Source organism: Anabrus simplex, chromosome 8, assembly GCF_040414725.1.
Source record: "Anabrus simplex isolate iqAnaSimp1 chromosome 8, ASM4041472v1, whole genome shotgun sequence".
In the NCBI taxonomy this organism is placed as follows: Eukaryota; Metazoa; Arthropoda; class Insecta; order Orthoptera; family Tettigoniidae; genus Anabrus; species Anabrus simplex.
This window is the reverse complement of record NC_090272.1, coordinates 221,635,156-221,698,755: the sequence shown is the minus strand read 5'-3', so window position 1 is coordinate 221,698,755 and position 63,600 is coordinate 221,635,156. Positions and strand designations below refer to the sequence as shown.

The 63,600-nt window shown below is 40.7% G+C and overlaps 1 long non-coding RNA gene across 1 annotated transcript; it reads left to right on the top strand.

Annotated features, from left to right (window-relative positions):
* The first annotated feature begins 5,456 nt into the window (after positions 1 to 5,456).
* LOC136878729 (uncharacterized) lies at positions 5,457 to 31,104 on the top strand. Its single transcript, XR_011018672.1, has 3 exons — positions 5,457 to 5,644; positions 30,797 to 30,914; positions 30,999 to 31,104. It is a non-coding gene; the product is annotated as an uncharacterized lncRNA (long non-coding RNA).
* The last annotated feature ends 32,496 nt before the right edge of the window (positions 31,105 to 63,600 follow it).

Below are 63,600 nucleotides of genomic sequence, written 5' to 3'. Positions count from 1 at the left end.
ATAAGGTAAAGAATGCATGTATTAATAATAATAATAATAATACTAATAATAATAATAATAATAATAATAATAATAATAATAATAATAATAATAATAATAATAATAATAATAATTGAAAAACTACATGAAATTGCCATCAAAACGGGACTTCAAATTTCGTATGAGAAGACTCAGTACATGGATGCAACCTCACGATACTTAGATGGATAACCTATGATTACAAAATTCGGCAAAATTGTTCAAGTGAACCAATTTAAATATTTGGGAGAAATTATTCAGCCCTCTGGTTTAAACCGCGAAGCAAATAAAGAAAGAATTTCCAAATTACAGAAAGCATACGGGATTACTTGGAACAGGTATGATAAATCAATATCTCGGAATGCAAAACTTAGACGCTATAATACAGTGATCAAACCTGAAGCGTTATATGCCTCAGAAACCTTAATCATTGGTGGCGGATCTTTAACCAAAGACATTGAGAAACAAGAAAGGGAAATTTTACGAAAAATTTTTGGCCCAGTTTGTATGGATGGAATATGGAGAAAAAATCATCCCAGGAGATATATTGTCATTCTGAAGAAATTCTCACACTTCTCGGAAAAGACGATTGAAATTTTATGGACACGTTATCAGAATGAACACTAACAGGCTAGACCTAACTAAAAGAATTATCTACCTGTCCCTTTCATTAAAAACCAAGAAATTGAAACAGATCTCCAGGAAATCAACATCTCAGAAGACATTGTACAGGACAGATGTATATTCAGAACCAAAATCGACAATCACCACTTTGAAGACAAACCCAACACCAGAGCTACTATAACTTGGACAGAAGGACGAAGGAAGAAGCTCAGCGAAAGGATGAAGAGATTTTGGAAGGAAAAGAAGGCCAACACATCAGCTAAGCAAGTTCAACCGTGCTCCTGAGTAGGGAACAACGATGTAAAAAAATAGTGTTATTGGCTTTATGTACCACTAACTACCTTCCTTTACGGTTTTCGGAGACTTCGAGGTGCCGGAATTTAGTCCACCATGAGATCTTTCACGTGCCAGTAAATCTATCTTCACTGGGTTGACGCATTTGAGCACCTTCAAATACCACTCGAATGAGCCACGGGTCGGACCGTCTGACCCACTCAGCACGCCGATGCATGTATCAAAGCACACTTTGGATTACAATAAAAGATCACTCTCTCTTCGCAACTTCAGATCTGGAACTAGAGAATGGAAGTATTCTACTTTATTCTATTCTCATGGTTCAAATTTCAGTTCTTGTTGTTAGTCGTGATGCCATCAAACGGCGAGCCGGAGCGAGACCTGAACTGTAGGCGGAGTGGAGCTCAGTAGGAAAGCAAGATCGCTTTAGTGCGTCTTTCATTCTTCTTTCATAGTGAACCGTTCTTCAAGAGTCAAATGCACTGAAGGTTTTTATAGAATCATTGATTCCCCGTCTAAAATCATGTAACTCGGTCTCCAGGTCATGATTAAAATAAGCTGGAAAAACGTGCTCTTAGTATAATTTTCAAAAACCATGGAGACCAATCAATTTCTGGTGTAAAATGATGAAATACTGCCATTCGAGTAACACCAACGCATTTCAGGATTTTTTTACAACTAGCTTTAGAATAGAAATATATTTATTTAAAGTTAATTACAAGTAGGACCAGAGGTCCCTTTGACTGTAACTAACTGCCACTTTAACTTAAATGTATCACCTAACATACAAAATCTAATGAAAGAATACATAAAAAGCGTAAGATACATTTTCCTACTGAGGATATAAGAATAAGATTAAAAACTAAACATCTAGGAGGCTACAATAATACTTTAACATTTCATAAACATACACTATACTAACAAGGAACAGAAGACGAAACAGAAACCTAAGAATTTTAAAGCCGAGGATGAATTAAGAGGAAAACTGAGCATCTAAAATGTATCTAGGGGATTATGATATTTCGTACTATTTAATTAATTTGGTGAAAATTCATTTACATGGCTTAATAAGTGGAAAGGTAGCGGTATTTAAGATATTTTTTCTGAGTTCCAACACTACTTTGCTGAATTTCATATAGTTTAAGATCGTTGTATAATTGAGAGGCAGTGACAATGAACGACTTACTGCACTTTACCGTACGATGCTGTGGAACCTGAAGGGTGTTAGCTGTAAACCTATTGTCCCGGTCGTGCACTTGACTCATCTGGACAAAGGACTTAATCAAATATGAGGGAGCATTAGATTTTAAAATTCTCAGAAGTAAACAAGCAGCTCAGTATGATCGTCTATCCCTGAGTTTCAACCACTCTGCGGCTTTGTAGTAAGATGTTACGTGACAGTCTTTACGAATATTGAAGACGAATCGAACACAGGCATTCTGAATACGTTGGAGTTTGCTATTATATTTCTCAGAGATATCGCTGTAAATTACAGCGCCGTAATCTAAAATAGGAAATACCATAGTTTGGATCAGCATCTTTCTCACCGAGAAAGGAAGATACGGCAAGTTTCGTCGAAACTGATGCAATATGCCAGACACTTTCTTGACCAAGTGCTTGGCATGAAAGGTCCAGGACAGAGTGTTATCCATTAGAATACCTAAATTCTTAACACATTCCTGATACTTGACTACAGAACCGTTTACAATTACTGGAGGAATGTCCCTGTTGAAAATATTTGATAAGTTTCTTCGATATCCTAGAAAAATAGCTAAAGTTTTGTTTTCATTTAATAGTAAATTATGACTTAGTGTATATTGATGTAGTCTGTCTATATCTAGATTTATTTTACTAATACTTTCGACAACACGATTCACAGGAAAATGGTAATAGATGGTAATAGATGGTACGTCGTTGCTTTACGCGAGCGAAAGCTGGGTGGACTCATGCTATCTTATTCATAAGTTAGATGTAACAGACATGGAAGTAGCGAGAAAGATTTCTGGTACAAACAGCTACGGCAGGAGGGTACTTGGGATGAGGAGATAAAAGCTGAGTTAGGAATGAGCTCGATGGATGTAGCTGTAGGCATAAACCGTCTTCGGTGGCGGGGTCATGTGAGGCCAATAGAGGAGGATAGGTTACCTAGGAGAATAATGGCCTCTGTTATGGAAAGCAAAGGAAATAGAAGGAGACCAATACGAAGATGGTTAGACAGTGTTTCTAACTATTTAAAGATAAGAGGTATGAAGCTAGTTACAAATAGAGGATTGTGTGGGCGGTTAGTAAATTCACAGAGGCTTGCAGACTGAACGCTGAAAGGTATAACAGTCTACAATGAAAGAGTATTTTTATGTCGTACGGACCCAGACAGGTCTTATGGGATAGGGCTAGGAGTTGGAAAGAAGCGGCCAGGGCCTTAATTGAGGTACAGCCCCAGCAGTTGTCTGTTGTGAAATGGAAAACCATGAAAAAAATCTTCAGAACTGACAACATTTGAGTTCGAACCCACTATCTCCCGAATGCAAGTTCACAGCTGCACACCTTTAACCGCACGGCCAACTCGCTCGGTAGTTGACCGTTATTAAAACTAAAAATAGAATGCGACCGAAAGTGATGAATTTGCTTTTATCACTTCAGACAGGAAGAACTGAAAAGAAACAAACAGTTCTGCCATACGGGCTACCAAATGAAGTAGGGACTGTGGAAACATATCAGACAATTGTTTCTACTCCTACTTCTTCCAACATCAGTGATCCTGGACTATTAGAGGACTTTCTGTCTTTCTTTCTTTCTTTCTTTCTTTCTTTCTTAATCCGTTTACCTTCGAGTGTTAGTCCTTCCCTCTACAGCCTTAAGGGCAGTGTACTGGGAAGATTGGAAGGAATACGCCAAGAATAGGGAAGGAAGCGGCCGTGGCCTTAAGTTAGGTACCACCCCGGCATTTGCCTGGAGGAGAAATGGGAAACCACGGAAAATCACTAAGAGGATGCCTGACGAGGGAATCGAACCCTCCTCTAGTCAGTTGACCTCCCGAGGCTGAGTGGACGCCGTTCCAGCCCTCGTAACACTTTTCAAATTTCGTGGCAGAGCCGGGAATTGTATTCGGGTCTCCGAGGGTGGCAGCTAACCACTTCTCAACATTTCAGGAATAAAGATATGAAGGCAGTATTCAACTAATAATAAAATACAGAGCTACCTACTTTATTCCTGCACATATTGCTGTATACTCTGAGAAGTTCAGGTTAGTCCGGTAAGAACACTGTCGCATGGCACAGAGCTGGAAACGTTTCAAGGTAGGAAAAGCAATTTAAAGTTTTAAGGACCGCCCTGGACTGTAAACTAGTTTCTCCTCGTACGCACAGAGTAAAGATATTCCAGCGGTGGCACTGAAATGCTAGTCCGAAAGAACTTTGAAGCTTATTTTGTCTGACAGTGTGAGACAAAGCGGCGTGGCCCTGCTCTATATACACCGGACCATCGCCCTCTAAACCCGACATTTAGATATTTAAAATGTCATTAGACTAAAATCTGATGGCAGGATTTTGAAAGAGGACGATTTATTTATTATTTATTTATTTATTTATTTATTTATTTATTTATTTATTTATTTATTTATTTATTTATTTATTTATTTATTTATTTATTTATTTATTTATTTATTGACTTTAGCAGTGGCGAAGTTAGGGTTCGTGGCCCTCTCTTACACTTAACCACATAATTGATCTACAGATAATACATATATAAAAGAAATGTACTATTCTATCACAAAATCAAAGATAAGCTAAAAATTACAGATTTGGACAACATATAATGAAAAAAGAAAGCAGAGTTCAACAAACAAAATAGAATAAAATTCGGAGCGTATAGACGGAGCGTATAGAAAGAGACAATCATAATGAAAAAGTAAGATACAAACTGAAAAAATAAGCAATACATAAAGAGAACACAATAAGTAATAAAGTAAATGGAAATATAAGTATGGCAATAAAAGTGATCTATGTACACGAGTAAGAAGCTAAATATTATGTACATAAAGGTCAAAACAGAAAATTCGATTTTTTGGTCAAAAAGCGCTACCAGGCACGACTCTCCTGAATGTTCGTGTCCATATAGTTCGAATTTTGTAACTCAGCGAAAACCTAAGGAGTGGAAAAGCGGAGGTGGGTGGACTACTGGTATCTGGTGGTTTTCAAACAGCCGTTTAGCAGGTAATCCTGTTCCACTGTTGGCAGCACTTTATCATTGGCTCCTGCTATTCCAGTATGTGTGTAAGTCTCTCCCTTCCTCCACCTGTTGTCCTGATGGAGTCCTTTTCAGTATTTTCTTGTTTTATTTTCTGTCGCGACTGCAACAAAGACATGATATTAATGAAAGATATGTTTGAATGTTCCCCAACTGCGACACCAGCTGTGGGACACATTCTATTCAGACAGTTGGAAAATACAAGTGCTCTGAAGCGTCTAAACCACTATTTAAAAGAAGATCAACCTTCCGCTTCCCCCAATCTTGAACGAGCTAGCAGTCTGTCGGTGCGCTCTTGCAAGAAGTCATACAGATTGATATTTTAACAACATTAAAGTAATAACCAAATCTTCGCATTATTAGAAATAATATTTCTGGAAATTAAGAAAGCAACACGACGCATAGTACAGAATTGTTGAAGAAAGAACATACTACGTTCTCTTCCTGTGTCAAGAATATCTATGTAAGTATGTTCAAGAAAATGATTCTTTGTTGTTATGTGATTGATTGATTGATTGATTGATTGATTGATTGATTGATTGATTGATTGATTGATTGATTGATTGATTGATTGATTGATTGATTGATTGATTGATTGATTGATTGATTGATTGATTGATTGATTGATTGATTGATTGATTGATTGGTCAATGGTACAGTGTCCAACTCGTGATGCCAAGTTCACGGGCTCGATTCTCGCTGGGGTAGTCGACTTTTGAATGACGGCCAACAGTCCTGGCACTCCATGATTTTGATGTTTGAATGTCACACGACAAAACTAAACCATCTCAGCATTCGTGAAGTAGACGTGCACTCTCGTTGTCAGATATCAGCACAATCAGAATGACGAAATTGGCAAGCAGGCCGTTTAGATGGCACTACATAAGAATACATGCAACCCGGTAGTTGAGGCCTCAATATTATTATTATTATTATTATTATTATTATTATTATTATTATTATTATTATTATTATTATTATTATTGCCTCCGTGGCTCAGCCGGCAGCGCTTCGTCTTCTCACCGCTGGGTTCCGTACTTCAAATCCGGTCACTCCAACAGACATTTGTCCTGGACAATCGGAGGAGGGTGAGTTTTTTCTCCGGGTACTCCGGTTTTCCCTTTCATCCTTCATTCCAGCAGCACCCTCCAATATTCCTTCATTTCATCTGTCAGTCATTAATCATTGCTCCAGAGGAGTGCAACAGGCTTCGGCAGCCGGCACAATTCCTATCCTCGCTGCTAGATGGGGGCTTCATTCATTCCATTCCTGACCCGGCCGAATGACTGGAAACAAACTGAGTATTTTTCGTTATTATTTTTAACTATGTTCATTGTGTGGGCTGTGCAGTCGGGTGATGTAGTCACTGACGTACGCATATAGCAGACCGCGATTCGAATTCCTCGTAAAACTACAAGATTGCATTATTATTATTATTATTATTATTATTATTATTATTATTATTATTATTATTATTATAATCATATGTTTTAAGCGAACTGAGTGGCAACGCGTGTTGACTCGACACGGTTACGGAACCAAGCTCTGCTTTCAGGAGGCTTGTGGGTTCGAACCCAACCAGCAGCTGTCTTGAGAATATTTGTAGTAAGTTAATTTATAGTCCCTTTAACCCTAAGATCTTATAGCAACTTCTACTTCTATATTTTACATTACAATACTGCAACCACTGTGTACACAGTGAAGAACAAGAGAAATATGAGATTTCGGTAGTTTAAATGGAACAGTTAAATTTTTGAAGACAGTCCAGTGTCTTCGAAATATTGAATTATTTGCTTGCAGAGTGAAGGAGACGATAGTGCATGTCTGAAAAAGTTTTCATTCCCCACCCTGAAAGGGTGGGGCGGGCCAACTATAAGGTTACGCCTTCTGTGTGGCCAGTGCCTCCTTAATCTTCATAGGGATATCGTGGTACTGTAATATGAACAGTCTGTGACGATGTGCTTCACAGTCAGCACTCTATTGCATGTTGTTCTTCTCAAGGAGGTATTGTGACTTGGAGTAACCGATTCTTCCTTTCTTATTCCGTTTAAGCTCCAGGATTGGTTTCTCCCTGGGACTCAGCGAGGGATCCCATCTGTACCGCGTCAAGGGCAGTGTTCTGTAGCGTGTGACTTTGGGTCAGGATATACAACTGGGAAGGAGGACCAGAAACCCGCCCAGTGGGTCTCACCTGCTATACTGAACAGGGGCCTTGTGGGGACATGGGGAGATTGGAAGGGATAGAAAAGGAAGAGGGAAGGAAGAGGTCGTGGCGTTAAGTTTTGTACCATCGCGGCATTTGCCTGGAGGAGATATGGGAAACCACGGAAAACCACTTCGAGGATGGCTAAGGTGGGAATCGAACCCACCCCTACTCAGTTGATCACCCGAGGCTTAGTGGACCCCGTTCCAGACCTCGTACCACTTTTCAAATATCGTGGCAGAGTCGGGAATCAACCTGGGCCTTCGGGGGTTGCAGCTAATCATGCTAATCACTACACCACAGAGGCGGACCGTAACCGATCCTTATTCTAGATATTAGGACTTGATCTTATCTGTGGAGATGATGTCGTACTGTAGATTCCGTTATTTCATGGAGGTTACTGTTTAAAGATTTAAGGCAATTTATCTTCCACTGTTGGTATAATTTTGTTTTAACATGGGTAATAAGGTCTGTGTGGAGGGATTAGATCGCTTAACGGGAGATATGTAGCTTCAGTAGCTGCCTGATCACTGGGTTCATTGCCATGATATCCACACAAGGATGGCTTGTTTGCCGCCGTTCATGATTTTGCTAATCAACAGTTGTATTTCTTGTATAGGAATGTGGTTCGACAATGGGCTCTGCATCGCGTGTAATGCACATTTTTAATCAGAAGGAATCACGAAAGAATTTTTGCAGCTTGAAAAAATTGTTTTCCGTGGTTTCCCGTTTTCAGTTCGTATTCACGTGCCGCAGTCAATAGTTTTCACCTCGTTACCCGATTTTTATCACCATCCCTTTCATCTCCATTAGCTTCTTAACTGAGCTTCATATCAGGAAGGGCATCCGGTCGTAAAACATGCCATATAAATTCATCATCTTAATTTGTACATTACCTCCGACTGGGGATTCTACTTTTACTCAGTACATTATGAAGTAGAGTAAAACCCAAGGAACTAACATTCCTTCCCGCTGTATAGGCCTACAGGATTCTGGGTTTAAAAAGGTGGTTAAGAAATAACGTAAAAGTTAGACGTACATACCTCCGTAAGATAATCCAGCAGTATATTGATATGATTTTGTGCGGTAGTAGATACAATGTCTGCCTCTGTGGCGTAGTGGTTGGCATGATTAGCTGCCACCCCTGGATGCACGGGTTCGATTCCTGGCTCTGCCACGAAATTTGAAAAGGCCTGGAACGGGGTCCACTCAGACTCGCGAGGTCAACTGGGTAAAGGTGGATTCGATACCCACTTCAGCCATCCTTGAAGTGGTGAACTAACTTAAGGCCACGGCCGCTTCCTTCCCTCTTCCTTGTCTGGTGTTTCCAATCTCCCCATCCCCCACAATGCCCCTGTTCAGCATAGCATGTGAGGCCGCCTGGGCAAGGTACTGGTACTCCTTCCCTGTTGTATAAAGTCTGACACTCCAGGACACTATCCTTCAGGTAGTAGAGGTGGGATCCCTCGCTGAGTCAGAGGGAAAACGGATTAGGAAGACGTAGATACAAAAATGACACTGACTACACAATTATATATACTAGTTCATCAGCTCTAATACAATTTATTCTTGCTTAGAACTTCCTCGCAGTACACAGTAGTACACTTATCACATTGTCCGGCTCCATGGATAAATGGTTAGCCTGCTGGCCTTCGGTCCAGAGGGTCCCGAGTTTGATTCCCGGCCGGGCCGGGGATTTTATCCTTCATTGGTTAATTCCGATGGTTCGGGGGCTGGTTGGGCGTGTGCTGTCCTCTTCATTAGAATCTATCATATTAGGGCCTCATACTCATAGTCGGGCGGGTCACCTGTACGCTGTTAACTAGAAAGACCTCTACCAGGCATCTTCGGAGGCTAGACGCCATTATTATTATTATTATTATTATTATTATTATTATTATTATTATTATTATTATTATTATTATTATTATACATATGGCATTCTTTATAGAAATAACACCAATACTAATACTGTACAATACTGTCACTTCTTCCAATATTCCAGAATTGTATGCTAGACCCAACTATCCCTGGTAGCGCTCTTCTCAATTAAATAATTTCGAACAATTCCCCTTCATGTTTCGTTAGCGAAATGGACTGAATGTTCTTTACGGTTGATAGGGCAAGTCGGTAGGACTTCTCGTCTTTATCGCCACCAATTTCCGTTCCTTTCCTTCGAGGTATTGGGTGACGAACTGTTCAAAGTTTTCTACCGCTGCCTCTAACTCAATGGCCATGTTATCTTCTGCACTGACATTATCACAATTACACTGTTCGAGAGATCGTTGTAGCAATCAGTATCTCGGCCATCTTAGATCCTATTGTAATACACATGTACTGTAAAGGGTTACGAATTGAATTTACATCCTTTGTCCGTTATAGTCGCAGAATTCTCTTCCGTTTCCGCATCAGACAGGTTCCACTAAATACGGATGAAACTGAATGAATATTAAACAGTGAACATTTTCCGATATGGACATAAATGTTCTGCTAAAAGCAGATTCTACAGTAATTCCTAGATTTTCAACGCCGATGTTAATTTTTGTATTTGTCCAGAACTTGGTCAAGTCTGTGGGTAAAGATGATTGTTGAATTGTTAAAAATATACTTTTTGTGAAGTGTTACATTTAGGAGTAACACAGGCTTTTCGAAGTTTTATATTTTTGTGCTTTTCTAATCTCCGGCTCATGTCATTAATTATAAACAATCTGTAAATTCAGCATAGAATTTTGTTTGTTATGATTTTCTATGAGCGGTTATAGTAATGTCATTCCTTATGCGGCCAGTCTGTGCTTTGAATGGTGTGAAAAGTTTGGTCATAGGGTTGGTTGGTGCATGCATTTCAGTGGGCTTGGCAGACTGATATGTAATAGCAACTTCTGGCTCGGTGAGGAAAGCAACGGGATACTACCTCACTCCTGATTTCCTTAGTGTGCCTCTTCAATGATGCCTAGGGCAGCTAATGGTGGAACTGGTGAGGATCCAAACAGTCTTCGAGCTGAGGATGAACATTTTATTTATTGAAAAGGTATTTGTTCGTGGTGTTGACCTCTGCAGATCTTTTGCCACAAGAATGAACACACACACACACAAACACTCATATATATATTCATTCATTCATATCATTTTTGCCCTTACGGACAGTGTTTGAACTCCAATATCTCATGATGACACAATTTTCACTTCTTTCCCTTCTTCCTCTTCTCTTCTCAAAATCTCTTCATCCTTTGGCTGTGCTCCCGTTTCCTTTGTTCTGTCCACAATGTTCCTGCCTTCTTCTTCTTCTCATTTACTATACATTTTGTATTCCTAATTTTGTTTCTGAATTCTTTTCTGTCTCCTATCATTTGCCTGTTGATCCCCACCTGCCATAAGTCTTCCTCTATTTCATGATACCAATTTGTTTTCTTGCTTGAACTGTTTACTACATCAAAGATTTTCTTTGTAAGTCTGTTGCTGTCCATTCTCTGTATGTGCCCATAAAAAGTTAGTCTGCGTTTCCTGATCATGTCTGTGAGTCTGTCAGTGTGCTGGTACAGCTCTTTAGTCGTTTCATCCATATGCCATCTCTGTGTATTGGTCCAAATATTTTTCTGAGAATTTTACGTTATATTTTTTTCTGTCTCTATGATGCCTGATGCTCCAATTGTGGTTGTTTCTGACGCATACAATGCTTCTGGTAATACGACTGTTTTGTAGTGTCTAATGATATTTTTTCCATAACTGACTTTCTATTCTTTTGGGTTTTCGTATTATTTTGCCTCTTACTAAATACTTTGATCCTAATAATCATAATAATAACAACAATGAGGACTTATCAACTGACCAAGGACGTTTACAACAAGAAGTCCATATCCTTGAATGCAAAACTCAGTCATAATTGCCCTGTCATAAGACAGTAGGCAGAGGAATGCCTTGCTATGGACAGGAGAAGCCTGATAGAAAAAGTGGAAATTAAAGAAAGAAAGAAAGAAAGAAAGAAAGAAAGAAAGAAAGAAAGAAAGAAAGAAAGAAAGAAAGATCTTAAGGAAAGTTATTAGTCCAATTAAAGACAAAGATGAATATAGACGTCGGCATAACCTTGAGCTGTATAGTCATGTCCAGAAGATCTCTGATGTCATGTGGAGAAAGTGAATGGCATTTGTTGGCCACTTTCTAAGAATGAAACCCACATGATTATAGAACCAGATCTTTACCTTTTTTAATATAAGAAGACCCAGCCAACTGGGTTCAAGGATGTTGAAAGTGGCCTACAGGAGATGGGGATCACTTATGAAGATATACAAGAACGCACCCCAATCAGGAGGAAACTAAAGGACCACCAGGGTTTTCAAGAAAGGCCAAAGTTGAAGACGGGAAAGACGTGGATGCAGGAAAGGAAAGAACGAAACCGGCATCGAATGAAGGACTATTGGGCAAAGAGAAGAAAGCTGAAATAACGTGGCCCTTAGTAGGCCGATAAGAACGAGTAATAATAATAATAAGAAGAAGACCGTCAGACTTCCAGCAACGATAAATCGTCGTTTAGACACTGAACTTTTCTACGCGCATTTAGTTTTCTTGAACCACTCAGATCCTCTGTGTCGAGTGTCATTTCCATAGAGGAAACAATGTAGTTTCTGATTATGTCATAATACGTTCAGTCGTTTCCGCTGAATGAATCCGCAAACTTCGTGTCGTGTTTACCTTGAAAATGGAGTAACTTCGTAATTACTGTATTTTCTGCGTGATATTTTCTGTGTTTACTCTCTTGGACATAAGTATTTTAGATAAAATGGTATATTTCATGTAGGAGTTGTTATTATTTCTGCTTGAAATTTGATTTCCCTGTGTGTTGGGGAGGAAGAATAACATGCACGATATCCCCTGCTGTCGTAAGAGGCGACTAAATGGGGCCTCAGTTACTCCTAACTTGAGACGGTGTGTTGGCTACCTCGGGGTACATAACTAAGTCCTGTCATTGCTTCCAGTTACTTGTGCCAGGCTCCTCATTTTCACCTATCCTGTCCGATCTCCCTTCATCAACTCTTGTTCTTTTCCGAACCAGACGCTATCACGTATGGAGGCCTAACGAGTTTTTCATTTTTACGGCCTTGGTGGCACTTGTCTTTTTTTGGCCATTACCCTGATTTTTCGAAGTGTTGGATCCCTTCCATTTTCCCCTCCGATTAGTGTTAATAGAGGATGATTGCCTAGTTGTACTTCCTCTTAAAAGAATAATCACCACTACCACCAACACCATTTGAAATTCGAACTCTAAACTTTTCTTCAACGCAGCGTTTATAAAAAAGGTAAACATATTTAGAAGTGCCACTGTAGATAGATCTTTATCAGTAGTGAAATGATATTTTGTCCGCCTCTGTGGTGTAGTGGTTAGTGTGATTAGCTGCCGCTCCAGGAGGCGCGGGTTTGGTTACCGGCTCTGACACACAATTAGAAAATTGATACTAGGTCTTGAACAGGGTCCACTCAGGCTCGAAAGGTGAGTTGAGTAGAGGGGGGTTCGACTCCCATCTCAGCCATACCCGAAGTGGTTTTCCGTGGTTTCCCACTTCCTCTCCAGGCAAATGCCGAGTGGTACCTAAGTCCGCGGCCGCTCCCTTGCCACTTCTTTGTCTCCCACATCCAATATTACCATCCCCCCACAAGGCAGGTGAGGCGGCCTTGGTGAGGTACTGGTACTCATCACCAATTGTATCCCTGACCAAGAGTCTCACGGTCCTGTGCACTGCACTCTGTGAGCCGGGAATAAACCAACCATGAAACTTAAATGGATAATTAAATGAAAAATTGATTTTGATATTTTTATAACATGTCGAGTAAGATTAAGGTTAAAATACTGTTAATTTACAATCAAACAAAAAAGCCTCCTGAACTAGAACCTGTAGAATTCTGTAAATCCGTGCGACAATCTGAGCGCCTAATGCTCGGATATTTGCCTGTTATACAAAAAGTATTTCATTCCGGTTTCATTACCATAAAATCCTGCATACTCCAATAAAATAATCATTTTATGGAAAAATGAGTACGGTAGTTCCGTTTTAGCACATACATAGAGACATCAAAATTTCTTATTTTGTGATCTATTTCAGACAGTGAAAATCTTTCGTGATATGCCATAGTTCCTTAGTAACATTGAAATATTAATAATTATCAGTAAGAACAGAATTTCATCCCAAATAGTTTTGAATACATAATGGTACGCTGTGAACGCACGTGTACATATTTTTTACTTATACTTGCGGACAAACATGACGACCTCGCCTCGCATCACTACCCTCCAGCGGCAACCCAGTGTCTTAGAGGATTGACTACGTCTACTGAACTCGACATGAAGAAAGGGTAAAGTCTGAAGGCTGTGGAAGAAAAAGGTTTGGCAACCTCTCAAAGATCACTTAGAACTCGCTAACTCAGCAGGGTGCAGGGTGTGATTGACATCTGGCTTCCAGATCGCTTCCAGGAACTCAGGCCGTAATGTTTCTTCCCCAAGTATACAAATGCATAATACATAATTAAAATAATTTATTTCTGTTAATAATGATTTCAACGGGCATTCATATTATGCAAAGTATTATTTATTTATTTATTTATTTATTTATTTATTTATTTATTTATTTATTTATTTATTTATTTATTTATTTATTTATTTTTGCGATTATTTCGTAATGAAATATGATTTTTAATATATTATTAGGTATGCAAAATGTTAGTTCAGTTAAATATTTTAATAACAAAAATTAAGCAGTTATTTTTATTTTATTTTTTCCAAACTAAACATTGCGATCTTCTCAAAATGCAGGCGGTATCGACCGATTGATTGTGATCGACTGTTTGGACGACTCTGGTCAATCCGTTCTGCAGAACTCTGTGCAACACGTTAGGGGTCTCTAAATGATCTTTACATTAAAGCATAAGCTACAGGTTCATGTGCATAAACTTGCACAATGGGTATGAAAGGGCTGAGGGTCTGGTGGGGACGTAAGTCCGTTCGCATTGTAATCCATACAGCATGAATATTTATCCTGGGAGAACACAACCCGCACTACAGCAGCGATAACACAGGTATCCTTGCACTGGCGTGGCCAGGAGTTAAGCCCGCAACTTGTCCGTCCACACCGTTAGGTGGATATGCTTATCTTCCAGGCGGGGGGAACACAACCCGCTCTACAGCAGCGATTACACAGGTGTCCTTGCACTGGAATGGCTAGGAGTTAAGCCGGCAACTTGTCCGTCCAGGCCGTTAGGTGGCTATGCATATCCTCCAGGAGTTCTAAATAGCGATATGAACGGACTTCTCTCCCCACCGGATATAATCCTGGGATCTGAGGCTGCTGCTAAGAGAGTTAAGAAAACTAGACACCAGATTAATTTATAGAAAAAAATAGGCAATAAATTAATTAATAGTGATATTTTTGTTTGTCTTTTAGATTTAGATGAGAGTAAATCAAAATGAAGTGCTACTTTGATTCATAAGAAGATTTCTATTTCGATACTTGAGGCAGAAATGGTGGGGCCATCGCAGCACAGCGTCAGTCTTAAATCTCGTACAAAAATGGCGCAGCAACGCTTACTTTCTCCTCGTGTGAATGGAGATGAGGTACGGAACAACCTTCAATAAAATAGTTTTGTTGTTGGTAGACAAATTAAGTATTTTCATAAAAACATCATGCATAGGAAAAATATTTTATAACAATGAAACAACATAAACATTCAAATCAAAATTGTTTAAAATAATGGTTATGTATTTATTTATTCTTGACTTACATTTGTGGCGCAGTTAGGGCTCACGGCCCTCTCTTACACTTAAACACTGTGAATACTAACATTTAAAAATGTAAAATAAAAAAATAAAAATCATCATAATTTTGAACTAGCTCCAATTTTCCGCGTGCGATTAATGAGCGCTCCCCATTTACTTCTGTCGATGTAGATGTCTTCTTCCATAACCTGCTGCAAATCCAGACCACGTTCTGTAATAGTTAGATCATTTCTAATCTGATCGATCCATCACTTCCCTTTGCCGACTTCTTGATCTTTTGCCTTTCAGTTCTTTCTCAAACCACACTATAGCCATTTTTTTTAGATGACCAAACAATTTCAGCCTAGCTTTGACACAGATGTCACTAAGCAATATTTCATTTGGACATGATGGTGTATCTCCTAGTTTCTTATGTTGTCCCTCCTCGTTTTGTGAATCATAGTTATTAAGAATTTCATTTCCACTGCTGGTAGTTTGCTGCTGATATCTGTGTCCGTTTGGATGCAGGCTTCTAGAATTTATGTGGTACCTAGCACAAAAACTCTTGTATAGTACTCGTATTACTTTTGATCTTAACGGTACTTCCTTATCTCAGAGAAATTTTCTCACAAGGTGATAACACTGTGCTCCATTCCGTACTCTTCTAGTGATTTCTGCAGATGGCCGGCTATCTGTTCTTACTCCACTGCCAAGATAAATGTTTTCATTATTTCATCCATTACAATGATGAATGAAAGTGGCGATAGTTGGCTGCCCTGTTGTTCGCCCTGCCTAGTCTCAGACCACTCCGAATATCCGTTCCCTATTTGGACACAACTCTGGCAATGCTCATACAGCATTTTGACCTTATTCATTAAAGTACATGGCATAGATCTATTCTCAAAACCAACAGAATGAGTCCTGTGCGTCTTAAGATGTGTCCAATTATTCTGTCTCTTCTTCTGGTAGAATAAGAGCAAGATGTAGTAATTATAAAAATATAGGGACAGATAAGCAATACTGTTGATACAAGACAAATACAATTAAAATTAAATACTGTGCATATTATGTTATCTAAAAACCTGCACCAAAATATCCAGTCTAATTTATAATAATTGTCTTATTACTGATAACAGGAAATGTAAAGCACAAACTACCCTTGTGTGTTTTAAATATTAATTACGAAACAACATGGTGAAAATATAAACACACAAGATCAGGATGCAAATTCATAAGGCAATGGAGTGATCAAAATCATAATAAAAACAGGAAGTATTATAATAATTACTGAAGTGCATAATAAATTACAGAAAACCTTCACACGACCTGCACACACTACTAATTACGTGTTCATGAAAAACAGACACTCTAATTGTGCCTTTTGAGAAGAAATTTAAGTTAGCCTATCCCATGTTTCAGATACCATACCTAGAAATTACAGTATGTTGTCAGCAATCCGCAAACGAATAACAAACAAACATCAACACTGGATGATATGGCCGATATATTTCTCCGAAAATGTGCTTTAAAAAATACGCCGTTTTATTTCATATGTCGTAATAAGCGATGTCGAACCAAGAGATTTTAAAATGTATTTCTGTATTGGATTTAGAATGTTAGATTTCGTCGTTATATCCAATACGTCGTTATAAGCGATGTCGCAATAACCGTCTCGACTGTATTATCTAGGAAACAAAGAGCTAAAGTTTAAGGATAACGAGATAACTATTGATGGTGTTAGATACTAGAGCACTATTGGATTGTTTTATAAAACCCAAACCCAACGTTGGTGTACCAACGAGATCTTAGAGTAACTATAAATATATACTAGAACAAATAAATTTTCACCATAAGGCGTACTCATCGACTGGTACTTTAAAAGCATGTAATAGTAATATATACATTAAATAACTAGTTTTCCTAAAAGGATAAAATATCCACACTTCTAGCCCTTCAGGAAAAACACTCAATGTTGAATACATCCTAGGGATATGAGCTACGACTTTTAGGCAATTAAAATATAATAAAGTATGAGAATTATTATTTTCTTATTCTTAAAAATCGTAATCCTTCTCTTACTCATCGTTATTCCGTCGATCAGATTATCAATTTGCCTTTTTCTACCACTACGAGCGCTAACATGAGTCAATGCATAGCTTCACTTAAGCCCCATATGACTACATTCGGTGTGAACATTTTTTCAAAAAATCAAAGGACGCCTGATGGTATTGAACCGAGGAACACATTACAGAAATAATTATGTAAATAAGTTAATTTGTCTAGAATTTGAACCAAAAAGAGAGCGAGAAAAGAAACAAGCGATTTTAGGACATTCTGCCGGAACTGCATTTAGGGCGGAAGTGATTTTCATAATTTGTTCTTTTAAGTTTGATAGAGCTATCAAAGGCACACAATTTGAAACCTTCCATGGCCCTTCAGCCCTTCAACTTTCGGCGCAGTTGAGGAAGGTGCTCAGTTTTACGTTTTTTTGTAGTATGGGGACAGCTACTTTGTCTGCTAAGAAATGGTTTCAACGTTAACACAACGAGTAAAAATGAACTGCATAGTGAAAGACGTGGTACGGGGAGACGATGAAGACATTAGGCAAGTGCAAAAGAAGTGTGTTACATTGGAACGATCCAAGTGAACTTGTAGCACGTTTGGCTTTACTGCACGAGTCTAGAATGGCAGGAGATAATGATTACCAGGATGAAATTATAGCGGCTAAGGAAGCGTTGTTAGAAGCGGAAATTATAGTATAAAATAATAGGAATGTAAGATAGTACAGTGCAAAGTGATACGAGTAAGTCATCATCACAAAAGAAGGGGATTGCTGCAGAGCCATTTAAGGAGGAATTATATACATCGTCACGTTATTACTAAAGGATTGAATGACCTTCGCCAAATCGATCTTGTAGTAATGTTACCATAAGCCAAAGAAAACTATGGATATCGCTGTATGCTAACTGCGATGGTTCGTCCTTTAAGAAGCAAGCAAGAAAGGTAGTAGCTACGGTGGTTGACAACGTATACACGCGTTACCATAAAACAAGTAAACAGATAAAGGTAAAGAATATTTCAACAGTCATGTGAAACAGTGGTGTTTGAAACATAACGTTAATCACAATTCCAAGCACGGGAATCTTAAAGCGAGTGTAGTAGAACGATTTAATATGGACGTTAAAAACACGCATTTGGAAAATGTTTACTACCCAATTGCACACAATAAACTTTATGCTTGAGCGTGTGTTTTCATAATTATTAACTTGTGAAGTCCTTATGTCAAATATTCCACCTTTACAATACGTGTTGATATTATTGACAGCATGGGCCCCATCGTCCGTGCCTTGCCGTCTGAATCACCTTGAGTGTTTAACACACGACCAACTTGTGCAATTCATCAAAAGTCCACCAGTCTCTTGCCACATTTTATGAAATTACTTTTATGTGGCATCAAACTTGTATAGTCTATGCGTAGAATATATAACGTGTGCAATAATTTTAAATGCCGGGTCAACATCCGCACGATCAATTTATTTTATAAGTCATGTTGCATTACGTCTGTGCAGTCCACGGACACGGTGATGTAGTTAAAACAAAATATCGTCGCTGCCGGGACAAAACCTCCTATGTGAAATATTTTAGCGTAAAAGTTTGGCCGGTAAGGTTCTGTCATCTAAGGTGCAGTATTGTCAAGGCATTGTCGCTCTTCATAATGTATGTGCTGCGGGTCAGTATACCTCCAAAAATATTATCACATAGGAGGTTTTGTTCCGGCAACGACGGTATGTAATATTTGTATGTTGTGATCTATGTTACACTCATGTGTAGGTTGTTTTTAAAACTTTGTTTATATAATACCAAAGGTTTTATGACAAGACGTCAACATATCGCGTTTCAACGAGAACGAGTATGCAAAGACGTTTATCAAATATTTAAACTTTGTCCTTATTACATTTTTAAAAAATATTTCTTGTTCTTGTTTAACTCAAGATGTCCCGAAAGCGGGAGAAAAAGATTTCATTATTATAGCTTAATGAAGTCTTAACAACAAAGATGTTTACAGTATTATGAAGGTGGAGTATTTGGCATAAGGATTTCACAAGTGAATTACTATCCAATACTCATATATGAGGGTTAATCAGTTATTACTATACTATTACTATACGCGTTACCGGAATATCAAGAATGAAACTGGAAAAAGTTAAACACTATCACCTACTGCAGACGGTACAATCGAATTAAAAACTGATTCATGACTACAGAAACTGATCGTTGATAGTTCTCGTATTTCTAACATTTGTTTGATAAAAATGGTTTCACACCAAATTCGGCTACAGAACTCTTCACAATTAGTAAAGTAAGACGAACTTACACAGTTATCTACTTACTGATGGACTTCGAAGGCAACTGCATTGCTGGTGGATTTTATAGTGAAGAGCTTCAAAAAATGAAGTATCCAGTACGAAGTATTTGTTAGAAAAGTACTTAGGCGTAAAGGTGGCAAGGTGTTGGAAAAGTGGTTAGGATTCTCCACTGATTACACTATCTGATCAGATGTATTCGGATATCTACGTCAAACTGAAGAAAAAGTTTGCTGGTAAAATATTCTCTAGTAGTCGCCATTAAGATTATGTTGGTCCGCCTTTTGCCTCTGTCAAAACCATGGCTCTGCTGAGAAGATGTTCCACCAGGTGTCGGAACAGTTACATGGGAATGTCATCATATTCTTCCCGAAGAGCCGTAACCAGAAAACGTGTTTGTTTTGAACGGTGAGGTCTGGAGAAATTTTCAGTTCTAACTCATCGCACAGGTGTTCTATTGGGTTTAGATCGGGACTATGTTTAGGCCAGTCGAATTGAAAAATATTATTATCCTTATCATGCTGGTATAGACAATGGTCATCACTGAACTGATTTTCCACGCTAGGCTGTACGAAAGAATTCAGACTGTATGTATTCATATCCTTCTGCGTTTACAGTTACACTGCCCTGCTGGAGGGCGGACTCCATGCCAAGAGAAACATCCCTATCCCGCGAGGCCACCTCCTCCAAACTTCATTGTTGGTACTAAACATTCAGGCAGATAGAGTTTCCCGGGGCATTCACCATACCCAAATCCCGCCATCGGGTTGCAAAACTTCACGAAATGATTCATCACTCCTAATTACCTGTTTCCACTGTTCCAGTATCCACTAGTGTCGCTCTGCACACCGCACCAGGAGGTACTGTTTATTAAGAGGGGAAATATTTGGTTTATAGGCAGCCTCTCGACTTTGAAGCAATATTCTTCTTAATCCCCCATGTACAGTCATGGGACTGCCTGTACTTTGAAATATAATGGTGTTTGTTTCTGCAGATAAGCGACAATTTTCTCGTACCACCATCGGTACAGTAATGACCGTTGGTCTCTGGGTGTCAGTAAAATGTGGCCGACTACATCGGGGTTCTGCTGTAGTTGGTCATCCATGCTTCCACTTTACAGTTACGACACTGATAGTCATTTCGAAAATATTTATTGTCCCCATATGCCACCAAAATCTGGTTTTGCTCCGACTTTTGCTCAGTATATCGGGGGTGACCGTTTTACACCCTCTCGCGAACGTCTAACTAATTGTACTAAGCTAAGATTTCGGGGAACATATACTTCCACTGACAGACAAAAATAAGGTTGGAGCTATGCTAAAATAATGGCAACATTTGGTAAATTTATTCTAATTTATTCAAAGGAAAATCAAAGCAATTATTTAGACAAAAACATACTATAATTGCGACCAAAACTCATGCCATTAAAATAATAGAATTGCACTCAAATTCATCCCCCAAATGTCTGGAATTCAATATATATGTGCACTCAAAAACTACGAACATAATTAACCGTCGAATATTTGATCATTTAGCCGAAGGATTTGCTTATTTCTCATCACGATGTACCTACCTTCGATGAGTCCCTATCCACCTCGCGCAGATGTTTTAGGAGAACACTACAATTTAACCTAATCTACAATACTGTACATCCTGAGTGAATCGTCATCTTATCAACTACACACGCAACATCAAATAAACATGGATTTTAAACCTCGCGTGGATTTCATTTACCACACACAATTATTTACAAAGCAATGAATCACAACACAAATTAATACACATCAACACACGCACACACACACACAGACCCTTAAGAATATAATGTCACTCCGTTATAGCGAATACACTCTCATTCACATTAAGCAGATCTCCATTCATGCAGATAAGACTGATAATCATGGCAGAAACTAAACAAACCTACTCCATTCTAACGTTCTTGCAGTTGTTTCCTGGTCTAAAATACTCGGTTCTGGAAATTGATAATCTATACTCGTGAGTAGTGCGGTGCTAATATTATCATCACATAGGCCTCTGCAAATCTGACACTCCTTGGGATCCATATAAATACCTTCGCGGTCCAGCTGGCATATAACACCAGCTGACAGCGATTACCAATACCACACATCTCCCGAGACGGGAATTCAAATACGTTCACTTCGCAGGGCACTCGCCTGCACACACCTGGAGAACGACGCTTCGTAATAACACACATGTGGTCCCAAGGCTTGTCCACACTCTCATACCATCTTACCTTAATGGCCTCTCTGAAAATCCCTGTCTTCTTATTTAATTATCAAATGCGCACTCTCAATAGCATTGCCTAACTGCAGATGACGTTGATTTAACCACCAAAACAAAACTCTATACATTTTAGTCAGCATGCTAACTTCAACCACGCTCAACACTCACAATGATACTAATTTCCATCTTATATCAACTGCATATGGTAATTCTTGAAAATAACTTGCCTTTATCAACTGCACAATGTTACATTTCCTATCCCTGATTAATAAACTAACTAGATAATTATAGCCATGATACAATACATTTTTAATAAATTTCTCTAAACAACGTTGACTCTGAAATACTAATCACATAATAATCACTTCTATATCTGAGTCGACCCTTTCATACTAACACAAATTCATTCATGCGTACTACCCTGTATGCATGCATTACAATCAACCTTCTCTACGGCTTGACATTATATTCCGTCCCATGTATGTCTCTGCTCTTATCCCTTGACTCCCATAACGTTTAAATATTTACTTCCCTGTATTTACATGTATAATTTATCTCAAGTGGTCCCCGTGCATTTTAACTAAACCACCCGTCATAACACAAGATGAAATGAAATGAAACGAAACCACTCAGTTTACCTTTCTTTACAAATTCCTATCATTTACTGTACCGTAAACTACGGTTCTCAAATCTTTAAAATAACAAAATCCAAGTGTCTACTATTTACAAAATAAACGTTCCCTATAAAACATCTACGTGAGTTTTTTTACATGCTAAGAGTTTGTTTTACTCATCCTTCGGCTGTCATCTCTCCTCCAGCGTAGGGTATCTCTCCCTACTGCCTCTACTCCATCATGATGCCATCGCTGGGTCCCATTGGATCAACTGCTCTTTGGATGCTGAGCTAGATCATGACGTCGTCTGTTCTGGATACGACACTGCTACTGCTGTTGTCCTTCGCTGATATGACTGGACTCGTACTGGTGGCACGAATAGCTGGTAACCTCGTGACAGTCTGTAACGTCACTCGGACCTCATTTATTATTTATCCTTTGACTTAAGGAATTATTAATCATTAAGAATGGCTATCGTGATCTATTTTGTCTTGTAGATTGTGTTTCTACTACGATTTCCTACCGTCTTTCTAATGTTTTTCTTCACTAGCGAACACCGTTCGTGGATGCCCGTCTCACTCATATCAATCATACTGATATATATACTCCATACCTGTTTACTGCTTCTAATGCCTCGCAATTACACCGTGCCCCTTTTGAATTACCTTTACACGAGCTGTGCGTATACTTTAATATTATTTTCATATTTAATTGACTTCCGAAAGACACTCTCCGTACAGCATAAAATAGTTCTAAGTTTGCTTTTGAAATTAAGTTCGATAATGAGCTCAGAACTCGATTAAGGCTGAGTCAGTAACTATCTTCGGCGGACGTAACGCACGCACGAATTAACACTGCAACTCTTTAAGAAAATGAGATTGACAATCAGAAATTCTATGTGACTACATTTAGAATGTCTCAGAATACTAACAGAACGTTTCCACTGATACGAACTGAATCTCTCTGCCAATACGAACTGAAAGTCTCTTCTCACACGAACACGAATGAATGACTGTCCTCCATACTTAGGTTCTGTCCTTTTTAATAACTCTGTCAGCCGTCGTATTCATAAATTCCCTCTATCTGGCTTCTATGCGTCCTCCAATCACATCCACACTCGTTCTGTTTTTATCCTATCTTATTGGTTGATTACTCTGGCGATGGTATCCCCATCCATCTTCGAGCTCAACTCTCCATATTCGTTCCGCTTGTACCATATATTTTCCAATCCCGTCATTGATTTACTGCCTCCATTCCGTCATGGGTTGTGTGTGTCAAATAGCTTAATTTTCCTCATAGTGAAGTTTTACATCTTTATTCGGCCCGTCTTAAATTTCTTATAGAGACCCTTCTTGACACAACACTCCTTTCAAGAACTCCCTCTTTTCTTTGGATTTCTAAAACATTGTCTCCTCTGCTCGAGTAAACCTTGCATTTCCATTGTCTTGGCGTTTTCTAAAGAAGTCTTGCACTGACCCTACAGTTTTATAGCGATATTGTCAATATCAGACAAAGCTTCAACTTTCTACTGTTGACCCTCAATAGCCTGGCCCTTCTAAGTCATTGGGTCTCATAACTATCAATCACAGCATTTATCTTCTACAATTATTCCCCTCACATATCTCAAAATCTATAAATCTATCTTTTCATGAGCGCGCCAGCAAGGGCTCAATATTTCTTTTAGAATTAGCTTTACCGACACAGATAGGTCTTATGGCAACGATAGGATAGGAAAGGGCTAGGAGTGGGAAGGAAGCGGTCACGGCCTTAATTAAGGTACAGCCCCAGCATTTGCTTGGTGTGGAAATGGGAAAGGACGGAAAACCATCTTCAGGGCTGCCGACAGTTGGATTCAATTTCACTCTCTCCCGGATGCAAGCTCACAGCCGCGCACTCCGAACGGCCAACTCGCCCGGTTTTCTTGCTTACATGGAAACTGATGATTACTGCACATTGAAAGACACTAAGTTCATCTGACCTGCCCTTGTTGCTGCTCCGTTGTCACACTGAATATTACAAACCTCTCTGCCTCTACTTACTCTTTTACCATGTGTCTTTTTTTGTTGTTTACCAGTGTTCAATGGTGTCCGAATACTTTTGGTCAGATAGTGGGGGTATAATGCTACAGAGGACGGTCGGAAGCAACGTAAACCAGATATACGAGCGTTAGAGGGTTGGTAATGTTCATTAATAATTTGAAAGTAATAATTCGATATCGCGCACGGTTGCCATTTTATCACCTGCTGAAGTTAGCCAATTAGATCACTTCGTGGGTGGGTTCAGATGGGCTTTACGCGGTACTGTGGTTGTGGGTTAGGAACGGTTTGAGAGAAATCAGCATCACACACAAACATACCGTGTGTCACTGTAGCGCACTTGCTTTCGTACGCTCCTCTCAGCTCGGAGATCTGTAATCCATTCCCTCCACTGGCAAAGTTTTATTCTCCAACTGGCGCTCTCTTGCCGGTATTAAGCTACGTATCTGCCTATCTAAGGCATTTGATACGGTAGATCATGGGAGACTACTGGCAAGAATGAGTGCAATTGAACTTGACAAAAGAGTGACTGAATGGGTTGCTATGTTTCTAGAAAATATAACTCATAAATTAGAGTAGCCGAAGCTTTAACTGTCCCTGTAATAATTGAGAGGGGAATTCCTTAAGGCAGTGTTATTGGACCTTTATGTTTTCTTAGATATTATCATTGAAATGCGTAAAGAAGTGGGGACAGAGATAAGGCTTTTTGCAGATGATGTTATTCTGTACAGAGTAATAAATAAGGTACTGCACAATGTCCTCGATAATGTTGTCAGATGGACAGTAGGCAATGGTATGATGATAAACGGGGTTAACATTCAGGTCGTGAGTTCAACAAATAGGAAACGTCCTCTCAGTTTTAATTACTGCGTTGATGGGGTGAAAGTTCCTTTTGGGGATCATTGTAAGTACCTAGGTGTTACTATAAAGAAAGACCTTCATTGGGGTAATCACATAAATGGGATTGTAAATAAAGGGTACAGATCTCTGCACTTGGTTATGAGGGTATTTAGGGGTTGTAGTAAGGATGTAAAGAAGAGGGCATACAAGACTCTGGTAAGACCCCAACTAGAGTATGGTTCCAGTGTATGGGACCCTCACCAGGATTACTTGATTCATGAACTGTAAAAATACAAAGAATAGCAGCTCGATTTGTTCTGGGTGATTTCCGACAAAAGAGTATACATACATACATACATACATACATACATACATACATACATACATACATACATACATACATTATCATTATAGACTGTTATGCCTTTCAGCGTTCAGTCTGCAAGCCTCTGTGAATTTACTAAACGTCGCCACAATCCTCGATTTGCAACCAGTGTTGTGGCCTCATTTAGTTCTATACCTCTTATCTTTAAATCGTTACAAACCGAGTCTAACCATCGTCGTATTCGTCTACCTCTACTTCTCTTACCCTCCATAGCAGAGTCCATTATTCTCCTAGGTAACCTATCCTCCTCCATTCGCCTCACATGACCCCACCACCGAAGCCGGTTTATGCGTACAGCTTCATCCATCGAGTTCATTCCTGAATTAGCTTTTATATCCTCATTCCGAGTACCCTCCTGCCATTGTTCCCACCTGTTTGTACCAGCAATCATTCTTGCTACTTTCATGTCTGTTACTTCTAACTTATGAATAAGATATCCTGAGTCCACCCAGCTTTCGCTCCCGTAAAGCAAAGTTGGTCTGAAAACAGACCGATGTAAAGATAGTTTCGTCTGGGAGCTGACTTCCTTCTTACAGAATACTGTTGATCGCAGCTGCGAGCTCACTGCATTAGCTTTACGACACCTTGATTCAATCTCACTTAAAATATTACCATCCTGGGAGAACACACAACCTAAATACTTGAAATTATCGACCTGTTCTAGCTTTGTATCACCAATCTGACATTCAATTCTGTTGAATTACTTACTGACATCAATTTAGTCTTTGAGAGGCTAATTTTCATACCATACTCACTGCACCTATTTTCAAGTTCCACGATATTAGACTGTACGCTTTCGGCACAATCTGCCATTAAGACCAAGTCGTCAGCATAGGCCAGACTGCTTACTACATTTCCACCTACCTGAATCCCTCCCTGCCATTTTATACCTTTCAGCAGATGATCCATGTAAACTACAAACAGCAAAGGTGAAAGATTACAGCCTTGTCAAACCCCTGTAAGTACCCTGAACCAAGAACTCATTCTACCATCAATTCTCACTGAAGCCCAATTGTCAACATAAATGCCTTTGATTAATTTTAATAATCTGCCTTTAATTCCATAGTCCCCCAGTATGGCGAACATTTTTCCCTCGGTACCCTGTCATATGCTTTCTCTAGATCTACGAAACATAAACACAACTGCCTATTCCTCTCGTAGCATTTTTCAGTTACCTGGCGCATACTGAAAATCTGATCCTGACAGCCTCTCTGTGGTCTGAAACCACACTGGCTTTCATCCAACTTCCTCTCAACGACTGATCGCACCCTCCCTTCCAAGATGCCACTGAATACTTTGCCTCGTATACTAATGAGTGAGATACTCGATAGTTGTTGCAATCCTTCCTGTTCCCTTGCTTATAGATAGGTGCAATTACTGCTTTTGCCCAATCTGAAGGTACCTTACCAACACTCCATGCTAATTTTACTACTCTATGAAGCCATTTCATCCCTGCCTTCCCACTATACTTCACCATTTCAGGTCTAATTTCATGTATTCCTGCTGCCTTATGACAATGGAGTTTCTTTACCATCCTTTCCACTTCCTCAAGCGTAATTTCACCAACATCATTTTCCTCCTCCCCATGAGCTTGGCAGTTCACAACACCACCAGGATGATTTCCTTTTACATTGAGAAGATGTTCAAAATATCCCCTCCACCTCTCCAGTGATTCCCTGGGATCTATTAAGAGTTCACCTGAATTACTCAAAACACTGTTCATTTCCTTTTTCCCTCCCTTCCTAAGATTCTTTATTACTGTCCAGAAAGGTTTCCTTGCTGCTTGACCTAACCTTTCTAGGTTGTTACTAAAATCTTCCCATGACTTCTTTTTGGATTCAACAACTATTCTTTTCGCTCTGTTTCTTTCATCTACATACAACTCCCTGTCTGCCTCGGCCCTTGTCTGGAGCCATTTCTGATAAGCCTTCTTTTTACGTTTACAAGCTGCTCTCACTTCATCATTCCACCAAGATGTTCGCCTTTTCCCATCTTTACACACAGTTGTTCCTAGGCATTCCCTTGCTGTTTCTACTACAGCATCCCTGTATGCCACCCATTCACTTTCTATATCCTGAACCTGCTTACTGTCTACTGTTCGAAACTTCTCACTAATCATATCCATGTACTTCCGTCTAATTTCCTCGTCCTGGAGATTTTCTACCCTTATTCGTTTGCAGACAGATTTCACTTTCTCTACCTTGGGCCTAGAGATACTTAGTTCACTACAGATCAGATAGTGGTCTGTATCATCGAAAAATCCCCGAAAAACTCGTACATTCCTAACAGATTTCCTGAATTCGAAGTCTGTTAAGATATAGTCTATTATGGATCTGGTACCCCTAGCCTCCCATGTGTAGCGGTGAATAGACTTATGCTAGAAGAATGTATTCATAACAGCTAAACCCATACTAGCACAGAATTCCAGCAAACGCTTCCCATTCCCATTAGCTTCCATATCTTCCCCACATTTACCAATCACCCTTTCGGATCCTTCAGTTCTATTCCCAACTCTCGCATTGAAATCGCCCATTAGCACTATTCTATCCTTGCTGTTGACCCTGACCACAATGTCACTCAATGCTTCATAAAACTTGTCAACTTCATTCTCATCTGCACTCTCACATGGTGAATACACGGACACAATTCTAGTCCTAATTCCTCCAACTGACAAATCTACCCACATCATTCGCTCATTTACGTGACTAACAGAAACTATGTTGCGTGCAATGGTATTCCTGATAATGAGCCCTATCCCAGACTCTACCCTTCCCTTTCTAACACCCGTCAAGTACCTTTTATAATCTCCTATCTCTTCCTCGTTATCTCCCCTTACCCGAATATCACTTACTCCTAGCGCATCCAGATGCATCCTCTTTGCTGACTCAGCCAGTTCTACTTTCTTTCTTCCATAAGCCCTATTAATATTGATAGCTCTCCATCGAATTCCATTTCGTTCGCCAAGTTGTTTCCAAGGAGTCCCTCACCTGTCAAATGGGAGTGGGACTCCGTTACTCCCATAGGTCCGAGGCTTGCTTAAAATGTTCTGACCTCGGTCGATTCATGAAGCAGGATGCTACCCTACTTGCACATAGTCCAAGTGAGGATCTCTCCACTAACGGGTTATGGACCACCGGTGGATTGTATAGTCCTAGCCGCCTGAGCACAAGGAGGGCCAGGACTCAGAATATGTCTGAGATGCCCACTCCCATTCCGTAGCAACTGGTATCCCTACTCTCAGGACCACTTACTAGGCCACTCAGCCGTTGCCCATGCTTCACGAACTAGGACGTGACTACAGTAACCCACAACATGAGAGTAGCGTTACAAAAATGTTGCAAAGTTTGGGCTGGGAAGACTTGAGAGAAAGAAGACGAACTGCTCGACTCAGTGGTTTGTTCCGAGCTGTCAGCGGAGAGATGGCGTGGAATGATATCAGAAGACGAATAAGTTTGAGTGGCGTCTTTAAAAGTAGGAGAGATCACAATATGAAGATAAAGTTGGAATTCAAGAGGACAAATTGGGGCAAATATTCGTTTATAGGAAGGGGAGTTTCGGATTGGAATTAACTTAGCAAGGGAGATGTTCAATAAATTTCCAATTTCTTGGCAATCATTTATGAAAAGGCTAGGAAAACAACAGATAGGGAATCTGCCACCTGGGCGACTGCCCTAAAAGCAGATCAGTATTGACTGATTGATTGAGTGATATAGCTGAGACGGGCAACCCATACCCATCGGCATTCAAACATTTCGGCAAACGTTTCATCTCTTGGAGCCTCGCTTGGCCGGCAGGGGTGAATTATGACAGTGTATGTATGTTTAGTCCTCAGCCCGGAGGATGGTTGAATCCTCAACAGTTCCACCATCAGCAGTCATAGATGGCCTAGGCATCACTGAAGAGGCGTACTAGGGAAATGAGGAGTGAGGTAGTTTCCCATTGCTTTCCTCACCGAGCCAGAAGTTGCTATTTCATATCAGTCTGCCAAGCCCACTGAAATGCATACACCAACCGACCCTACGTGCAACATTTTCACACCATTCATAGCAGGGACTGGCTGCATAAGGAATGGCATTATTAGCATCGCTCATACCTTAGTCACTTTCATATTGTCAAAGCCAAGGATAAGCCAGAGACAGATCTATGAAAGTAACAAAATTGCTCTAGCCTATACCAGAAGACATAGTGCACTGTAAACACTACGTCCTGCCAGCAAAGGCATAGTGGGCCTTTAAACCAATGTTCTCATTCTCCAACCGAAATACTTAGAGCTCTGTTGCCGATGAACTTATTAGTAAATGGACTCAGTCCCTTTTTTTAAGCTCAGACAATTCACACGTGCTTTGTTCGCTGTTTGAATGTCTTGTAAAATATGCTTACTTAGTATTTGTGAAGCGTATTTCTTTTTATTTAGATTCATTTAGCTTCATGAATGCCGTGGGAATTAAACCCGGCAATTAACGCACCGGAAGATCTTGAATTAAATGTGCCAGTGCACTCAAATGATCCTCAACCGAGCACCAGTAGCAGTTAGTTCTGCGAAGAAAAGAAGGTGTCGAGTTTATTTGCCAATTCCTTCTGTCTTTCTTTCTTTCCTCCTTCAAAATCTGCAACCACAACACGGGTAATGTACGAAACTAAATATTTTGTGACATGGATTTGAGGTGTGGTTCCTGGTCAAGCTTTTATATTTATATTTTGTATGGAAGATAAATTAAATGCTAACATCTTTAAAAAATCGAGGAAAAATACGACTGCCTTGCTCTTAACAACGCGCCTCTTGCGTCCAGACTGACAACCCTCATTATATTTAGGGTGGGCCACGTTTGAGGATCAGAAGCTGCCACCTGGGGATAATACGTTCGCCGTCCAAATTTTACATATTTAGCAACGCCGCCGAACAAAGTATATTTTAATTCACCCAGGAAGCGAAATTCATCAGCTGATTAAAATACAACGGCGCTAGACATCGAATTATATTTTCAAATGATTTGACAGTACGACCAACCTTCTAACGCTCGTATACCAGGTTCATGTAGTTTATGACCAATTTGTATAAAGTTTGTCTATAGCTAAATTAACAAATGAAAAGTATTTTTTGAGTATTTTATTAAGTATGTAAATAATATTTTAATTATTATTTGTATGTAAGTCCTTCCACTTCTTGTATATTTTTTTTTTCAATTTACAGCTAAGTGTCTATCCGAAGCTACACAAGGCTTGTAGACAGAGTCATGGTGTTAATAACTCCAATATTCCTCTGCAAGTATGTGATTGCGGTAGTGTGGTCATTAAGCCTAGTTACATAGGTAGGTTCGTTAAGCCTTATGTTTGGTTCTTCTACAGCTGCCCTGTCCCTTTATATTTACTAAGTGTTGATAATTCTTTTGCAGACATGGATCTTTACCTGAGCCGAGATCTAGCTCGTGACTCGCTGCCGTATGTACGTCCACTCGCCGTGCTGAGCGACCACGAGCAACTTGTCACTATGGAGAATATTAAAATCATTATTCCCATACTTAAAAATACTCAGAAAGCGTATCTGATTTATTTATTTAGCTATAGAAAACATTATATAGGAATATCCTTACATTTAATCCACGCAATTAAAATAGTAGGCAATCCTAACCACTTTACCAACACCTTATCGCCTTTATGCACACGTAATTTTTCTACCAAACACGTATTTGGATACTTCGTTTTCTGAAGCTCTTCGTCTTAATGACAATCAGTGGGTATTTGTTTGAAAAATACTTAGACGTAAATGTGACAAGGTTCTGGTAAAGTGGTCCGAACTTTCTGCTGATTATAATGCAGGGATTAAACGGAAGGATATTTTATCCCCCGGGATGCGGCTAGGGAGCTGTTAGCCTACCTGTGGCGGCCAATGCTCCTGCTTGACATAGAGCGACTGCCGCACGTCATAGTCGCCTGCAGAACTGAGAGGGAGAGACTAATTCAATGTACAAGTCGAGAAAGGTGTTATGACTTCCTTGACCTCGCGCATCTCGTCTCTGATGCCAATTTGGGTCGGTTTGGATTATACGTTATCGAATCGCTACCACGGCAGTCCTCCTAACGCTGCATAGACTGTTGTCGTAGGCGAGATTATCATGACCGCCATCGCACGGCTGGATCTGTCGGGGCATTCGACGCAACGGGAGGAGCTGTCGAGGCATCCGTCACCGCCACCAGCCTACGATGACGTTGTTGATGCATGACCTCCGCCACCACCTCCACAACTTCCGCCGCTCATAGATTCCAGGCTACGCCTAAAGCGTGTACAACAACAACAACAACAACAACAACAACAACAACAACCTAGTAGCGACATTAGCAGTAGTAATGCAACCACGTTGCGACGGCTGCTACGAACTAATAAACAAATGTCTTTATACAAATTGTAATTGTGTCCCTTAATAATAAACAAAGTTAAAGAAAAGTTCTGTTTTTATTTTTATTTTTTTCGCTAGAAACAGCTATTACATAACAATAGCCTTACGTTTAATCCATGAATTATTTACAGCAGGGAAACCTAACCACTTTATCAACACCTTATCCCCTTTACGTTTCACTATCTTTACTAAGTACGTGTTTGGATACTTCGTTTTGTGAAGCTCTTCGCTGTAGAAGCTACCTGCAATTCTGTTGCCTTCAAAGTCTGCCAGCAGGTAAGTTACTGGGTAAGTATAATTCACTTTTTGTATTAAACAGTTCAGTGGTTCAATTCTGTGTAAAACCTTTCTCAAACAAGTGCTTATGTTTAGAAATATTGTACGTACATCACCAATTTCAAATTTATGTGTTCGTAGATAAGTCTATTTCATTCTATTGTGCACCGTACGCATTAAACTATTGTCTTTTACTTGTGTTTGTTTTATACCTGTAGTTCGGTGACGTGTATAGTTGTAGTCACGGAATGATTTGTCTAACTGATTGAACCATAGGTACGTGTCTTGATTGATAAACACTTTCCACATGCGCGTTTTTAGAGTCCTATTAAATCGTTCTAAAACACTCGCTTTCAGATTACTACAGGATGAATACTGATTCACATGATGCTTCACACACAATTCTCTCCCTTTTTTCAGTTTGCATGTTTTTAGGGTAATGGTTACCATACTTGTACATGCTATCAATGACTTCTGCTACTTCCTTGCCTTGTTTACTTTTCAATTGACGCGCCCAAGCATATTTTGAATACACATGAATCGCAGTAAACATGTAGCGATATCCCTTATTGTCTTTCGCGTACGGTAACATTCCTACTAAATCGTGTTGGTGAAGGTCATTTAACCCGTGCGTAATCACGTGATGACGTCTGTAATTCTTCCTTACGGGGCTATGCAACTCTTCAGCTACACCCTTCCTTTGTACTGATATCATCGTCATATTACTAAAGCATCAGCATACACTTCTCTTCTTTTATGCAGTAATGGGAGTGATCTAGGCGAACTTCGTGTTGCCACCACAAGAGTGCAGTAAGGATCGGAGGGGTCCTGGCGCATACGAATGGGCGGACATGCTTCACTCTTTCTAATGCGATCAGCTGTTCTGTGAGGCATCGAAATGAGTGGAAAAAAAGGAATTATGGGAACTGGAACTTATTTCAGCTGAAGGCGGAACTCAGAAGAAGAAATGCGGAAGTTCATGGAAGAAAGGGTGAACTTATCAAGAGGTGTTCTTGTTTGGATTATCGCTGCTATATTTAACTTGACATAGGCCTAGTACAATGTCAATTTTATGCATGTTTTATCGTCAATATCAGCGTAACATTTCGTAATTTATCCTTTATAGACTCGAAGATTATGATGCCACATTTAATGTGGAAAATTTGCAGGATGAAGAGGAGGATATTTTCATAATGAAGGTACCATGTGCAGTAAGTTAATTTACTTTTTTAAAAGCAGAGTTGCATCAGTGTATAGAAAAAATGTGTTATACCATGTAGACTTGACAATAGCAGACTTCTTAATTGAGGAGTGCCAGTGTGAATGTAGAGCTGGCATGGGACCTTTTGCTTACTGCAAACATGTATGTACCGCATTGCACGCTTTGTTAGATTTCAATACCAGCAAGACATTCATATGCCAGAAAACCTGTACAAGCCAGCTACAATCTTTCCACAAGTGAAAAAATTTAAAGCCTCCCCAAATAAGGCTTATTCACTAGTTTTAAAGACAGTCCAGTTCAAGTCATCTGTTCAAGATATAAGAAGTCATGATCCCCGGCCACACCAGTTCCTAAATACTTAGTGATACAATGAGTACTTCACAAATCTAACCATAAACTTCACTGCAAATTACCCATCCCCGAATCCCATGCCAGTCTTACAGTTGTATCCCACTGCACATATTACAGCTGTTTATAATTATAATGATTATTTTGGATCTGGCGAGGAGAAATTTTTAACTTCTAGAAAGTTGAAAGATGTTTTTCCAGGGGATTGTACTGATGTGGAACATAAAACTAGGGGATAGAGTGTAAATCCACTTTGGTTCACAGAATGCTTCATCAGAATACCTTAAGCATTGTTTAAACGTGTTTGTCACCTTACCGAGAGGACTGACACAAAACAGTTCTTATCTCAAGTAACATCAAGTCATGAATTTTCTACACCTCCTATTGTTCTTGAAGAATGTATGAAGCTGTGGCAGTTGTAATGATGGGGCATACATATGCACAAATGATAATAATAATAATAAATATTATTAATTATACTAAGGCAAGATCCGCATATATTCACAACACCGAGAAGTTTCCAGATCAGTATGTTTATAGAATTCACACCATCCAGTTATGGCAGATGGATAAATAGAGGCCGTGGTAATAATGGTAATTTCCTAATACCAAGATAGATTACATTCACATCCAACTGGTGAAATAGCGCAGTGGAAACCATGCATATGAGTATTAGAAATCAGGGAGTGTGAAGTCAAAGTAGGAACATGATAGGGCAAGATTAGAAAATAAGAGAGAAGCATGAAAAATTTTGAAGACAGATGTACTGAAATAAACCGAACTTTTTACAAATTTTCAAAAAGAGCAAGAAACATACAACTATGGTGCTTTCCCAACCATTAACCTTAAAATTCGGAACTTTATACCAGACAAAAGCTACAAGAGAGAAGGAAAGAAAGAAAGAAAGAAAGCAAATGAGGAAGAATGAAACAGGAATGGGAAGGAAAAAGCAGGAAAGGGGAGAAATACGCCTACCTATTGAGAAGTCAAGAGTAACAAGAAATATGAATTTAAAAAGTGTACATGATTGTAAGCTCAGGATACAACACCAAAGTACTTCGAAGTGAAGTCCATATATAAATCAGAACTGCATCAGTTACAGCATGAGTAAGATTATCACCCAGGCCGAAATCACGATTATCCAAGAAAGCTGTTCTAAGACAGTCATATTCAAACATAAACAATTGAAGCAGTGAGTGAGAGAGTGGGCTATGCCAGAGTTGGGTCGAAGTGACATATTTAGATCTTTGTGTTTGCTCTAATAATGGCAAAAACATTCCTATTAACATATCATTTATTGTTTACCATTTCAAAGTATACATTTCGAACTCTTTAGGAAAATTATTTACAGGGTGTAATTCCATAATTTAACCGGCTCTTTAGGCCCTTTCCACCTGCAAGCAACCGAACGAAATAACCTTTGCATTACTACCTATAGGATCGCTAACAGTCCTTTATAACAGTCCGGCTCCATGGTTAAGTGGTTAGCGTGCTGGCCTTTGGTCGCAGGGGTCCCGGGTTCGATTCCCGGAAGGGTAGGGAATTTTAACCATAATTGGTTAATTCCCCTGGCACGAGGACTGGGTGTATGTGTCGTCTTCATCATCATTTCATCCTCATCATCACGCGCAGGGCACGTTCGGGAGTCAAATCAAAAGACCTGCACCTGGCGAACCGAAGTCTTCGGACACATCCCGGCACTAAAAGTCATACGCTATTTCATATCATTTTTATAACAAATATTTGGAACTTCAGTTGATTAAAATAATTGAAGTAATTCCAGAGTAAACAAAACATTTCAGTACGGTACCTCTAGATACCAGAGTCTTCCTCCACATCCTCAGCTGTGCTAGAGCCGATATTAAATTTCGTATTAAATATAGTCCTCTATGTGCCACAACTAACGCTCTTCATGCCAGTATCATCTCTTTCTTCTTTGTATACCGTACATCTCTGCAACTGATTTCACAACTGGAATGAACTTTTTTTGAACCTTCTTACTTAGTGACTTACATAAAAGGGATTTTTTTAAGATGGTACATTACTGATTTCTCATCTTCATCACTTAACTTATGCTTCTAATTAGCGTGTTTACCTCTTAGATCCACATGAGGTGATACTGTCGAGCTGGTACATGATGATGATCCTTCGCGTTCAGATTCGCCTCCTTCCGACACATTAACGTGTACTCTAATCCGAAGTTTCTACACACTTTAGCCCGTTTGCACTTATCATAATTTCTAACTCGTTTTTTAGGTTTTTCACAGCGACTCACTATTACTTCTCCTTCACCGTCCGCCATTTTGTACACAACCAACAAGACGTGTTTGAGAATAAGCGCAGTGATTGGCCAGCTCGCATAGCCGACAGACAGCGCACACATTGAATGCTTCTAGCTGCTTGGCATACCTCACTCTCTCGCAGCATAAACGTGAGATGAGTAATTCACAGAAAATATGTTCTTTAAAAAAAAAGGAGCCTACGGAAGTCTTTGATATTTTGCACACTGAAAGATGAATGTAAGCCCTACACAAGGGTACCAATAACTCAATTTTGATAAAATCTCGGCTTAGCCCACTCTCTCACTCACTGCCTCAATTGTAAACACGAATGCGAAGCACTGTTCACGTATAAGCGTGTGTAGGACTCGCCAAGTGCCAGATACCGAACACGCACAGCTCGAAAGAGAGTTGCAACTAAGTTCATGAATGAATAAGTAATTTGAAGGTAGGTATAATCTTGGTCTGGAAATGCCATGCTCCCTATTAAAATTTCAAAGGAAAATCGTTCCTTTTGAAGCTGGAAATTTTACAGGACAGAAATGATTTGTTTGTCATACCTCATCTTGATGTTTGTAGTACTGGCACAGAAAAGACACTCATGTGCACAAGGTCCCAAATGACGGAAACGACATTTAGTGTTCCACTCTCCACACAGGCTAAAGTCCATCTCAATTAATACGGAGAAAGACCTGATTTTTATATGCTAGAGTAGAGGGAAAGTAACTGAGGAGAAATACGTCGGGAATGTTCCAGATATTACGGGAGCATGCGCAGCAAACAAAACAGTATCGTGCTACGTCAACAGGCAAGAAGGTGGTCAGTTGACAGCAGATAGTAAAGCCGGATAGAGCTGAAGTCCGTGCAAAGTATGTGATTTTCAATAAATATATTCGCTGAGGTATTTGAGTCCCAGTTGCAGAGTAAATTACGGCGTGTTATCAAATGAAGGTAAGTCCATATTAGTAATAGAAAGATAAGAGTTATGTGCATGGCGAATTTCGTTGATGGAGATGCCGGTAAAGTGACGAGTCCGTTACACAGTAAAAGCTTTTGAGGAACTTTATTCTATGAAGGCATATGAGTGTATATTATTCATAAGCACAGAACATCCGTAGTTGTGTGCTTCACCTGACCAAGTTCTGGATGAGAATGAACTTCTTAAAATGAAGTGTCCATACTCATGCAGAGATGAAAACGTTTCCTGTGAAAATGTGGAATTCTTGTATGCTCGTGATGTATCAGGAAACCTAGCTATGAAAACTGATCACTCATACTACTATCACATACAAGGGCAGCTGTACTGTGCTGACAGGAGTCTTTGTAGACTTGTAATATAGACCTTCGGGCACATGAAAGTTGTTCTTGTTCATAGGAATGAAGAATTTATTATATATATGATTTCTTCTCTATGACTCTTTCACAGTAACCATCACAAATCATATATCATAAATGAGTTCGTATACTTAGGCAGTGAATAAGAGATGAGTTCATAAACATTGTGAAATACAAGTTTTTCTTGTAATCTTAATGCTGCAACATAATTTACCTTAAGTGAAATCACAATTTAATACATTTATTTTTTACATAATTTCGTTTCTTAAACTTAATTCTTAAAATCATAAGCACCTGTGTTCATATCCTAAAAGGAGCCTATAAATCAATAAGTATAATGGAAATTGCTACACATCACTAGAAGTTCCTTATTTATAGGTATTGTATTATACAACTACAGTTAGTTAAAACTGACTTCACAGTTATTAATCAAGCATCCTTCCCAACAATATTTCTTCTAAAATTGCAGAGCATATAACAAATAAATATGATTTCTGATGACAAGGAAGTATGTGAGGGACTCATTGGAGAATCAGTATTTAATATGTTTTACCCAAGCCTATCAGTCTTTCGATATGTACCCTTTTACTGGCTACTTTCTTGTCTCTTCTTAAAGTTTCACTTGGAAGCCTATTCATTTTCTTAAAAACTATTGAGATGTCAACAGTGACACCATGAGGAACAAGCATATCTTGTATATAAAATCCCTTATCATCCATAATGGAATCACCAAAGTGATTTTTTCCAGAATGTCACTTCTTTCCATCATCTGTCTATCACTAGTTGCACCTCCATAGCATTGTAAAATATATTAAATTAACCCACCTGGTATTGAACCAACCAAAACCTTTACTGTGTTTCTAATTTTTTAGGAGGATAATGTTGCTTGTTGAGCTGTTGGAAGAGATTGTTTTTTGATGGGGCATTCAGTTGAGTATATGATCAAGTGTGTGGTTACATACTTAATTTTAAAATCAGTCGGCATATAAAACTTCACCAGCTGTTTTGAAGGCCATATATCTACTTCTTGCCACTGGAGATACATGCATCTTATCTAAGTGTTAAAAATGTTTGAGAATTGAGGGACAGAAGTAGAAAACATCACATTTCACATAGCTTTATAAACCAGTATAATAGTGCAGCATGTTGTCCTTACCGTGAAAATTATGTATACCGGTAGTGTATGGGACAAATTTGCGCCTAGTTTGGGTAAAGTAAGATACTCTAGAAATTTCACTTTTTAACTGCAGGCCTATTTCTTCAGTCTGTGTTGCAGTACCTGTAGATTGTAGCCTTGCTGTATTTTGGTTAGGGGGATGATCAGTAAGTAGTAAACACCTCTAATTATTCACGAATTGGAAAGGGAGTAATGTCATCAATAACCTCATTCTGGATACTCACAGGAGGTACACAGACACTGCTATCTTTGCCTCCTTGGATTGACAGTAGCTGTCTTCTGTCATGTCTCTCGCTTCGTTTCTTTTCTGCTTCACTGCTCTCCTTTGCTTTTGTCCCTGGCGTTAATTAAGATACCGCCCCAGCATTTGCCTGGTATGAAAATGGAAAACTACGAAAAACCGTCTTCAGGGCTGCCAACAGTGGGCTGGAACCCACTATCTCCCGATTATTATTAATTCGTGTGGCTATTCTTAGCCTAGTGCATTGTAAGACCGGACCTCCAAAAGGTAGTGCAGCATCTGCCGTGTATGGGATCTGAGAGATTTTGTAGTAGAGGATAATGTTGTGTGTGGTGTACGAGTTGCAGGATTGTTTGGGACAGTACAAACACCCAGTCCCCGAGCCAGGGGAAATGACCACTTCAGGTTAAAATCTTCCAGCCGGCCAGAAATGGAACTCGGGGTGTTTTAAACCCAAGGCGACTACTTTGAACCTTCACCCGAATTACCGGGAACGAACAGGAAGGATTGCCAGCTACCATCGAGGTATGTCATTGATCAGTATACCAGACAAGGTGTTCACTGGCATTTTCAGAGGGAGGTACGATCAATAATTGTTGAGATTCAGTTGGTTGAAAACCAATGTGGTTTTACATCACTGGGGGGCTGTCAGGTACAGATTTTCATTCTGCGCCAGGTAAACGAAAAATGCTACGGGATGAACAAAGACGTTCACTTACCAAGGGAGATGTGCAATAAATATTCTATTTCTTTGAAATCATTTAAGAAAAGGCTAAGAAAACAACAGATAGGGAACCTGCCACCTGGGCGACTGACCTAAATACAGATCAGGATTGATTGATTGATTGATTGATTGATTGATTGATTGATTGATTGATTGATTGATTGATTGATTGATTGATTGATTGATTGATTGATTGATTGATTGATTGATTGATTGATTGATTGATTTGTGTTTCGTGGAACTAGAAAAGCCATATAACAGAGTACCTAGGGAAAGGGTGTTAGTCGTACTGAGGTCTTATGGAATTGGGAGATTATTGCAGTCAGCTATGGATATTTATGTCGACAATCGGACGGCAGTGGGATTTGATGGTAGAATGAGTTCGTGGTTCAAAGTACTCACAGGGGTTAGACAAGGCTGCAATCTTTAACTTTTGTTGCTCATAGTTCACATGCATCATCTACTGAAAGGTGGAAATGTAGCGACCAGTCTAGCCTATGCAACAACTTGGTTTAAAGGCAGACTGTGTCGAAAGCCTGCAATCTACTATCTTGAAATTCTAATACGTACAATGAGTATGATATGAAAATTCGCCTTTCCAAGACTAAAATCTTAGGCATTATACGCGGCTTCTAACCAACCGCGGATTCTAACTCAGTGCCGGTTCTTGGCAAGCGCCACAAGATGGCGGTATCATGGCAAATGCTGTGGCTCTAAGGTGGATGAAGCGTAGTTCTACGGTTGACTGCCCTTCCCTGCTTAGATTAAACAAATACGTGTGCCGGTTCTGATTCACAAAAATGGCGGCGTTCTAGTAAACTTGCTGTGATTCTAAGGTGGAAGAAGCGCACTTTTACGGTCGAATGGCGTTATCCGAGGCCTAATTGTACGGCCGGCTGCCCTTCCCAGTTTGCGTTCGTGGAATTGATTACGGCTGGTTGCCCTTCCCTGTATAGGTTTATGGACACTTATTAGTTCGACACTTCGCTGCCGATCTCTGTTCGTGTTTATGAAGAAATAATTCCGTACAGGAACGAAAAAAAGCTCAAGGCACACTGTTTCCGAGATATTTGCCCTATTTAACCCTTAACACAAAAATATGTATAGCTGTTAAAAAGTTTAACATACGAACTTGATTATGTTTTTGCCTAAAATTAAGTCTTAAGGACCACTTGAATGTAAGAGGATCAGGACGGGTGTGACGGGGTGAAAACAGTTATTTTAAACATTACGTACCGGGCGAGTTGGCCGTGCGCGTAGAGGCGTGCGGCTGTGAGCTTGCATCCGGGAGATAGTAGGTTCGAATCCCACTATCGGCAGCCCTGAAAATGGTTTTCCGTGGTTTCCCATTTTCACTCCAGGCAAATGCTGGGGCTGTACCTTAATTAAGGCCACGGCCGCTTCCATCCAACTCCTAGGCCTTTCCTATCCCATCGTCGCCATAAGACCTATCTGTGTCGGTGCGACGTAAAGCCCCTAGCAAAAAAAAAAACATTACGTCTTGTATGGTTAAAGAACAGAATGTTATACTTACGATATTCCTGAGACATGCAGCTGGAACGCAAATACGAAGACAAGTGAAGCACTTGCTGGATGAAACGCACAGGTAGCTTGCTTGGTACCAGTTTGTGTGGCATAGCAAGAATGTAGGCTACTGGTGAAGAACAGACATATGCTCAATGTATGGGTAGCTCTGTAGATAAATACACATGCAACAGAGGAGATGATTGCTAGGAGAAGTAGCGAACTTGATTTAAAAATAGGGAGGAGAGGCAAGATGAAATGGTGATCTTAATTATAAGAAAATAAATAAGCTGTCTGAAGCATATTGCTGTTGACGGAATATGTAGGGCCTAGAGCAGGGCCTCTCAAACGCCCAAAATCTCACGCGTGCAGATAGAGGCGCAAGAGCTCCGTGCACTGTGCATCGCTGCCGCTCGGCATGGCTCGGATCAACGCTTCGTCTCTGGGCTACTCGGCTAAGCTCGGCTCAACTCGCCTATGCTCGGCTCAAGTCAGCCTGGATTTGGAGCGCTACGGCGCAAGTGGGGCAGAGGGAGACAGGCGGAGCGAGCGAGACAGGCGTGAGGAAAGAGAGAGTAAGCGCTATTGCTCCGAATCGAGGAGTGAGGGGTCTGCACTCTGGTCAACCAAGCCAAGTCGTCTCTTGCACCGTGCACAGTGCATGCACCACGCGCATGCACCCTGAGAGGCCCTGGCCTAGAGTGCTGTCGGTCTTGACGAGGGAAGTGTTTCTCTGCAGACCGTTTCAGCATGACGATACAATAACGCACTACACACAAGAATGGCATATACACAGTTACGTCTAATGCGACGACAGAACAGTAAGTCTACTATAGAACAAGTAACAGGCTTACCTTTTGAAGATTATCCAGGGCAACAACATTGCAGTATTACACAACATAGACCTGGTTTGAGGAGGATTTACTAAACATCGAATCATACATCCACACAACACACGAGTGAAGTGAAAACGAACCTGAAAAATGAAAAGTTTAAATGAAAATTCAAAACGTCACAAAATATGAAATTAAAAGGCACAACGCGCCTTTTCCTTGTTGAAGGTCACCAATGCTCAATCACTACTGATCTGCATTTAGGGCAGTCGCCCAGGTGGCAGATTCCCGAGCTCGAAAGCTGCAGTCGCTTAAGTGCGGCCAGTGTCCAGTATTCGGGAGATAGTAGGTTCGAACCCCACTGTCGGCAGCCCTGAAGATGGTTTTCCGTGGTTTCCCATTTTAACACCAGGAAAATGCTGGGGCTGTACCTTAATTAAGGCCACGGCCACTTCCTTCCCACTCCTAGCCCTTCGCTGTCCCATCGTCGCCATAAGACCTATCTGTGTTAGTGCAACGTAAAGCAACCAGCAAAAGCCCAGAACAAATCGAGGTGTTTTTCTTTGGAATTTTTCCAATTCTTGAATCAAGTAATCTTGGTGAGGGTCCCATTCACTGGAACCATACTCTAGTTGGAGTCTTACCAGAGACTTATATGCCCTCTCCTTCACATCCTTACTAGAACCCCTAAACACCCTCATAACCATGTGCAGAGATCTGTATCCCTTATTTACAATCCCATTTATGTGATTACCCCAATGAAGATCTTTCCTTATATTAACACCCAGGTACTTATAATGATTCCCAAAGGGAACTGTCAGTGTGTCAACAGTGGTCTCACAACAGCACAAGAAATCACTCGCGGGGGTAGTGGAGGTAATAGATGTACCTGTTTCTCCTCATACAACCTACCAAGAGCGACGAGAGGGGCGATGTTTGATGCGCCTTCTACCGATAGAGCTGTAGTCGCAGATGGTGAATAGTGTTGCTGCTGGCTCAGGGTTGACATCCACGTGATGGTCTTTCACACGAGGATCGAGCAGGGGTGGTGCGGACTGGGGAGGTGATGTACGACATATCGACTGCGCTATCTGGGATGTTGATAAATTGCACCGGAACAGTAGGCAATGCATTACCGTCAAAATGCTCCATGGAATGCTCACTAGCATTCCCCCAGAGTACAGACGAAGTCTATGAATAAATCGTAAACTTCCTTGTCCATACTGTTAAAGATCGGTTGGTGCTCTTGGTCGAACCTAGCAGCAGCAAGGTTTGGCTCTCGAGATCGGCGAGGATAATTAATTTGTCAATGTACTTGAGGAAGGCTGGTGGGATGTTAAATACTTGCGCTGCTATGGGGAGAGTAGCGTGAAGCGACTTTACTCGCTGACAATTCAACCAGATTTGGTGAGTACAGGATAGTAGATATAAGTGCGCAGAATTCCTCAGCATGCGGGTGGTATGGGATAAAAAAGCTCTTGAGAACGAAGGGTATTGACTCGCTCCTCTGAGCGACAAGCTTTGTTGGTGATGAGTCACGATTATCTTATAGCATTTATCAAGTTAAATGGTTTACGAACTATGAATATTTTGTGTTAAGGGTTGAAAAATGTACTGTCGTTAAAAAACAAATTTCGATTCTAAATAATGGCAGGGAGGGATTCAGTTAGGTGGAAATTTAGTGAGCTGACGACTTGGGCATAATATCAGATTGTGCCGAAAGCCTGCAGTCTAATATCTTGGAACCTGAAAATAGGTGCAATGAGTATGGTATGAAAATTAGCCTTTCGAAGACTAAATCGATGTCAGTAGATAAGAAATCCAAGAGAATTGAATGTCAGATTGGGGATACAAAGCTAGAACAGGTCGATAATTTCAAGTATTTATGTTGTTTGTTCTCCCGGGATGGTAATATAGTGAGATTGAATCAAGGTGTCGTAAAGCTAATGCAGTGAGCTCGCAGTTGCGATCAACAGTATTCTGTAAGAAGGAAGTCAGCTCCCAGACGAAACTATCTTTACATCGGTCTGTTTTCAGACCAACTTTGTTTTACGGGAGCAAAAGCTGGGTGGACTCAGGATATCTTATTCATAAGTTAGAAGTAACAGACATGAAAGTAGCGAGAATGATTGCTGGTACAAACAGGTGGGAACAATGGCAGGAGGTTGCGCGAATTGAGGAGATAAAGGCTAAGTAATGAAATCAACTGATGAAATTTTCACATAAACAGGGTGCGTTGGTGTGGTACTGTGAGGCGAATGGAGTATGATATGTTAGCTGGGAGAACAATGGATTCAGTCATGGAGGGCAAGAGAAGTAGAGAGAAACAAAGACAACGATGGTTAAACTCAGTTTCTAATGATTTAAAGATAACAGGTATGGAATTATACAAGGCTAGACAACTGGTTACACATAAAAGAACCTGGAGGCGTTTAGTAACATCACAGAGGCTTGCAGACTGAACGCTGAAAGGCCTGTGTATGCATGTTGCGTATTCAGCCCGAAGGCCGGTTTGATCCTCTACAGCCCCACCAACAGCTGTCATACAGTCTTTAATGATAATGTATGTATGTATAAGAAGCTAATGCTTAAACAAACCAATTCTTACGTTTTGATGTAGCCTATTTTTTCCAAACAAGCAATTTTCACACACACACACACCCACACACACACCCTTCGCAACCCCTCTTAACCGCTCACCTGCCAGATCTCCTCGAGACTAAAATTTGGGTAAAGGAATCATGTTCGTACATCAGACGGTTTAAGAGCTGTAAATATGTTTGTGTTAAGGGTTAAATAAGCTAAATATCTCGGAAACTGTGCGTCCTAGAGCTTGTTTTTTGCCCCCCTATTCGGAATTATTTCTTAATAACCACAAACAGAGATAGGCAGCCAACCGTCAAACTAATAAGTATCTATAAACCCACACAGGGTAGGGCAACCCTATGTACAACTAAGCATCATCCATAAACTTAAACAGCGAAGAACATCACTATACAACCTGGCGCCGTTATTGTTCCCAAACAGGGAAGGGCAGCCAGCCGTAACTCCAGTCCTTAGATAAGGCCAGTCGACCGTAAAACTGCCCTTCATCCACCTTAGAGTCATAGCACGTTTGTTAGGAAGAAAGGGACAGGGGAAGGGCACAGAGGGGGTGGGGGACAGTCACTTCGCCGGCATCTTGTGCACTACTAGGGTGAAGTACTGTAGAACACCCGCATAATAATTCCCCAACTCCATTAAACTACTTAAACTGATGTCAGCAGGGAAGACACCAAAGAGAATTGAATGCCAGGTTGAGAATAAAATACTTGAGAAGGTAGATCGTGTCAAGTATTTATGAAGTGTAGGCCTATATGCCTTTGCTGGCGAACCTAGTGTTTACAGTGCACTATGTCTTCTTGTATTGGCTAGAACAGTTTTGTTCTCATCCACGGCACTGACAATGTGAAAGTGACTGAGGTATAAGCGATGCTAGTAATGCCATTCCGTATGCAGTCAGTCCCTGCTATGAATGATGTGAAAATGTTGATCGTGAGGCCGGTTGGTGTATGCATTTCAGTGGGTTTGGCAGGCTGATTTGTAATAGCAACTCCTGCCTCAGTGAGGAAAGCAACGCGAAACCCTCATTCCAGATTTCCCTAGTACGCCTCTTCAGTGATCATCTATGACAGCTAATAGTGGAGCTGTTGATGATACAACCAGGCAACCACATATACAGGAGGTGTGTTCTCCCAGGATGGTAATATAGCAAGTGAAATTAAATGGCGTATGACTTTTAGTGCCGGGAGAGTCCGAGGATAAGTTCGGCTCGCCAGATGCAGGTCTTTTGATTTGACTCCCGTAGGCGACCTGCGCGTCGTGATGAGGATGAAATGATGATGAAGACGACACATACACCCAGCCCCAGTGCCAGCGGAATTAACCAATTATGGTTAAATGGTTAAAATTCCCAACCCTGCTGGGAATCGAACCCAGGACCAAAGGCCAGCACGTTAACCATTTAGCCATGGAGCCGGATAGTATAGCAAGTGAGATTGAATGAAGTTGGAGTAAAGCTAATGCAGTGAGCTCGCAGTATTCTGTAAGTAGGAATTAAGCTCCGTATGAAACTATCTATGCACCGGTCTGTTTTCAGACCAACTTTGTTTTATGGGAGTGAAAGCTGCGTGGACTCGGACTATCTTATTCAAAGCTAGAATTAGCAGACTTGCAAGTAGCGAGAATGATCGCTGGTAGTAAGAATGGCTGGAGGGTACGCGGAATGAGGAGACAAAGGCTAAATTAGGAATGAACTCAATTGATGAAGTTGTATGCATAAACAGGGTGCGGTGGTAGGGCCATATGAGGCGAATCAGTGTTTCCTGGCAGAATAATGGACTCCGTTAAAGAGGGCAAAAGAAGTAGAGGAAAACAAAGCTAACGATGGTTAGACCCAGTTGGCCACGTGCGATTGTGTCTTTTATCATCCCCTGGGTCGATGACGTCAAGCTCTCCCCCTGTGATTCCGACATGTGGAGGGAGAAAAAACGACCCCCCCGAGTGTCTCGACCAGTATTTATATAAGCGATCGCCGACCTCACGGTACACACAGTAGTGCGCCAGCGAGCAGTCTCATACTCAGCCCGCAGATACAGCACATCATAAAGGTGAATAATTTATCAAAATTAAATTATCCAATTAACAATCTAGTGTTCGCAATATCACAATTAATAAATTGTTGAACAAAAAAGAGATTTCTTAATTTTGTTCGCAAGTTGATTTACGTCACGCACACACAGATAGATATTATGGCAAAAATGGGGTAGGAAAGGAGTAGGGGTGGGAAGAAAGCGACCGTGGTCTTAATTAAGGTACAACCCCAGAATTTGCCTGGTGTGAAATTCGAAAACTAGGGGAAGCTAGAAAGATTTTTCTTACACTAGATGTAAAATAATGCAAATATGATTTTGTAGAAAAATCATCAATTTGATTATGATGGAGATGGGATATACGAGTTTCTTTCATATTTCCCGAAATTAAGAGGGTATCACGAAGTAATTGCACTACAAAAGTGTTGAAGAAGGAACGCGTAAAGAATATCTGTATAAGTATGTTTAGGATTTTTTATATAGGAAATGTACATCTCGTGATCCGAAGTTCGATTCTGGCTGGGGGTAGTCGACTTTTGAGGGACGCACAACAATCATAACTCTCCATGTCTTTGATATGCATATGTCCCTTGGGAAAGTTAAATTAATAATTAATGCATTTTTAAAAATATTTCGCTCTCCAACTTATCTCGTACACATTAAGAGGAAGTTTCACTTGAACAAGTTTCTAGTACTGTGCTTAGGAATGTTATTGGTATTGCATGGCTATTTACCACTTACTATTATTACTGTCTCTGATAAGTCAGCGTTTTGGGGACCCAGATTCGATTCCCGGCCGGGTAGGGAAACTTTAATCTTTGACGATTAACTCCCTTGGCTCGGGATGTCATGTTTATGCAGTTTCCAACACTCCTGCAACTAACACACCGCACAGACACAGATATGTCTTATGACGACGATGGGTTGGAAAGGGCTACGAGTGGGAAGGAAGCGGACGTGGCCTTCATTAAGATACTGTCCCAGCATTTGCCTGGTGTGAAAATTGGAGACCATGGAAAACCACCTTTAGGGCTGCTGACGGTGGGTTTCAAACCCACTATGTCCCGACTGCAACCTCACAGCTGCGTGCCTCTAAGCGAACGGCCATATTTCTCGGATTATTATTATTATTATTATTATTATTATTATTATTATTATTATTATTATTAGTAGTAGTAGTAGTAGTAGTAGTAGTAGTAGTAGTAGTAGTAGTAGTAGTAGCAAATTCTCCCAATATTGGATGACGTTAAGCAAATAATTCAATCATTTCTTCTGTGGGTTCTTCATTCTTTCCGAGAAGGCTTCTTTACGTTCTTCCGACCACTTTGATCTGTACTGTTTTTGTTGCGGTTGCTCTCATGTAGCCTCCCAGCTGTTTGTTTTTTTGTCTATAGATGCCTCTTTCTAGAATGTCTGTTGAACTTACGTTTGATTTTTTGAGGTCCTTCGAAGTTCTTAAGCGAGGTTACATAATCTATTAACCTTTTTGCCAAGCGACATTCTGGTAATCTTGTGAAGAATTTCACTCGTCAGTTCCGATGTTTCAGAACTTTTCTGTTGTTTTCTGTGACAGTCTTGGGTGTGTCTTGCTCCTAACATATTCCCAATGATCTTCCTCTCTTCTTGTTTGATATCTTCAAGTTCTTGTTTCCTGTTGAGTGCCAATGCTTCACTTGCGTAAAGAACTGTTGGTTTTATGACTGCATTTTAATGCCGAATTTTTTAATGGATATAATTTTTTGTAGATGTTTCTGATTAATCTTTATTCATTTTTTTGTTGTGAGATCTTTTAAGGCCTGTCGTTTCTATAAATTCCCCGAGGTAATTAAAGTATGGGACCCTGTCAATTGTACCATATCTGTCTTTGAACATACGAATTTAGTTTTCTCGAAAGATATCTATAGTACCATCTTTTTTCTGCACTTTCTTTATCTCATCCTCTGTCAGTATCACCAGATCATCTGAAAAATCTTCTGGCTCCATGGCTAAATGGTTAGTGTGCTGGCCTTTGTTCACAGGGGTCCAGGGTTCGATTCCCGGCAGGATCGGGAATTTTAACCTTCATTGGTTAATTTCCCTGGCACGGAGGCTAGGTGTGTGTGTGTGTCATTTTCATCATCATTTCATCCTCATCACGAGGCGCAGGTCGCCTAAGGGAGTCAAATCAAAAGACCTGCACCTGGCGAGCCGAGCCCTCCTGGGATCTCCCGGCACTCAAAGTCATACGCCATTTCATCTGCAAAAGCGAGGTATGGTATGTAGAGGTTATATTTGGGAAAGCCCAATCGGATTGGCTTCCAAAACTCATTTTTCTTAAGTTCTCTCTCCCATTCTTCCTTAACCTTGTCTAGGACCGAATAGGAGAGGGTCCATCACATTGTCTTACACCTGTCTGAATGACGAAGGGTTCTGAGATATCAGTTTAGATTTCGTGCCAGTCCGGGTTTGCTTTATGAGTACTCGAGTACCCTCTTTTCTAGAATTTGGAACAGTGAGGGCCTGTCGATCTAATCGTAAGCCTTTTTGAAATCTATAATTGTGCATACGAGGGTTTTTGTCTGAGAACTCACATTTTTTGCATGGTTTTGAGATTAACATTTATTATTATTATTACTATTATTATCGTTTCATCCACCTGTGGGTTGCGATTGCACAATTTCCATCATTTTCTCAAGTTCTCTATGTCTTCCCTCTTTCGCCACTACTCCTTCATTCGTTTGTCTTACTCGTTCTTGTGCCGAGAATACTCTGCTTTTCCTTGTTTTCTCGTCGGACAGATACTTCACCTCCTCAACCTTTCTCCTGAAGACTTCTCTGTTTGATACGTCTTCTCCTCTGATTCCACACTTTTCTAGATTCCGATGGACTTCTTCCACCTACAGACTTGAGTTTTCCTGTTCTCATGGAAAGTGAGAAGCCTGCTGGCGAGCTTTTTTGGTTCCATCCTTTAAATATGTCCATAGAAAGCCATTCTACTTGTCTTCATTGTGTTGTGACAATCAGCTGGTACTTCGGCTTGCGTGCAACCACATCCGCGTAAGCACTAGGTAACTACCCGGAGCTAGACACCGATATACGGGGTTGGCTAGACTGATTTTCAGCGACTTCTCGCCTTCGACTGAGATGCTATCTATCATTACACGTATGAACCTCATTTCGATTGTCTTATTTTCCTGTTTTTGCATCTGCTGGTTATCACAAACAAGGCTATTTAAACCGAGCTCGATAGCTGCAGTCGCTTAAGTGCGGCCAGTATCCAGTATTCGGGAGATAGTAGGTTCGAACCCCACTGTCGGCAGCCCTGAAAATGGTTTTCCGTGGTTTCCTATTTTCACACCAGGCAAATGCTGGGGCTGTACCTTAATTAAGGCCACGGTCGCTTCCTTCCCACTCCTAGCCCTTTCCTGTCCCATCGTCGCCGTAAGACCTATCTGTGTCGGTGCGACGTAAAACAACTAGCAAAAAAAAGGCTATTTAAAAAAAATAAGGGGAGTCTGCAGAGTTATTTATGTCAAGCTTTCGTGAGGTTAATCTTTGAGGTTCAAAATCAATACCTAATCGGGCTTTAAATCTCCAGATTTTTAATGTTTTCTTACGCCAGTTATAAGTTGTCATGTAAGGCAGCGTTTCGGAAAGTATTCTCGCAGTAGAGTGGTCATGGCGCTCGCTCCGAAGTACGAGGAACGCAGATTCCCTTTGTCTTTTTAATTTAAAGTCAAACTTATTTTTGCTCCCTGCCGTTGCTTTTAACTCTCTTTTACGTCCTTCGATATACGTATATAAACACATATTCCTTATAGACTTTATGCCTTTGAGCATTCTACTTGCAGGCTTCTGTGAATTGATTAGTTATATCCACAATCCTTCACGCTGCTACTTTAAATAATATTGTAATTAAACATTTTCTTCTTCTTTATCTTTTTACCTTTAAGGGTCGGTATTTCCCTCGGACTCAGCGAGGAATCCCACCTCTACCGCCTCAAGGGAAGTGTCCTGGAGCTTCAGACTATGGGTCGGGGGATACAACTGGGTAGGATGACCAGTGCCTCGCCCAGGCGGCCTCACCTGCTATGCTGAACAAGGGCCTTGCGTGGGGGGGGGATGGGAAGATTGGAAGGGATAGGCAAGGAAGAGGGAAGGACGTGGCCGTGGCCTTAAGTTAGGTACCATCTCGGCATTTGCCTGGAGGAGAAGTGGGAAACCACGGAAAACCACTTCCAGGATGGCTGAGGTGGGAATCGAACCCACTTCTACTCAGTTGACCTCTCGAGGCTGAGTCGACCCCGTCCCAGCCCTCGTACCACTTTTCAAATTTCGTGGCAGAGCCTGGAATCGGACCCGGGCCTCCGGGGGTGGCAGCTAATCACACTAACCACTACACCAGAGAGGCGGACCTCGATTTTAATACTAAGTCATATTTGCCAAAAACAATGTTATAGTGGCATATTTTTGTGATAGCACAATTGCCTTTTTCGATCTTCAAGTTTTTTTTACATTATTTATGCCGAAAATGGCCCCAAGGTGAAGGAGTACCCTGACTGCCTCTTACACGGCAAACCCGGGTTCGATTGCCGACCTGTTCAGTGATTTTTACCTGGACCTGAGGGCTGGTTCGAGGACAACTCAGCCTAGGTAATTACAATGGAGGAGCTAACTGACGGTGAGATAGCGGTACCGGTGAATAACGGCCGAGAGGATTCGTCGTAGCAGCTACACGACTCTTCGTATTCCCCAGGTCTTCGGGCTAAGCAGGCCAAGGCTGTTTGAGTCTGTTGATGCATGGGGTTCGGTTTGGCGCGGACAGTGCCATGTGATTCTGTTGGTGGTCGGCAATTTTGAATTTCTCGTTAGAAAAATTTCCTGGTTAAATGAAGTTTGAAGGTGACAGGTTTCACGTGCTGTACAGAATGTACAAAATAATCTTAGCAATATATCTAATTTGCTGCGGATCATTTTGCAGAATAGAAACATTTTCTAAGCAATTTTTGGACAATATTTAATTTATTTTGCATCATTTTTCCAATATTATAAGTTAAGTCATGTTTCAGTAGTTTTATTGTAGAGGGATACGGTCCGACTCCTTCGCTGAATGTTCAGCACTGAGGCCTTGAGTTCAGAGGGTGCCGGGTTCGATTTCGGGCCGGGATTTTAATCGCGTCTAATTAATACTTCTGGCTCAGGAGCCTGGGTCTTTGGGTTTATCCAAACAATTTTCTCTTCATATTCATACAATACTCTTCACAACCAACCACCACAAAACACGCAATAGTGATTACATCCCTCCATATAGGGTTGGCGTTAGGAAGGGAATCCGGCCGTAAAACAGAGACAAATCCACTTGTGTTACACAGTTCGCAACAGCGATCCCACGCATGTATGACAGACGATGGGGAATCCGTGTTCCAAGAGTTATTATGTCATAGAAATATGAGCCTTAATAATAATAATTGCAGTAAGAATAATAAATTATCCTTCCTGAAGGAAACCGTTAATTTATTGTGAATATTACATTATTCAAACTATTTAGACATTTTTATTCATGAAATTACCAATGATGTCTCAATGGAGCAGCAGTGGAAAACGTATTGGAAAGGTGTGACAACCTAACTGACGAGCGCAGTGCCACATCGGGGCGAAACGTTGGTAATTTCACAATTGGAAAGACCTAAAAAGCTTGAATAATAATAAAAATAGTAATAATAATATTATTAATAATAATAATTATAATAATAATAATAATAATAATAATAATAATAATAATAATAATAATAATAATATCTTGAAATGTTGTGCCATCATGCTTTTTGACTTGACTTTGCTTTGGACGGGTACCCATCCTTTTACAACTAGGGTTGTTAGCCCTAGAGGTTGCCTCAAGATGTTTTCTGGCTTCTGATCATTTACCAATCTTCGCCGTAACCCTGGCAAGGGACCAGTTTCTTTTTTTCAGGGTGGTATTTTATTTCCCTACTACCCTCTGACTCTGCTGGCGGCAGAGCCAGCGAGCTTCCCCAATTCCAATGGGACGCGCCCGATGGAGGTAACCGGTAAATCCCCACACGGGGGAAACCAACTACAGTCCATTGAGAATAGGAACCAAATCCAAGGGGATCACAACAGACTGCTTAGCATTTGCCGATGATATTGCTGTTCTCTCAAACGACATAGAAACCGCTAGAGCTCAAGTTGAAATTTTAAAGGAAATTGCCGAACAAACTGGTTTGCAGATATCGTTTGAGAAAACAGAAGTAATGACTAACATGAAAGAGGCTCCACCAAAACTCCATACAAAATACGGGGACATCACCCGAGTAGACAAATTCAAATACCTGGGTGAAATCATCATGAAAAATGGACTGGACAAAGAAGCACTTCAGGAGCGAGTACGAAAACTGGAAATAGCCTACCAAACATCCCGCACAATCTACAACAAAAAATGCCTTTCCCAAAACACCAAGATACGTCACTATGAAACAGTTCTGAAGCCAGTTGTTCTATATGCAGCCGAAACCCTGTCTCTAAATGCCAACAAAGGACTCCTTGAAGAACTGGAGAAAAGAGAACGCAAAATTATGAGAGGAATCTTGGGATCAAAGTACAGAAATGGAATCCATCCAAAGGGATCCAACAAGGAAGTCTACAGCAAAATAGAGAAAATTACCGACACAATCAGAAAAAGACGGGCACGATTTTACGGTCATCTGAAAAGAATGGACGGAAGAAAGTTAACTAAAGAAATCTTTCACTTTTCTGATTCAAACCCCAAAACCACAATTCCCTGGTTTAGAAATACCAAAGAAGACCTGCAAATGCTACATATCTCAGCTGAAGACGCCCTTAACAGAGATCTCTTCCGCAAGAAAATATTGACGAACGGGCTAAACCGAGACGAGCAACCGAAGAGAAGACACGGTGCCCCTTGGACAGAGGAGCGTAAGCAGGCCCACTCACAAAGAATGAGGGAAATTTGGGCTCTAAAGAAGGCCAAGTTCAGTGTCAAATGCAACAAGACTTAACGTGGTCCTTGATGGCCCCAGCGAATTATATACATATAATAGTATCTTGGGCCCAATCCTGACTGAAACTGTCTGGAAACTTCGGAACAACAATGAAGCCTACAAAAATGTGGAGAAAATTTCAGAGACCATGAAGAAGAGGAGTGTATCATTTCTCGGACATCTGTACAGAATTGAAAAAAGCAGACTAACCAAAAAAGGTTATTCAACTATGTGCGGAACCAGAAGACATGGACGGCATAAATTAAGGAAGTTCGTAAATATTTAGAGAAGTCCAACATCCAGAAACTTCAGATGATAGACAGGAAAACATTTCGGACCATAATTCAAAATTTGGAAGGGTTTGAAGTCGAAAGAACTGCAAAGGCGGGAAGAGCCTGGACGGATGAACAGAAGAAACAGCATAGCGCTCATATGAAGGAGAACTGGAAGAAGAGGAAATTTCAGACAAAGAAACAAATAATTGCAGTATGAACATAGGTGGTCAATTCGCAAATAATAATAATAATAGCAAAGTCAACTCCGTAAAGGTCATGAAGGTCCTTGGAGGGGTGGAAGGTAAAGGCTTCCACTAACCGTAACCTCGGCACTTGATGGGGTAGAGTGGTTAGCTTTACCTCCGGCCGCCTTTACCCCAGAAATGAGCACCATACTCATTTTTGGTGTAGGTTGAGTGAACCTCAGGGCCATGAGTACTTTCAGAAGTAGAAACTACGAGTATTTATGTGCGAATAAGCCATGTAAGACTACGCAAAGTACTGAGAAGTGTATATTTGCCTTCCTTTGTGCCCATATTTATTTAGTTCTCTTACGGTGGGCTTTCTTTCTGTCTTCAGACCAGGTTGTTCCAATCTTATTCTTCTTCTTCAACTTGCCATTTAGGAATTTGGGATCTGAAGATTACCCTGTTTTGGACTTCTGCTGGTGTAATTCCTGCCTGTTTCAAATCGGTTTTGACTTTGCCAATCCATGTCATGTCCGTATTGGCTTCACTTCTATTGTCATAGAATACAACGATTTCTTTGGTAATTCTGTATGGATGAATTATTTTAAAAATACCCTAGAATCTTAACCTGCGTTTTCTAATTTCACTGTGAATATTTGTGTATGGTTTGATTTCATGTCTGCCTCTAAGTCGGTATTATTCGGCGGTGAACTTTGGGTCTAGAAGTTTTCTAACGATTTTGCATTCCTTTTTGTTCCGGCTCTATGGCTAAATGGTTACCGTGCTGGCCTTTGGTCACAGGAGTCCCGGGTTCGATTCCCGGCAGGGTAGGGAATTTTAACCTTAATTGGTTAATTTCTCTGGCACGGGGACTGGGTGTGCGTGTCGTCTTTATCATCATTTCATCCTCATCACGATGCGCAGGTCGCCTACGGGAGTCAAATCAAAATACCTGCACCTGGCGTGCCGAAGATGTCCTCGGACACTCCCGGCACTAAAAGCCATACGCCATTTCATTTCATTTTGCGTTCCTTTTTCTCAGTGTTTTCAATATCTGCTTTCCTGTATAACATTAGCGTTTCTGATCCATAACGACATTCTGGTTTAATGGATGTAGTGTATTGTCTTAGTTTTGTGTGCTTGGAGGTTTTTTATTATTATTATTATTATTATTATTATTATTATTATTATTATTATTCTTGCGTTCCGGCCTTCTAAGGACCACGTTACAATTTCAATTGTTCCTCCTTAGTTGTTCTTTCTTTTTCTTCCAGTATTCTTTCTTTGTTTCACTGTGTTTCTTTTTCCTGTCTTCAGTCCACTTTGTGCCTGTTTTTCTTCCTGCCTCCCTTGGAATCCTTCCATTTGTAAGACTTTCTTCCTAAAAATCTTTCTTTCCAATAATTCTTCTTCTAGTATGTTGTTCCTTTCCAGGTCTTTCTTGACTTCTTGAATCCAGGTGGTAGTTGATTTCTTTTCCAAAAGGTACTTGAAGATTCGTTTAGTTAGTCTATTGTCATCCATTCTGTGAATGTGTCCAAGAAATAGCAATCTCCTTTTTCTTTGTTTCTGATTTGTTTTCTACGTTCTGGTAAATTTCATTGTTACTTCTTAATTTCCAAATCTCTGCAATTCTTAGAGGACCTAATATTTTCCTTATAATTCCTCTCTCAAATATTTCTAATTTATCAAGCTCGTAGTTCAGTGCTAGACATTCGCTGGCATAAAGGCATTCTGGTTTCACTACTGTGCTGTAGTGCTTTATTTTAAGTTTTCTTGATAAGCACTTTTTGTTGTAAGTATTCTTAGTTATACCGTACGCTCTTTCCATCTTTTGTATCCTCTCCTCTATAGCAGATTTTTCTAAACCATTTTATTGAATTGTCTCACCCAAATATTTGAATTTCTTTACCTTTTCTATTTGACCAATATCCGTTACTAAAAGCTTTGGAGCACTTTTTATATTCGTCAAAAATTTTGTTTTCTCGGCAGAGATTCTCAAGCCTGTCATGTTGGCTGTCTTTTCAAGGAGATTGGCTTGCATTGCTGCATCTGTAAGGCTTTCTGAAAGTATGGCAAAGTCATCTGCAAATGCTAGGCAATTTATTGCAACACCTTTGTTCTTCTTCCCCAGCATGAGTGGCAATATTTTAGATTCTTTCAGTTTTTCATTCCAAATTCTTACAATTTTCTCCATTACACAATTGAAAAGGAGTGGAGATAGACCATCGCCCTGCCCAACACCTGTATTTATTTTGAAAGGTCGAGATACTTCACCCATAAATTTTACTTTCGAGATAGTGTCTGTAAGTGTTTCACGAATTAGGTTTGCCAATTTAGTTTAAACTCCAAATTATATTATTATCATGTATTTGCTGTTCACGTCCGCCTCTGTGGTGTAGTGGTTAGCGTGATTAGCTGCCACCCCCGGAGGCCCGGGTTCGATTCCCGGCTCTGCCACGAAATTTGAAAAGTGGTACGAGGGCTGGAACGGGGTCCACTCAGCCTCGGGAGGTCAACTGAGTAGAGGTGGGTTCGATTCCCACCTCAGCCATCCTGGAAGTGGTTTTCCGTGGTTTCCCACTTCTCCTCCAGGCGAATGCCGGGATGGTACCTAACTTAAGGCCACGGCCGCTTCCTTCCCTCTTCCTTGCCTATCCCTTCCAATCTTCCCATCCCTCCACAAGGCCCCTGTTCAGCATAGCAGGTGAGGCCGCCTGGGCGAGGTACTGGTCATACTCCCCAGTTGTATCTCCCGACCAAGAGTCTGAAGCTCCAGGACACTGCCCTTGCGGCGGTAGAGGTGGGATCCCTCGCTAAGTCCGAGGGAAAAACCGAACCTGGAGGGTAAACAGATGATGATGATGATGATGATGATTTGCTGTTCACATTATAACATTTTTGTAGCTTAAGTATGGGTTCCTTCTTAACAAACGAAAATTCCTTCTTAACAAATTTTTGTACCGCTATGATGTCCCTTTAGAGATATTTTTTGTGTGCTCAATAAAATTTGAAGCATATTTTAGGTTGAGATTTGTTATTCCCATTCTTGTCCAGAATTTTTTCAAGGGGTTGAATTGCGTGAACCTCATTAATTGTGGAGGCAGTTGATGGAATGTTTACAGTGCACTAGGTCTTCTGGTATCGGCTAGATCTAATTTGTTCCTGTCGCTGACCTGTCTCAGTCTTATCGTTGACTTTGACAAGTGACTGAAGTATGAGCGATGCTAGTAATGTTATTCCTTATGCAGCTAGTCCTTGTGTGAAAATGTCACTCGCAGGGTCAGTTGGTGCGTGCATTTCGATGGACTAGGTAGACTGATATGAAATAGCAACTTCTGGCTCGGTGAGGAAAGAAACGGCAAACTACCTCACTCCTCATATCTTTAGAATCCCTCTTTCGTGAAGCCTGAGACATCTATGAGAGCTGATGTTGGAGATGAGAATCCAACCAGCCTTCGGGATGAGTACACAACATACAACATAGCCTATACCTGATGGAGGAACAAGGGCTTTTCTATGTTTCTTAGTGTTCGTTCTTTAATCTGTATATCATATATACATGTTACGTCCGACTCTTTGGCTGAATGGTCAGCGTACTGGCCTTCGGTTCAGAGGGTCCCGGGTTCGATTCCCGGCCGGGTCGGGGATTTTAACATTAAATGGTTAATAGCAATGGCTCGGGGCTGGATGTGTGTGGCGAATTCAACATCAGAAATCATCCTGGGTAGGGCCCTCATCTTCACAGACATGCAGGTCGCCTAATAGGCCGTCTACTAGAAAAAGACCTGCACCAGGCCTCTCCGGAGGCCATACACCTTTATATTATTATCTATACATGTTATAAAACAAAGTCCCCCTTATCCATCTTTGTTCATGCGAGCTAATATCTATAACCACAGAACAGATCTTGACGTGATTTTCAGCGTTGTATGGAGCATTGATCGAAGACGAAACATTGACTCACAACAAATAGAAGCAGAGTCTTCCGAGTATATTCTTGGCTGCTTGGAGGAATGATGCTTTTAGCTACGATAGTAGAGGGCCTGGGAGATTAGTAGACAAGCGCGGATTGACTGTTGGGCATGTGAAGTCACAGCGCGCGAGATTTGAAAAGTGGGCATAGCTGGTTGCTGATGGGTTGATGGTGAGGTAGTCGGGGTAAAGAGGGCGTGGTTTGCCGGAGGGGGAGATAGGGATTATGCCTTCTTATTGGCTGTGGTAGGCTTGGATGGGGAAGCTGGGGCGGGGCGATTGCCATTTTCGATCTTGTTGGCTATGGGTCACTATTTTGTTCTGTATTGCATTTATCAACAATGTGTGTGTCGTAGTGTACAGGCGTCTGTGTGTGTTGTGGAAGATAAATATTGCTATAGGATCTAATCTCATAATAGTAAAGAGTTTCGCACAATGTGCATGGAATAATTAATTTTCACAGAACTTTCTTAGAGAGGATCCGCGTCGATTACACCACAGTACGTGATATCTGCCACATGGCCGTCCGCATAGTTCACACAGACACTGTATATCCGGGACGTGGAATTACTTCATACTACACACTCTATGGTGAAAGCCATGAACCGCAAGGCGGGTTACTACATGTCGTAGATCGTAGTTTTATTCCATCCAGTCAGTCGACATAGAAATCGTCCCATATTTCCTTCCGTTTCTCTTGCAGCTCGTGCAATAATTGTTGATAGGCCTCAGTAGATGGCAGATGCAACTGCATGCGAATTTCTTCAATGTAGTATTCCTGCCGAGCCAGAACATACACCAGGCGGGAAGGGGTGAATTTTGAAAGATAGGATCTAATGTCTATACTGCTAATAATAAGAGTTGGTGTCTGACAGGTAAGGTTGGAGGGAGGAGCACTGCACGTGCCATTTCACGATGTTGCCACATTTCAGCATTCCTTTCTACATACTCTTACCCCTCGCTTCCGGCTCACTTGTTCCCTCCTTCATTCTGACCACTGTGATCTGTTGTATACTACCTGGCCAGGCGGTGTCGTCCAATTTGCGATCACTCTTATACAAACAATCAGGTTCTTATCAGTAACAGTGACAGGTTTGGCAACTCCCAGCAAGACGAGCTGCCCTGTAGTGTTATCTCCATGGCAACCGCAGTCGCCCCACCCTCGTTTCCATGGCAGCTACACAGCCACTCCCTTTATCCCGCCTCGGCAGGCAGTAAACGGACCTCCCTCTAAGAAATGTCAGACACCAACTCTTATTATTAGCAGTATAGCAGCCATAATGCGTGGCAGCTGGGTGGAGGAGACACAGGTGGTTGTGTGGAGGTAGGCTTTACCATAATACCCTTTTTATATATAGCCATGATGAAAAGAGACTAGGTGGGGACACCTTCAGCAGATATCTTGCAGCAAGTTGCTACTGCTTCTTTCCATGTTGGCAGAAACATAAAACATGCACTTTCATGATTCAAACTGGGAGACCTCTGATCTTAAGGCTAGGTAAATATCTAATAAAATGAACAGTATGGATAGGTTGAGAGGCAGTAGTAGTAGAATATAATGGAGCATTCAGCACCTGTTCGAGACCTGCTCAACGCTCGCTGAACACTGGTGCTAAAGAGAGTAGCTTGGCATGTGTGCATCCGGGAGGGTCATTACACTCACACGTGTCACATTCTGTCACTAATTCCATCAACATTATTCACAGCTGTGTTCTCGCATCCTGCTTCTGTTTACGCAAGCTATCTGAGGCGGTTATATAAAATCTCCATAAATGTTGCATAAGATTATTCATGCTTGGTGTTCGTGCTGTTGCCCACTCTAACGTAACTACGTCGCCTTTTAAAGATTTTATTATCGCTTCGCACACTACGCTAGGGACCACGATTGTCCAACGAAAAAATTATTGTCTAGAATGCACCGCCGTCTCGATCCTCTTATACTGCCTGCTCTATGCCACTAGTTTAACACAGGAAGGCGCGACTACCAATAGTTCTCCAAATCGCCGTAAGAGTGCAGCAGTAGACGCACAATCTTCGCTGTCAGTGTGGGTGTAGCACTGTATTATTGGTGCATGAATGTGTGTGAAAACCTTAGTTATTTTGTACAATGAGTAAACGTGTCTGGTCACTTTCGTTCGTACAAGATATATTTTTAATAGAACTGTGAAATGAATTAATCATGTTATGTTTATAGATATTTCAAAAGTGATGTTAAGGTGTTGGTATAGTACTTGTTTCTCTCCGTTCGTGCAAGGTATATTTTTCGTAGAACTGAAACTTCAGATTCTTTCCCCGAAATATTCAACTGTTGTATACCATGTTGCCAATCTCAGCAAGGTTGTTCGCAGCCAGAAAATATACGACTCCATGAAATACCGTCTAGAAGAGAATTGAGAGAAAAGCGGCTGTCGGCTTTATCTAGGCAAGGACCTAATGAAGGAAGTAATTGTATATCCTCAGATTACTCTCGCATCTGTGCCTTTACACCTTATTTCAGAATTTGATGGAGCCTTCGCGGCTCAGGCGGTAGACGCCGGCCTCTCACCGCTGCGTTCTGTGGTTCATATCCCGGTCATTCCATGTGAGATTTGTGCTGGACAAAGCGGAGGCGGGACATGTTTTTCTCCGGATACTCCGATTTTCCCTGTGATATTTAATTCCAGAAACACTCTCGAATATCATTTTATTTCATCTGTCATTCATTAATCATTGCCCCGGAGGGGTGCGACAGGCTTCGCCAGCCGGCACAATTCCTATCCTCCCTGCTAGATGGGGGCTTCATTCATTCCATTCCTGCCCCGGTCGAATGACTGGAAAGAGGCTGCGGATTTTTTCCAGAAGGTGATTAAAGCCGTGGAGGATAGTGGATTCCTTGCGATAAAAATTGTGACGGACAATCACTAAACGCCTTCATGTTTAGACATTTTGGACAACCTCAGATATCCAGACTATAATATTCCAATCAAACTAGAAACAGGAAATCAAATCCTAGCTTGCGGGTACTAGGTTCGTGTTGTTGAAGAGAGGGTGGAGTGTGACATTTGTGTCAGCAACATCTCACTGCCTAGAGCTTCGACACCTCTAAATGGAACTGATTATACATCAGAACAGAGGAGGAGTTCGATACCCAAAACCTAGTTTTGTTGCTTTGGTGAAGCATCTCCAGGAGTTCGTTTAAACTGATGTGCCCTATTGTCGAAGTGCTTCAAGCGTATGAGCGTAATACGAGGACTTGCGACGTCTTCCCTTTCAGAATACCGGGCGAGTTGGCCGTGCGGTTAGGAGCACGCAGCTATGAGCTTGCATCCGGGATATAGTGGGTTCGAACCCCACGGTCGGCAGCCCTGAAGTTGGTTTTCCGTGGTTTCCCATTTTCACACCAGGAAAATTCTGGGCTGTACCTTAATTAAGGCCACGGCCGCTTTCTTCCCATTCCTAGGCCTTTACTATCCCATCATCGCCATAAGACCCATCTGTATCGGTGCGACTTAAAACAAATATTAAGAATCTTTCAGAATGTGTTTTGTTCCAGTGTGAGGTCAAAGAACATCAACAAAATGTTAGTGATATTATCCTAACCAAGTTCGTAAGACCTCTATTATTTGATATTGCGTTGGCAAGAACACAAAAAGTACGGTACCACTCCAAGCCTTCGTCCAGGAAAATCTTTAAATTGTGCATGAAGAGGCCAACTGCGACTTCGTGCAGGTAATATTGCCGATATTTATTATTACTGATGTATTTTACGAGCTTCAGTGAACATATGACCATACTGCATAGTGTTTTGTAGGCTGTCGTCATTAGAATAAGTTTAGACCATTGTGCGTCTATGTCTGCCATCTAGCGGAGAAATTTTGTCGCAGCGTAGTCGCAAAAAGGCTGGCGTAGAGCAGGCAGTATAGGAGGATCGAGACGGCGGTGCTAGAATGTTCCAACACTGTATTCGATCTAATCAGCGAACATCACGAATTAAATGTAGTGATTTTGACACTAGGTGCCGCCACCACAAACGTTTAAATCGTCTCTACGATTGGTCATCGCTCATGGTTTGAGAATAGTTCTGTTCATCGAAGCAGAACAAATGACCATGAGCGAGATAATTCGGAAGCTCAGTGGGTAATATTCTCCATATTTGTGTGAATTACGTGTATTCGTCTTCAGCCTCTTCACCCACTCAATGTTATCTTAATCTATACTGAAATTCAAGTTAAGAGCTTAGGAAAAGTATCCTTCCGCATGTGAGCACGTCCCCTGTTCCCCCTTCCCGTCTCGTCATCGTTCTCCATCTCCGCCACAACCAGCTTATCATTAACGCCGTGCGTCCATCTGACAAGTACAGTACTTCATTCTGAAATAGTGAAGCATCAAACGAAATCACTGCCTTTCACATAGCTGTACTTTGATTACGTACCATACCTATTTATTCCTTTATTGACCATGTAAAACCTACAGATTACTGACGAATTCCGAGGCAAGAGAAGCAAGAATTATTTTTGTTTCATAATGCGATTTGTGTGAGGCACATGGAGACTTACAACATACGTATACGATTCCGCTCTCGTGCAACGACTGTCAGTGGCAGTTTCTCATAGTTAAAAAAGCTGAAAAACCCACCGGTGAGTGGGATTGCAAAATACAATGCTTCCAGGAATGTTGTAAATATTGTAGTCTCGTCATTCGGAAGGTAAAAACGAACTCATGATCCTCTCATGACAACAGGTAGAGGGCGGTTGCGAATATAAAGTACACATTATTATTATTATTATTATTATTATTATTATTATTATTATTATTATTATTATTATTATTATCATCGAATACGCCAAAGATCCTATTCCCATACCGTGTTAAGGCCCTTCCTGTTTTATTTACGGCGAGTGCTGAGCTGACACATCGTTCTTTCCCTGGAGACTTGGATTTTCCATTCCAAGCGAGCGGCGTAAACACTGTACACAGAAACGCCGATCAGCTGCGCGGACTTTTTCACGTCTTCCACAGTCCACAGTGGATTCTAATCTCGTAGGCTCCTGTAAACGTTTAAAACAATTTGGTTTAGATTTTCTACTTTATTTTCCTCTACTTAGCTTTAAAGTATTTCACAGGGAACTCAAGCGTCAGAGCATCACACACGTCTTGCTCACAGCTGGCAGCCATTATGAATACTGAACAGTGAACACGCTGTTGCAGCCAGTATTGCCAACAGTTTTCTTGGATCCATCTTCAACGTCCCACCTATTATGCGAATTTATCAACAGTGGAATGAACTTGAACAGACTTACTAAGTACACAGTGCAATAAGATATCAATATCATATTAAATTATTATGATTTTGCTACATACACCACTGAGAACAATAACTATTCACAGCCATCTACGTATGAAATATAAGAGTTGGTAACGAACCCGAATAACATACAACCTGTGATATATTTTCCATATTTATACAGGGCAAAATTTTAATTCATCAAGTCAGTTCACCAGAATATCTAACCAAACTGAAGGAAGCTCCTGACTTCAGGAACAAGTAACAAACCTAGGGAACTATTTGGCGCTGCGGAAGCCTTTTCACCGACC